General features: G+C 39.5%; 2 protein-coding genes and 1 pseudogene across 3 annotated transcripts; 2 read left to right on the top strand and 1 right to left on the bottom strand.

Annotated features, from left to right (window-relative positions):
- Nucleotides 1-15,318: 15,318 nt before the first annotated feature.
- Copb2 (coat protein complex I subunit beta 2) lies at nucleotides 15,319-41,285 on the top strand. The gene is made up of 22 exons (XM_026384995.2): nucleotides 15,319-15,425; nucleotides 20,201-20,338; nucleotides 23,475-23,561; nucleotides 23,802-23,928; nucleotides 24,766-24,914; nucleotides 26,201-26,347; nucleotides 27,360-27,459; nucleotides 28,351-28,493; nucleotides 28,744-28,943; nucleotides 30,327-30,437; nucleotides 31,757-31,845; nucleotides 32,086-32,192; nucleotides 33,196-33,339; nucleotides 34,828-34,958; nucleotides 35,212-35,419; nucleotides 37,064-37,174; nucleotides 38,109-38,323; nucleotides 39,869-39,961; nucleotides 40,051-40,231; nucleotides 40,427-40,495; nucleotides 40,654-40,728; nucleotides 40,931-41,285. Exons 1-22 carry the CDS (start codon nucleotides 15,423-15,425, stop codon nucleotides 41,024-41,026), a joined length of 2,724 nt encoding a protein of 907 aa, XP_026240780.1. The 5' UTR covers nucleotides 15,319-15,422; the 3' UTR covers nucleotides 41,027-41,285.
- A 598-nt stretch (nucleotides 41,286-41,883) lies between these two features.
- Mrps22 (mitochondrial ribosomal protein S22) lies at nucleotides 41,884-54,534 on the bottom strand. Of its 2 annotated transcripts, none has more exons than XM_026384996.2 (8): nucleotides 54,346-54,534; nucleotides 51,718-51,884; nucleotides 50,464-50,628; nucleotides 48,502-48,645; nucleotides 46,351-46,434; nucleotides 44,899-45,044; nucleotides 43,133-43,241; nucleotides 41,884-42,018 (listed from the first exon to the last, which is right to left on the bottom strand). In XM_026384996.2, the coding sequence occupies exons 1-8, from the start codon at nucleotides 54,515-54,517 to the stop codon at nucleotides 41,920-41,922; spliced, it is 1,086 nt and encodes a 361-aa protein (XP_026240781.2). In that variant the 5' UTR covers nucleotides 54,518-54,534; the 3' UTR covers nucleotides 41,884-41,919. The 2 variants fall into 2 exon arrangements, with proteins under 2 accessions (XP_026240781.2, XP_026240782.2); XM_026384997.2 differs by having other exon boundaries at nucleotides 51,718-51,881.
- LOC113180167 (poly(rC)-binding protein 2 pseudogene) lies at nucleotides 46,806-47,916 on the top strand (annotated as a pseudogene).
- Nucleotides 54,535-72,089: the final 17,555 nt, after the last annotated feature.

Raw genomic sequence — 72,089 nt, 5'->3', positions numbered from 1 at the left:
TATAGCCCATGGCTTTTTAAGGAGGAGTTGTTAGATATATCACAATGGAACCATCATGGTGAAGATTTAAAAAGAATAGAAAAGTACAACCCAGGGACTCTGCCAGTTGGCACATTGACATTGTGGGCAAACGTATCTGGTTTGCTTAGTCCAAAGCCTTCAGATCAGACAAAGGTAGAGGAAGGAGAAGACATATTGATTCAAGTAAAAGAGGTCTCTCAAGTTAGTCAGAATGAGGAAAAGATTCAAGTACAAGAGAAGGTCTTTCAAGCTAGTGAGACAGAGGAAGGAAGTTTAGAGCAGAAAAAGCCATCAGGGGAAAAGTTACAACAGGAGACTGCTAATAACACCTTTCTATCAGAGAGCGAAAGTCTCCAACCAACAGCACCACCTCTACAGGAGACTGCTACTAACAGCATTCTATCACCAGAGGGCATAAGGGTCCAATCAACAGCACCACCTCCATATGCTAAGAGACTCCCAACCCCCGCAGTTGATAGTTGGGATCCTGAGACAGGATCTCAAGTATGCCCTGTATTTGAGGTAGGAGGGCAGCGAATTCACCAGGGTTTATTTTACAAAACAGTGAAGGAGCTAAAAGAGGCTGTAACAACCTATGGTCCTCAAGCACCCTTCACTGTAAGCTTGATCGAATCCATTACCAACTTAAACATGACGCCAGCAGATTGGGCTAATATGTGTAAAGCTGTGCTAACTGGAGGACAATACCTGTTATGGAAGGTTGCTAATGAGGAATTTTGCAAGGAGACAGCTATGGGAAATGCAGCAGCTGGTTATCCTCAGAGAAATCTAGATATGTTGTTAGGAAAGGGACCTTATGAGGATCGGCAGCAACAACTTGCATATGATCCTGGTGTATACGCACAAATTGCTATAGATGCACTTAAGGCATGGAAGACTTTACAAGGACATGGAGGTTTACAAGGTCAATTATCTAAGATAATACAAGGAGCTAATGAACCTTATGCTGAATTTGTAGATAGGCTTATTCAAACAGCTACCAGAGTTTTTGGGAATACAGAACAAGCAATGCCATTAATAAAACAACTGGCTTATGACCAAGCAAATCGTTGGTGCAGAGATATCATTAGACCATGGAAACAGGAAGATTTAAACAAATATATTAAATTGTGTAGAGACATTAATGAACAAGAGCAAGTCATGGCAGCTGCAGTAAAACAGGCTTTAGATGCCAGAGACATTAATGAACAAGGGCAAATTGTGGCAGCTGCAGTAAAACAGGCTTTAGATGCCAGAGACATTAATGAACAAGGGCAAATTGTGGCAGCTGCAGTAAAACAGGCTTTAGATGCCGGGCTAAGAACATGCTACAATTGTCAACAAGCAGGACATTTTAAAAGGAATTGCCCCATAGGAGGAGGGTTTAACAATACTAGGTATCAAAGGAATAGAATACCGGGTATTTGCCCACGATGCCGTAGAGGGAGACATTGGGCTAATGAATGCCGTTCTCAAACCACCATAGAGGGTACTCCATTATCAAAAAACGAACAAGGACAAGGTTTTTATCCACAATATCGTGGACAAAGGCATCGGGTTCCGTTGCCAAAAAACGGACAGGGGGCCCCAATGCTCCGGGGCCCCAAACCACAAATATACGGAGCTCTGGAGGAACCCAGCAACCCCAGCAACCCCATCAGGGTAGTGCCCAGGGCATCAGATCCCTCATCAGACAAACCAGAGGGAGCGCAGGGTTGGACATCTGCGCCTCTGCCAGAGCAGTACTAACTCCAGAGATGGGAGTTCAAATCATTCCCACAGGGGTGAAAGGACCTCTTCCCAAAGGAACAGTAGGCTTATTATTGGGACGCAGCTCTTCTACTCTAAAAGGACTTTTGATAAGTCCTGGGGTAATTGATCCCGATTATGAAGGTGAAATAAAAATTATAGCCAGTTCTCCAAAGGGTATATCAGTAATTTCACCAGGAGATAGAATAGCACAATTACTAATAATACCAAGCCTACATGATAAATTTTCCAGTCATGTTGTAGAAAGAGGTTCCAAGGGATTAGGCTCCACAGGTGTAGATTGGGCTATGCTTTCTTTAAATTTAGATTCTCGCCCCATGCTAAAACTAAATATTCAAGGACATGAATTTAATGGGCTACTGGATACAGGTGCAGACCTTAGCATTATCTCTCGTCAAGAATGGCCAAAACATTGGCCATTACAACAAGCCACTCAAACGCTTCGAGGCCTAGGAGTGGCGAATAATCCCGATAAAAGTGCAATGGTATTAGATTGGAAGGATCCTGAAGGATGTGAAGGAACTATACAGCCATATGTATTGGATCATCTTCCTGTAAATTTATGGGGACGAGATGTCTTAGATCAATTAGGTTTGACATTAACAAATAATATCAATCAAAATGCACCCACTATTATGGCTAGACAAGGTTTTAGGAAAGGAAAAAGATTAGAAAAACAAGGACAAGGTATAGCAGCACCAATACAAATAAATCAAGGAACAGACAGACATGGGTTGGATTTTCACAAAGGGCCACTGAGACAATAAAAATTACCTGGAAATCAGAAAGACCAGTATGGGTCCCTCAGTGGCCCTTGACTAAAGAAAAGATACAAGTAGCCCATGATCTGGTCAAACAACAATTAGTGGAAGGACATATACAACCTTCTGTATCTCCCCATAATACTCCCATTTTTGTCATCAAAAAGAAATCTGGTAAATGGAGATTATTGCAAGATTTAAGAGCCATTAATAATGAAATGGTCATTATGGGACCTGCTCAATCGGGGATTCCTCAGTTGTCTGCTTTGCCAAAAACTTGGTATGTTTTAGTTATAGATATTAAAGATTGTTTTTTTTCAATTCCAATTCATCCTGAGGATAGTCCACGTTTTGCATTTACTATCCCTGCACTGAATCATGAAGGTCCTGATCAGAGATATGAATGGAAAGTACTCCCTCAAGGGATGGCTAACAGCCCAACTATGTGTCAAATTTATGTTAACAAAGTAATCCAGCCACTTAGAAATCAAAATCCTGAGCTACAAATATTTCACTATATGGATGACATATTATTAGCACACAAAGCTAAAAACACATTGCTAGAATGTTATGCCACACTTACAAACTTATTAAAAAATTATAATCTAGAGATAGCAATAGATAAAGTACAATTAAATTTTCCAATTAATTATTTGGGAGTTCTATTATCCTCAACCATGGTCCGTCCACCAAAAATTCAAATACGAGTAGATCAACTCAAATCACTTAATGACTTTCAAAAGTTATTAGGAGACATAAATTGGATAAGGCCTTATCTAGGTATTCCAACAGGAGAATTGGGACCTTTATTTGATATCCTAAAAGGTCCATCAGATCCAAATTCACCCCGAATGTTAACGCCTGAAGCAAGAAAGGCATTAAAAATCATTGAAACATATATGGAAAATATGCATTTGGATAGAATTGATATAAGTTTGCCTTTATTATTTATTGTACTATCAACAAAAAATATTCCTACAGGAGTATTTTGGCAAGAAGGTCCATTATTATGGATACATTTATCTTATTCTCCTAACAATATTCTTACTAGGTATCCTGAGGCTGTAGGACAATTAATACTCAAAGGAATAAAAACAGCAAAGGCAGTGTTTGGAATTTCTCCTAATAAAATTATTACTCCATATACTATGAATCAAATTGATGAATTAGCTAATGAGTTAAATACTTGGGCAATAATCATGTGCAAATCTAATGTTTCATTTGATAACCACTTACCATCTAATCCTTTATTGTCTTTTTGGTCATTGCATCCTGTAATTTTTCCAAAAATGACAAGAAAAACACCTATCATGAATGCTCCAAATATATTCACTGATGGGTCAAATAATGGTACAGCAGCAATAGTTACCCCTGATCGAACTTTTACATTTTTAGTACCCAAACAATCAGCTCAAAAGGTAGAGCTTAATGCAGTATTACAAACTTTTGTGATGTTTAAAGATTCTATATTTAATTTATTTTCTGATAGTCAGTATATAGTTAATGCTATAGTATCCCTTGAAGATGCTGGTAGGATTTCCCCTTCTTCTACTGTTTTCTCTTTGTTTTCCACTATACAAAGTTTAATCTGGGACAGAAAAGATCCATTCTTTATAGGACATATCAGGGCACATACAGGATTGCCTGGAGCCCTTAGTTTGGGCAATGATTTAGCAGATAAAACTACACATGACGTACATATTTTCTCTATACTAGAAGAAGCTATAAATTTTCATAAAAGGTTCCATGTCAATGCTAATACTTTACAAAAGCTTTTTAAAATAACTAAGGAGCAAGCTAGACAAATAATAAAACAATGTCAAAATTGTGTGACCTTTTTACCACAAGTTAATCTTGGAGTCAATCCTAGAGGATTGATACCTAACCATATTTGGCAGATGGACGTCACACACTTGCCAGAATTTGGAAAATTAAAATATTTGCATGTTACAGTTGATACTTCTTCTGGATTTTTGATGGGCTCCCTTCATGCCGGAGAAAAAACTAAAGATGTTATAGCTCATTGCTTACAAAATTTTGCTACTGTGGGCATTCCAAAACAGTTAAAAACAGATAATGCCCCTGGTTATACGTCTACTTCTTTTAAACAATTTTGTTCATCATTTGGCATTACTCATATAACAGGAATCCCATACAATCCACAGGGACAAGGCATAGTTGAAAGAGCTCATCAAACTATTAAAATGTACTTATTAAAGCAAAAAGACGGAATTGGGAAGGGGTATATATTCCCCAAAGATAAACTTAAAATAACCCTTTTTACTCTAAACTTTTTAAATTTGGATTCATCAGGACTTAGTGCTGCAGAAAGGCATATGTGTCCAAAAAATGTACATAAGCCCAAGGTACTTTGGAAAGATATTCTAACAGGACAATGGAAAGGTCCTGACCCAGTAATTGTCTGGAGTCGGGGGTCTGTTTGTGTGTTTCCACAGGAAGAACAGCAGCCGATTTGGATTCCGGAGAGATTAACTAAAGTCCTGACCCAGTGATTGTCTGGAGTCGGGGGCCTGTTTTTGTGTTTCCACAGGGAGAACAGCAGCCGATTTGGATTCCAGAGAGATTAATTAAAGCAATTTCTACAGACCAAAAAGAAGATGATTTGGCTCAAATCCATAACAGCTGATATCCAAAACTCCAATTTGGCTATCCTTACATCTGCAACAGAACCAGGATGCTTTTTTCAATATCTATTTTATTCTATTTTGTTTTTTGAGCTCATATAGACCTAGGTTAATGTTTTGCTGATCAGTTCTATATATATATATATATATTTTTTTTACTATAGAGTTTTTAAACATTGCAATGGAGATTTCACCTGTAAAAAGTTATAAGGCCTTTACTATTATGTTATGTGTTGTATGTATTATATTATGTGTGCACACTTGTGTTTTGTGTTATATGTTTGAATGTACATATGTCCATATATCATATATGATTGAACGCTCATAAAAAAAAAATGGATCCAAAATTTTTTTTTTATTCACGTGATTTAAATGGTTTAATTTAAATTGGGTAAATAACTGTTAAGAAGGTTAACAGATCTGTTTGTTTACTTTCACCTATTCTTTTTATTATATTTAATAATTCTTTTCAAAATAATGTAAATTGTTAAGAAAATTGTTTTCTTTTAGTGCCTTCTGGAATGTTACACAATGTTTTCTTTAGCTATTATTGCCAGAATTTCTATCTTCATCCCAGTGCCAGTGAAGACAATGTAAATTGTTAAGAAAATTGTTTTCTTTTAGTACCTTCTAGAATGTTATATAATTTTTTCTTTAGCCATTATTGCCAGAATTCCTATCTTCATCCCTGTGCCGGTGAAGACAAAGATAAAACTAATCTACAATCTCTGCAATAGCCATCACTGAACCGCTTACAGAACTTGCCTAAACTATGTGTCACATGTATGCATTGTGAACTCACTTGTATGCATTGTGAACTATCTGTTGGTGCAGCGACTTGTGGTAGTGTTGGAGTATTTTTGCTGATGATGTCATCGGTGGTACAATTTTTCCAACAAGAGCTGTCAATTGGCTTGGTATATCTTCCTCTCTTCTGCTTGTCATGATCGTTCAGCTATTTGGGGGCCAACAGAGGTGAGGCAAAGAACCTCACCCCCCCGCTGGTACCTCTCCACAGGTGTGGCTGTATACTGGACCGGTAGTCAATGACGGGTAAGATCCAATTACAATGGTTCCAACCTAAGACAGGAGGCTGACGCCCTGAGGTCAGCTCATCCGAAGACGGGTAAGGACCATATGTAGTATTGGACAACCTAAGGCAGGCACGGTCCCTAAGCCACATGTTTGTTGTTTAAACAGAGAGGGGGAGATGTTGAGAGCCACAGCCAAAGGGGCCCCAGAAAACTTCCAGCTGCCAGCAAACTCCCAGCTGCCGGCTGATGATTGGCTCACAGTGGCCCCAGCAACATCTAGCTGATTGGCTCCTCTGTGGTGATGTTCATTGGGCTGTTTCCCTGCCCTTCAGACTGCCAGCTGATGATTGGCTCACAGCGGCCCCAGCAACATCTAGCTGATTGGCTCCTCTGCGGTCATGTTCATTGGGCTGTTTCCCTGCCCTTCAGACTACGGAACTGCTCATTGGGGGACTTCTTTGGCTCCGCCCACGCGACCTAGCCAATCGGCCTCAAGAGCAGGAGGATTGTGGGAGGTGGTTGTTGGTGTGTGGGAGAGGCTTGTGGAAGCCGGTGGTGGCAGTTGGGCTCTGAGGGTTTTTCCTGAGGAGCTGTTTTGTTTGGCGTTTGTAGTTTTAAAAATAAAGTTTGTTTCTTTTGACAAGTGGCTCCTGAATTGTGCCCAGCCAGACTGCGGCAGCCAGGGTCCCTGGAGCCTTAGTTACTGCTTGAGATGGCCGCAGACCTTGACGTCAACCACATGGTGCTAATTCTGCAGGGGTCATGGAGGCTTCCACCAAGATTTTTAAAGGAAGGCCTGGGAGGCCAGGCAAAGTGCAGCAGAGTGAGAGTCCCTATGGGCAACCCCTGGAGAAGTCAAAGTGTGGGGATGTGAGGAAGCCAGCCAAAGCTGCAGTGGAGACCTCCAAGATTAAGAAATGCCAGTAACAAGGCACATAGTCCTAGGAAAGCTGCATGAATCAAGCAGAGACAAACCAATATAAAGTCCACTTGGGATGAACAAACAAGGCCACAGGAGAAGAGCTACATGTGCTGTTTAGAGAAAACATCATGATGCCCAAAATGCTGGATATGGAACCACAGGACTTATCTGCCCAGCTGATTTCAATCTTGCTTTGGTCCCATCCTTCTTTCTATGTTCCTACTTTTGAGAGTGAACATGTTTTCTCTGTACCATTATACATTGAATACTTGTAAATTTACAGAAGCTCACAATGAGAGGTTGCCTTGAGCCTTAGAGAAGATTTTGGACTTGAACTTTGAGCAATCTCTGAACTGTTGACTAGGGGGGGCAGACTCTTGGAAATGGAAAAAAAATGTAATTTGCCTTGTGAGATGGTTGTGAGCTTTTGGGGGCCAAGGACAAAATATTATGGTTTAGATGTGAGGTGTCCCCCAAAAGCTTATGAGTGAGATAATGCAAGAGGAGAGATGATTGGGTTGTGAGAGTCTTAACCCAATCAGTGAATTGATCCCCTGATAGGGACTAACTGAGTGGTAACTGAAGTGGTGGGGTGTGACTGGAGGAGGTGGGACTTGGCGGCATAGCTTTGGGGTATATATTTTCTACCTGGAGAATAAAAACTCTCTCTCTGCATCCTAATTTCATATCAGCTACTTCCCTCTGCCACACACCCCACTGTGATGTTCAGCCTCACCTTAAACCTCTAATAAACCATGAGCCTTATAATAAACTCTTTCTCCTCTACGGCTGTGTTGATTTGGTCATTTAGTCAGAGCTGTGAAATAGCTGACTAAACCAGGGAGAAATAATTAACTGAAGGGTGGAGAGCAGACCTTATAGAAAGCAGTACTGACTGAAAAAAAAAAAACAGGCCAAACAAAAAAAAAATCCACAAGAGTGTAGAAGATGTGAAGGACATAGCACAAATCTTTAATACTGGCATGGCAGGAAGAAATGAAGGAGAGAATAGAGATTGGAATTTTTCAGAATTGATGACAGACACCAATTCACAGATTTGAGAGACATTGTGAACTCCAAGAAAAATAAAATGATGGGCTGGGGATGTGGCTCAAGCAGGTAGCGCGCTCGCCTGGCATGTCGCCGGCCCGGGTTCGATCCTCAGCACCACATACAAACAAAGATGTTGTGTCTGCCGAAAACTAAAAAATAAATAATAAAAAATTCTCTCTCTCCTCTCTTTAAAAAAAAAAAAGAAAAAGAAAATGAAACCCATGCTTAAATAATCCATCATGAAACTGCAGAAATCTAAGACAAAGAGATAAATCTTAACAACCACCAGGGGAAATAATGAATTCTCTTCCAGCTGACTTTTTAACAACAAGTTAAAAAAGAGTAGACTGATCTAGCTTTATGTACTCAAGGAAAATTAGTGTTCACCTAGAACTCTTTGCACAACAATTACAAAATATCATTTAATAACAAATTTGATCCCTTTTCTTAATCTGTGGTCGCCTATAACATTCTGGACACTCTAGAAGAGACTTGAAAAACCCACTTTGATTGATTGTACTGTAAGAATGATGAGATAGATGAGAAGTTCACCAAACCCATGTTTGAGAACATTATAGAACAAAGCCCTGCCATGGTGTGGAATTGATTAAAAAAACAAACAACAACAACAACAACAACGTACATGTGTGTCTGATTTCCCTACATGGTTGGAGGTGGCTGCCAAGGCCTACCAAACCTATTTCAAAACTTGCCCCACTGTGAACACATCTCATTGGTGGGAACACTGGCTTTTTCTTCTCATTGACTCCTCATTTCTTGGTGTATCACAGAACACTTCTTTATACCATTCCTTAAGGCAGGGTTGACTTTGAAAATGGTTAACATAGTGCACTCTTCAATCATGAAAGACTCCCAGTATTAGTCCAGATGCTGGCTGTCAGAGGAGCAGGATTCTGGAGGATTCCCGTGGAATGAGCTATTACCTGCTGTATGGCTAGAATGTGAATGTGCGCAGGGGAGGAACGCAAGCATCCTGGTAGACATTCAGAGCTGAGACTATCTAACAATGGGTAAATACTTCCATATTTTAATACCATATGTGTTGGCAATTCTAGGACATATTAGCAGAATAGGAGCTTTGCTTACACCCTCCCATCAGCCTCCATATCAACCCTTCTTTCCTCTGCTCCCTGGGTACCCCTCCCTTCCCCTTGCAGTTCTAGACCTTCCAACAGAGTTGCTTCCTTGCCTAGTTATGCCAGGAATACCTCTTAACATAAAATCCATTCCTTTCTCAATACCTGATTTACAGTTCCATTGTAGCATACAGCAATTGCATATTCTCTTTTGGCAAACTGTTCATTTTTGGATATGACTATATCATTTTGGCTCACCTTAAGTGGGTTTTATAAAATGAAAATAAGCATTTCTTTGTTATACTTAGATTTAAAATAAGCTTTCTTCAAAATCGTAAGCTATTTTGAGAACACTTTATATTTGCTTAAAATAACTTCTTTATTATACAGTATATAATAGAAAAATTCGAAAATACAAATAAACAAAATCACCTAGGGGCCCCTTTTAACATCCCCAGATACTGGCTTTACCTATGCCTGTCTATCTGTATGAATGTATATAAAATGAAATGTCATAGTCATTTCATATATAAAACTTTTCAGAACAAATATATCTGTATTCCTTGTCACTGTCAGATGACCAAAATTGTGGGTACACTTGGCATAATAAACAATTTCTTCTTTCTAAGGACAATAGGTTTATTTGGATTTTAGTGAATATATCAAGCACTATCAGTGTGAAGTTGCTTTGACATGGAATGGAAAGCCTGTATTAGTGCAGCTCAATATGATTTGGATTATCATCTTCAGATACAAAAGTATATATCATGAGTTCGGAGCCTAAGGACTTCGTTTTTAAACCTTGGGGTTTGAACTACATTTGAATTCAAATTCAGTAATGTCCTTAGATCAACTTGAGCTGACAAATTCTTTAGAAGAGAGTGGAATAAAGCAATTTGATGGAAATTATACTGTGCAGTGCCTTGTCAGTCCAGATATTTCACTTTTACATTAAATTTTTTTCAATTAATTTAAAGGTAACTGCTACATGCCAGATAGCCGAGCTATTTGTCATTATTATTCATTTATTTTTATGCAGCACTGTCATTTGCAAGGACATAATTCTTAAAGAAAAATAATTGCTCTAAACTTATCAACTTGGTTATGTAAAACTTTGGGAAATCTTTTCCCTGGAAAGAAAATTAAAGGTTGGCTAAGAGAAAGCTCCTCAGCGACTCTGCATACTATGCACCATTGGGCCTCCACTCTGGTGCCCTTGAACCTACCATGCTCCTTGCCCTGTGCTTGGGACCCTGGGGTTCATAGGGCATTGTTCCAAGCATAATGAAGTCCCAACAAAAACCCATTGACAAAGGTGGCTTCCAGAGAAAAGGAGTAATGCATGCCATGAAATATGTGGGAAGAGCTCTGCCTTGTCACGTGAATGATGTGAAAGCAAATGTCCACTTGTACGTCCTTCAACCACCCTCCTCATCCACTTAACATCACAAAAGCAGAGAATGACAGACTCTTGAGAAGGGACTTTAGAGCTCATGCTGTCCAACATTATTTTGTAGGTCATGAAACTGAGACCTAGAGAGGTCACACCACAACACAACCCTGGGTCAAAGTGCCCAGTCTGCTGGTCATGACTTACCATGGCTGGTCTTGGCACTCCAAGTATGAACAATAGGGTCCAGGATACTTAGGTCACCAAATGACGAACTCCTAAAAACGCTGCCTACCATATTTACATGTTAAACAATTCCCATCTCGGAAATAACTTCCTTCACTTCATTCAAAACTCATTTTAACCTCTGATTCCTCTAAAAAATTTTTATTAAAGAAACATGAGGTTAATTTAAAGTTTTAAAAGGTAAAATTGCACACAAGTCAAAAACCTGACCAACAATCTAGATTTTTACCCTTTTAGGCAAAAATAAATGTGACTATCCTCTCCATCCAAAATCCCATACCAAAATCCCATGCTGTACATTTGTTTTTAACAAGTTTTAAATTCTTATCAGGTAATCAGTCATATGATGGGCACAGCACACTGTGGTCAATCAAATCTTCTGCAATCAGCCAAATCTTTGCTTCTAAATGTCCAGCAATCAAATCTTTGCTCTTTCCGGAAGACAGCTCAGTGATTTGCCAACTCAATTTAGTCTGCTGGTGGTTGATATGTGACCATGTGGTCAAAACTTTCATTCACTTTATGCAGAAATTCATCTGACAATCTTAACATTTCCTTTAATAGGGAAAGTAACTGTTGGGCAGTGATGAATCAGTAGTGAAGCATGAAGATTATTCCTACTTAACATTCTTCCATGGTTCCCCAGAGCCTTCAGGATAAAATCCAGGTTCCTTAAACTGACAATCATGGACCTTCAGAAGCTGAGCCTCATCTGTCTTTCTAGTACCATTTCTCTGGCCCAGGCATGCTGAAAAATTGATTGTTTTTTGCACAGAGTCTCTTGATATGTGCCTAGTTTTTTCCTGCTCATACTGCAAAGGTCCATAGCTGCATATATCAGTTTAGAGTGTTATCATAATGTAATTGATGTCATCACCCTAAATGTAGAAATAGACAACCTACTTTCAGTGCTACAGCTCTCATATCAACATTTGCTTTTTTACCACTAATCTCTTGGTAAATGGTTTCTATTCACAACTTCCAATTTTTTTATCATCCAATCATTTCTTATTCCCTTGCAAACATGCTTCCCCTAGCACTACTCAACTGAAAATGCTTTTTTAAAGGTTACTAGTGTCCTCATAATCACATCATTCCTTGGAAATAGTTTTTGCTAAGTAGTTTCTAATGCCACCAAGACTGCTAGTCACCTTGTTTCATTTTCCCTTCCTTTTCCTTGGGTACCATGATTTTCTGGGAGCTCTTATAACAACTGTTCATTTACTGATTCCTTTTCTCTCACTTTTTCTTCTTTCCTGGGTCTCTTTCTTTGCTGTTCTTCACTCATTCCACTAACATTCACCAGATCCACATCTTTCTCTAATTAAAGATATTCCTCTGGGTTTACTAGATTCAAAACATCAGCATTAAGATGTCTCCCACTTCCTCAACTTAACAAACTCAATTTGTGTATCCAGTTGACTCTCACTTATCAAGAGAAAAAAGGAGCAATTACAGTCCAGTAAAAAGGGAATTAGGATAATTAGATATGACTTGGGGTCATACCTCAGATCTGTCCTTCATTCATGAACAATGTGACATGGAACATGTTACATGGAAGTCTCAGTTTCTCACCTATAAATTTGATAAAAGAATGCCTATCTTTTAGTATTACTATGTGAATTGCAGTACCCAGTGTATTTCTGTGGATTTGTACATAGCAGACACTCAATAAAAAGTTATTATTACTATTTTTTCCACATTCACTTTTCCTGAACTTTTAGTCTCTCTGTTCTGACTCATTACTTCCAATGTGTCATACACACCAACAAAAGGTAAATCTTCTAGAGTACAAATAAAAACAGGTTTCTTCTCTGGCCCAATGGTTCCCAACTGCTTTACTGAATCAAAGCCCAATGTTGTTTCTCAAAGTCTTCAGATTCTAGTCATAACCTTCCTCACCTTTCTTCTCCCTTCCTGCTCTTCTATGAACTCCATTCTCTAAGCAAACTGAACATATTCTAATCCTCAACATTTCAGGTACTCTTCACTTCAAATTCTGTCTTAATTTCAAGAAACTTGTTATCTCTCCAACTGGGTATTTCATTTTACCTTTACCTTATTGATACTCAAATACTCCCAGGGTATTCACATTGTCTGGTATTCAATTATTTGGGCATAACTGAGCCTTCCTGATTATATATCATAACCACTTTGAAGGAAGAAACTAGATTCGTATGTATTCTCCTACTCACCACTCTGCTAAATGATGATGCACATAAATTAAAAAGTAAAAGCAAACATACAAAAGTAGATATTTCCTTAAGGAATTATTTTCATTTCTTCAACTTCTTATAAAAAGGTAGGGACAGGATGGGGAGGCAAGTGTGCATCTAGGGTATTGATAGAGGCTCTGCTGGCAGAATACCCACTTGGAATTCTCCCAGCAGCAACAAAAGGCAGGGCTGAAACAGCCATCCTGGAAATTGACCAGGTAAGACTTTAAGATCTGTTGATCAATTGCAGTCAACCTCTTGGGAAACCCTTCACCAATTTGCTAAGCTTGTCCATATTTTTTTTCTTCCCTGGAGCTATTTTTCTAACCTTCCAGTCTCCTCTAAACCAAAGAGTAAACAAAAGATTTTATTTTAAGCCCACAGTTGAACACATAGGGATATACATACATATATTTAACAGTAGTGTATGTATGAGTTCACACTTGAAAACTTTACTTCTTTAAAATGAAACTTCTTTCAACCAAACCTCAATGTCAACATTTTAGGGATATTATCTTAAGGCAGCACCTAGTGATTTTCTTACAGTGCAATTTCAATATGTCATGGTAGAAATAATTAATTTATAGACTATAATTACAGAACTCAATGTAAGTTAACTACAGAGGAATTTTTTGAAATGATACAAGATGAGCATGACACTTGGGGCTCAGCCCTTCATCAACACCAGCTAGGTAAATCCTTTTGTGTCTAGTGGTACATAAAGATTTAAGAATCCTTAACTGAGCCCCTTTGAAATAGAGATGATCCAGCGTTTTATTTTGTAATCTTGGTTCTGCTTCAAACCCAAGTCAGGAACCAGAAATAATGAAAGCTTCACTAGTCAAGCATATTAGATATAATTTTTATTTGTTAAATTTTCAACAAATTCTTGTGATCCTCAGTCGTTCAATAGACTAACTATGCAATTATTAACCTCAATTACAAATCATGAGGTCATACTGCTGGCACTAAAATCTAATTCCAGAGCCACTTTTCTTCTACTATTGAATGTAACTGAAAAACAGGATAGTAAAAATGGAAGGGTGTTTAGAAATTCTGTAGCCTGATTTTTTTTAACATAAGGAAAACTGAATCCACGAAGAAGTCACATTAGAGGATCCTACTAAAAGGCAATTCTTTAATACCTACCTTTGAATATTACTGTCAAAACACACTTATTGCCTTTTTGAAAACCTAGGAGGTGGAGAGATAAAAAGTCTCCACATAATGTCTGTCAGCCCATGTAGCCAGAGGGCAAGTTGTTTGCCCCCTGATGGTTTCTTAAATGGAAAAAAGGCAGAATGTAAGGGATGTTCTTGCATTTTACTTTGCAAGACCGATGGCACAGGCCCCCTCTTCTACAACTCAACTACCACTTGGATATAGTAGACACAGCGCAGGCTTTCAGGACACGTCCATTTCGAGTTCAAATCCCGACACTATATTTACTAAGAGGTCTTGGCCAGGACAATAAATTGCCCGGACCCTTAGCTACCTCATTAGTAAAAGAGCGATAACTCAGACTTGATGTGAAGCTGGCACACAATCCAAGACTGATAAATGTGCGCAAAGCGAGTCACTGGCACTCAGGGATGCTCAATGAAAGGCAATCGCCCTCGGTTAGAGAACTGCAGGCTCCCAAGCCTTCTCTGACCTCGGAGGCCCGGAGTTGGGCCCCTATCTTCTCCTCCATCAGGGCCTTACAGGGCCCACAGAGAACTCTCGACCTTGTACTCAAATTCACCAGAGCACACAGGTTTTAGAACTTGCTTCGCCATTTCTCTCCCCTCCCCTCCTCTCCGAGCCAGAGCAGAGTTGCGATGCGATTTCCCGCCTCCCCGACCAACTCCACCATCCAGGCGCTTTCCCTGCCATTAGTGTCCAGCGGACACGCAGCATTTGGCCTTTCTCATCCTTTACAACGCCGGGTTTTAAAATCCTGGCCGGCGCTTCGCAGCTCCGGGATACGTTCCGCCGCCGCGCAGGCCACACCTCCACTCCCAAGCCACACCCCGCCCTCCAAAGTAAGCCTCGCCTTCTCCTGGTGGCTGGGCGGGCCACGTTGCCTAGGAAACTGGGGCGGGACTTGGGATATCCCAGCCCCCGAGCGGGATTTGCGCAGGCGCTTAGGCCCGGCCTCTGACTATCGCGAGAATCATTTCCCGGAAGTTCCACGTCAGTCAGTCGGCCGGTCTGTGGGTCGGTGGGTTTCTTAGGCCCTTTGCCGCCGGGATCAAGTGAGTTCCCGGGCTCGGACTGACGGAGCCATGGTAGGTGTCCTATCGGCTGCGGACCATTCCTGGGGTTCCTCGGCTGAGGGCCGCGATAAGCAGCGGTTTGTGCTTCGGCTGCGGCCACCGCCTTTGGCCCGGTTCTGTTTGAGCCCTGGGAGGGAGGAGGTGATGGGGACCAGCAGACTGGGCTGGTTTTGGAGGCAATGTCTGTTCAGTGAGGGGTCTCTGACACCCCTTGGGCCTTAAGGGGCTTTCCAAATCATCTAAGGTCTGCATTGGGGTCATTGGATTAGGAAAAACGTTGAACTCTGGGCAGTTTTAGCAAAAGTACTCCATTCTACGCTGAAGACTGTGACAGCTAATCTTGCACTCCTGTCGGGTTTTTTTTCCTGGATAGTGTGCTGACTGCAAACTATGAATTTAAGCAGAGAAGAAGGGGGGAAAGTCAATAAAATGTGTATGGAACTTAAGTTTGAATCCAGTGTGACTCTGTAGAACTGAGTTATACTTTATTCCCAACCCTCCCCCAATTCTTGGTTTGGGTCTCCTGTGCTTGCAGTATGAAATTTCTAATATTTTGGGAGCCAGCTCTTAGTTTTCTAGAGGGAAAAGGATTGGGAAGTTGTTTTTAAAGCTTGATAATATGCTTTTTCAGTATTGCAAATGCAGTGAAAGCAGTGAATGGTAGTAATAGCAAGCAATCAGGACAGCACATTTTTATTATCACTTACTCGCAAACATTCCCTATAATGCCTTTGCATAACTGTATTATAATGATGAAGAAAAACAATAGTGAGAATATCTTTTCTGAAAAAAAAGAAAGTATTTTTGTAAACATTTTTCTGCCTTTTTTAATACATGGGAGTACACGGTCAGATATTTTGGAGCTTGAAGACTGTGGAATACTCATTTCAAGTCCTTTATCTTGCAGTTAAAAAATTAAGTTTAACAAGTCTCATTGTGGTAAAGTTGGATCAGAGGTTGATCTCTTGGGGAAACTTATGAAAGTTATGGATAGTGCCAGAAGAATACTCAGAGAAAAACCCCGTTTTGCAATGTAAAGGTGCCCCTCACAGACGGCTCCTGCCAAGCCATACTTAATCTGTAGACTCTCTTTTCCCCAGGTTCAGAGCCCTTGAGAAAGACCTTAAATCTCTTGATTATACACTTTATATTATTAACAACTTGTGCTGGTTTGGGTCTCTTCTGCTTGCAGTATGGACATTTTTTTAAAAAAGCCCTTAGATTTGCCTAACTTCATTTTTAAGTATCAAGTATTTTATATTGAAATATTGCCATTATTCTTTAATATACAGTCAGCCCCTCCATTTCTTTGGGTTATACATCCACAGATTAAATAAACTGCAGTTTGAAAATTTTGGAAAAAAATTGTCTGAACATGTACAGGCTTTTTTTTTTTTTCTTGTTCTTCATCCCTAAAAAATATAGTATTACAACTACTTACAACATTTACAATGTATGAGGTATTTTAAGTAATTTAGAAATGATTTAAAGTGTACAGAAGGACCTTGTAAGTCCTATACTACATCATTTTTCATAATTTGACTTAAGCATCTGTGGATATCCATGGAGGTGGAGTGGGGGGCACTGGACTCATTCCTTTCCCAATACCTAGGAACAATTTCTGTGGAAAGCACAAATTGTGAATTTATTCGTTTGCTTATTACTACAATAGTGTTTATTCTGTGCTGTGCACTTTGCTAACATTTGCCACTTAGTTCTCTCAGTAGCTGGTAGAGAGATTTTATAAATAATGTTTATGGAGTGGTTATTATATAGCCAGGTACTGTTGCAACTGGACTCTGAATTAAATTCTCATAACACCAAAAGGTATATATTAGTATTATCACCATTTTACATAAGTCAAACCTCAGAGAAGTTAAATATACTTACCCAGGATTGTACTTAGGAAATGTAGAGCTGATACATTGGAACTTAAGTTTGAATCCAGTGTGACTCTGTAGTACTGAGTTATACTTTATTCCTAACTCTCTCCCAATTCCTAAATATATAAAATGCTGTGCAAATAAAGACGTGTAAGCAGTGACCCTGTCCTTAAGTGTCTACTCTAAGAAGCAAGAAGAGATATATGCAAAATTTACCATGAACAGTTAAAATTAAATCCTGCAGTAGCCTCTAGGAAAGAATACTTCAGACTAGGGTAATAAGAAAGGCCTTATTGATGACAGTTGCATTTACCTGAATCATCCATCTTTTGGAAGATGGAGGGAAACTTTTGGAGCTGGAGGATACAGAATGAGCATCATAATCATCTTTGTTCCCATGTGCTTGAACCTTATTCAAAGTAATCATTGAAATGTTCAAGGAAATAGAGCAGGAGCACACATTTACCTGTGTGTTTTAAACTGGGATTTGCTCTTCCAGAGTATGTAGAGATAACTCATGTTCAGAGTTCCCTGACCCACTTTCTGAAGCATTACTTTTACTTAGTAATTAAAACATTGTTGCAGTAAAATAAGTGGCTTAGAGTCCAGTTTCTTTAATTCTAGAAGAACAATGTTGGATGTGTACCTACCCAGGTTCCTAGCACAAAGACATCATTATTAACAACTTGTGCTGGTTTGGGTCTCCTGTGCTTACAGTATGGACATTTAAAAAAAAAAATCCCTTAGATTTGCGTAACTTCATTTTTAAGTATCAAGTATTTTTATAATGAAATATTGCCATTATTCTAACTGTAAGAAGACCAGAAAAAGATGTTAAATTTTTGATAGTAATTAGTGGGACAAATTTCAGAAATGGATGAAGCAGAAAGTTTTGCTTCCCTCAAACTAGCAAGGAATTCAGAGATAATGGTTTCATAGTAGAAAGTTTGAGAACGAAGATATGACAGTAGAAACATTTTTTTTTTTTGAGGCAACTGAAGAGTCAGAGAACTCAAATCCTTTAAGTAAAAGGTAAAGGTTGTTGCTAAAAGTATAGGAGGTATGAATAGGAAAAAGTAAGAGCAAAGACTGGAATAATCTGTGACCCACATTTGATAGAGATTCAAACAAGATAAATGAATGCCTCATGAGGTATTTGCTTTGTCTCAGGAAATTACCTCTGGTAGATATTCATTTCATGTTTCATATTTTTCTGCCAAAATAAATATGCTTTTCTCTGAAGAGCTCTTTTACTATTATGACTTAGAGTTACTAAGACTTTATGAATAACATTTCTTCAGAATATTTTCTTTTTTTAATGTTTATTTTTTAGTTCTAGGTGGACACAATATATTTTATTTTATGTGATGTTGAGGATTGAACCCAGCACCCCGCGCATGCCTTGCAGGCGTGCTACCACTTGAGCCACATCCCCAGCCCCAGAATATTTTCTACCATGACGCTAATGACATGGGCACAGAGTTGTGATTTAGCAGCTATTTTGAATTTATTCAGTAGGTAGTTTATAAACAAAGGTGCTCAAAGTGTGTTCTGCAATGCCTTAGAGATCCCCATTATTCTTCTAGGAGGGACCACAGATTAAGTTTTCCTAATGGTCAGATGCTGTTGGCCTCTTTCACTATGTTAATATTTGCACCAATGGTGTAAAAGTAATGAAAGGTAAGCCTGCTCATGCAGTGGCACCAAATTATACTGAGAGTATATCTCCATTGCCACACAATTTTTTAAAAGCCAGTTTCACTTAAGGATGTCATTGATGAGACAGTAAAAGTGATTAATGGCATTGCATCCAACATTTGAGTACACATCATTTAATTCTGTATGATGAAGTGAGGAGGGTACATAAAGTACCTCTGTTGCTGCCTACTGAAGTGTGATGGTTGTCTCATGGAAAGGCACTTATACAGTCAGGGGGGATTTACATGAAACAACAGCTGAAGAAACTAGTTATTCAGACTTGATTATTTGTTAAACACAATCTTAAAAACTGTAAGAAGTTAGCTGGTACCAGACAGTATTATTTGCTAATGACAAATTAGAACTTCAAAGTGAAATTTAGAATTTTAGAGAACTTCTGTCACTGAACTTGATGAATTTCTAATATTTAAAGACTTATCAGTTGAGGTAGGTGGTGAGATTAATGAATATGATCTTTTTGATATAGTACAATGAAATACATCCCCATTTGGAAGATATGCCTAACTTAATGAACCAACATATCCCATATAACCAATGTGTTATGCTACAAAATGAATGAATAAGCCACTCAAAGTATAGGATAGACCATTGGATTTTAATTTAACAAAGCATAAGCAGTTCATTAGTTTGGTTTCAGATTCCACATTACAAGTATCTTTTAAGAAACTACCACTTGAGTTTTAATGTGGTATCAAAGAAGAAAATTCTATTTTTTCAAAAATTAAAATATTCTTTCCAACTCTATTATCTAATATATTGAAGACAGAAGCAGATACCAAAAAAAAAATCTCCTATTGAGTCAAAAATCTAAAGAGTTTTTACAAAAATATAAAACATTGCCACTATTCTCATTAAATTTCTTTTGAAATTTTCAGAGCCATGGATAGTAAATATGATTAAACATTAGTAAATATGATTAAAAAGTCTTTGGGGGGTCCTACAAATTTTAGATGTCAAGGATACTGAGAATTAAAATTTTGAAAACTGTAAGTTTAATATTTTTAGATATTTTCATATTTTATACATATGATTGGAGAAGTAGGTGCTTTAAACTGTGCCTATAATTTAGCAAAATAAAAACAGAATTGTTTTATAGGCCTATTAACATACTATTTGTAGTTGCAGTCTCATATTTAATTTGACTAAACAATTTGATTTTTGTTTTAATGTTTTTTTTCTCCTTAGCCTCTCCGACTTGATATCAAGAGAAAGCTAACCGCTAGATCCGATCGAGTTAAGAGTGTGGATTTGCATCCTACAGAGCCATGGATGTTGGCAAGTCTGTACAATGGCAGTGTGTGTGTTTGGAATCATGAAACACAGGTAGGATTTTTAAAGGAATTTTTTAGAAATAAAATGCAGTGTTGGACTTTTATTTTATAATGAAGAGAACTGTCATAATAGATAGCAGTAGCTATGAGTATATTACTCTCTAAAATAACTTGATACAAAGTATTTTAAATAAAGTGCAACTACATTTGGGAGGGTATAGCTTATGAGAGAAACTCTTCTGGACAAGTTATATGTGATATTTAAATCTAGTTACTCTAATATAGGTAGAATTAACTCTTTGAAATTGAGGAAACGGATGTTAAAGTAAGATGGTTTGCTATAAAGTATTTAGTAGTTCATATTTAATTTTCTATTCAGTGACTATTCTGATCATCTTTAAGAGAGGATTGTTAATTGTTTACCCAAATACTCAATGTAATAATATGCAAGTAACTTTCAAACACAGAAATATTCATAGTCAACTTTTGGTTATACTTATGAGAGTATGCCTATTCTAGATTGTCTGCCTTAATGCTTACATTATTCTCTTTCCCCTAAGTAAATAATGTATCCTTCAAATAAATTTTTTTCATATTTTCTGCAGTATTTCAGATTGTCTTTTAAAATTTTTCTTTCAATGTACAAAACATGTCATTGGCATTATAATATACAGTGATGTAACTGCTCAAATAGTAGTTATCATCAATATCCATCTTGAAATCTGATAAAATTTACATTTGAGGAATTTAAGATGGCAAAATAGGATTAGCAAGCCAAGGTCAGGAGTAAAGCTAAAAACACCTTTGTATGCTTTACACTCATTATAGTGAAACAACAGTGACCACACACTGAACCAGGCTCCATCAGGATGATGTTTTATACTCGTTAACATTTTGTTCTCTGCTATATCCCAGTGCCTATATTATTACCTGACACATAGTAACTTATTAATACCCATTTGCTGAACTAAAGAATAAAAGGAATGTTTTTTATCACCAGTTGATAATTTCTGTTCTCTGCAATTTGCTTAATAAAGATAATATACTGACCAGCTTTTCTCTCTTTCTCCAACTCTGCTCCCCTTTGGTCTAATTCTCCATCCAAATGTTTAAAGTCCTTATATTTTATGCTTAACAGATATGTAGGATTCTCCTCTTCCTGGGGATTTCCTCTGTTGGCTCAGTTTACCCATCTACCAGCATTATTATTTCACTGTCATATGTTCTATAGGCCAGATATAGTTCCTTCATGTTTCCTCTAGGCTTTACTATCAAATACCTCTGCTTTACCTAGGTCATCCACTTTGCCTCTGCTTTCTTTGTTGTTCCCTTCTGTGTCCTCCTGCTGGGCTCTCTGCTTCCACCTTTATAATTCATCTCATTGGTAATTTCTTGTTTAATTTCCTTCTTTTCTCTGAGATTGGGGGTTCTCTGAGGACAGGGATCCCACTATCTTCCTTCCCATTGTCCCTCCAGTGCATGGGGCACAGTGTGGCAGTATTTATCAGACTCAGTAATTATTGAGTGATCTATATTTGGTTCTGTCTGCCTTTTCCCCTCTATCACTAACAGAAGTTAATTGCCATTTATGTATATTGAGAATAAGATTCTTAAGAGAGCCAAAAGGGTTTTAGAAGTTAATTCAGATGTACTTGAATTTCAAAAAAGGAGATATTATATACTTCTTGAGTGGATGTAATGGGATTTTTTTGTTGTTTATTTGTTTTGTTGTGTGTTTTTTTAAAAGTATTTTAGGATTCAAAGCCAACTTGCTGATTAAATTATATGGAAAAGCCTTTAACCACACTGAGTATCACTTTATTTTATCTATACTAAAGATGATGTTCTTAAAAATCTTATATCACATAATTGTTAATAGAATTAAATAACATTAGGTAAAATTGTTTGAGACCTGTAAAGGGCTATGTAAATATTAGTCATTGCTTTCCTAATTTGCATTGGGCATTTGTATGTACTAAGTGTAGCTTTTCCTTTTCTGTGGATCATTTAGCTCCAGAGTGTGGAGACCATTTCTCATGTAGCTGTACCAGCCACAGTACCTATCATGATGCTGAACCGTGATAGTTTGTTCTACAGCTAATTTATTTTCACTGTTTCTCATATCCCAGGATTTGTTGGCTCCTTATGAGCATTGATGGATTTTCCTGCTATCTTATAGATTACATGTTCTCTGTTCTCAATGTGTATATCATAGTCAATTGTAGCAGATGTGTAGGTGAGCATTGAAGCCCAATTTGTTCAAGCTTTGTCTAAGGCAAAGTCTGGCCTGGGAAGCCAGAGTAAGCTCAACAGTGAACCAGTTTCTATTACTTTTTCTTTAATGTACATGGTTTTTAACTAGTAAGATTATATTATGTTCCTTATTTATTTCATTCTTGCTTTCTGGAACATAAAGTAATTTCAAAATGAAGTTTGTTTTTTTAGAATCTTAAAGAACAGGTATCAAGGAGGGATGCCTCTGCACTTTCCAGGAGGTCTTCTAGTTTTCTACCTTTGTCTTATGTATATAACCTACTTTGAAGGGGCATCTAAATCACTATGTTGTGATACTTACTGACAGCATATAAATATTCATATGGAAGTATGTTACTAAGGTATATAAAAGAAACATCTTGTTTGAGTTACTTCTATGGGTTCAGTTTTAAAAAGAAGAATCTAAGATCTAATTTATTCAACAAATACTTGTTACCCACTAGTTGTGTACCAACTGCTATTTTGGGTTCTGGGTATACAATGGTAAAGATGATTCCTGCCCTTAGAGAGCATAACAGGGAATATTGAAATTAAGCATGAATTATGCAGTGCTGTGTTAGGAAAGGAGAGTACAGTTAGCATGCATGGATTTTCCAGGCAGAGGGAACAGGAGCAGAAATGAGGCTGGGAGTAGTGAAGGTAAGTCTGGAAAGTGAGGGAAGGGCCAGAGCACAGAAGATCTGAAATACCTTCTTTTGGAAACTTGTTCTCTCTTGTCTTTTAAAACTCTTTGATTTCAAATCTATTAAAAAGATAATCAGTCCTTTTTTAATTTTAATGTTGATCATTCATATTTTAGTCTGGGAGTATTTTTAATTAAAAGTCATTTTAATAGTCAAATGTTTTAAATACATTAGAATAGATTTTTCAGTTATTTTCTCATGACTTAATATGTGTATTGTTAAATTTTAAAGACACTGGTGAAGACATTTGAAGTGTGTGATCTTCCTGTTCGAGCTGCAAAGTTTGTTGCAAGAAAGAATTGGGTTGTGACGGGAGCAGTAAGTAATTATATAATTTGTAATACTGTTTTCTTAATTGGCCAATGATCATGTAAATTAATTGCAGAATTTTGATTCCTGATTTGTTTTGTTCATTAGTGCAGTATTTTGAAGCATGGACTTCATACTTTGAGCTTATAATAGAGTTTTTCATGCAATTTACTTCCTAATAGTAACAGTGGTTTTTTCATGCAATTTACTTCCTAATAGTAACAGTGGTTTTTAAATTTCCATTGCTAGGATGACATGCAGATTAGAGTGTTCAATTACAATACTCTGGAGAGAGTTCATATGTTTGAAGCACACTCAGACTACATTCGCTGTATTGCTGTTCACCCAACCCAGCCTTTCATTCTGACTAGCAGTGGTAAGAGATGACCTCTTTTGGTCATGGGTATCTCCTTGGGTAATGCATTTTCATTCAGTAAGACATGCTATTCTTTAAATGCTATTACAAGTAGAGTTCTAATTTCAAGCAGCTTTTAAACCATTTAAGTCTATTACTGTGCTATTGATGCTGCTTGCTTTTGTATTTTAATGGAATATCAACTGTACTTAGGATTGCATAGCAATTGCTCCAATTCCTGTCAGGGAAGACCTGAAGGTCTAGATGTTTAAACATCTGCTGAACAGAAAGCTCGTTTACATACTGATGAGTGAGTTGGCAGATTGCCATAGACCCTAGTCACTTTTATCTTTATATTCAGTCTTTTTCACTCCTTGGTATTATGTATAAAACAGCAGACCTTTGGGAGAGCAATTAAATGAGCAGTGCTGAATTGGTTATAGCTCTTTGAAACATTTTTAAATTAAAAATTGAGAACTTTTTTAACCAATCTCATAAGAGCAAATGCTTATTCTTGCAATAGTCATTACTATTATTATTCAGACAGACTTGTATTGCACTTTTGTCATTCTTTGAAGCCCACTGAGTTTTAAAAAAAAATTTTTCACAAGATTTTTTTAGTATTTTCTGTTTGTAATCTGTTTTACTTACTTTATATCCACTCTTATAAAGAGTTAAGTTTTTCCTGAGGATAAATAAAGGATTTTTGAAAAATCTTCTTCAATTTTGATTCAATTTTTAAAAATTACAGAAGGTGTAATTTATTTTAGGTTTGTTGCCTTGAAAAACACAGAGAGTCTTAGTTCTTAAATTGAAAAAAAATATTTGCAACTAATTTGAGACTTTCTTTTGGCCTAGATGACATGCTTATTAAGCTCTGGGACTGGGATAAAAAATGGTCTTGTTCCCAAGTGTTTGAAGGACACACACATTATGTTATGCAGATTGTGATCAACCCCAAAGATAACAATCAGTTTGCCAGCGCATCTCTGGACAGGACCATCAAGGTAGGGTGTCTGCTGTATGTGTCAGTTATCACTTTTTTGATTTATTTTCCTCTGAAGAACTACCCAGCTTTCATGACTTAGTACAAATTTTACTCTTAGAAGCTCTTGTCGGACACCCACTTTCTGGACAGAGCCAGTTATGATCATCCCATATCTTCCATTGCTTTTGCTTCCATTATGGCCTTTCTCACATTGTATTTTTGGAAATCTTTGTCCCCTGATATATTGGAAGATCGGGGCAGGAACTTTGTTTCCTTCTTCCTCCAGACACTGCCTAGGGTGCACTCGATTTTTAGTACATGTTGCAGTGACTGCGTTTATATTCCTTTTTTTCCATTATAATATTTAAAATATAGGACCGGGTTGTGGCTCAGTGTAGAGCACTCACCTAGCATGGGTGAGGCCCTGGGTTCGATCCTCAGCACCACATACAAATAAATTAATTAATTAAAGATATTGTTTCCAACTACAACTAAAAAATAATTATTTTTAAAAAATATTTAAAATACAGGCATATAGGCATAGATTTAAAATCATCAATTTTTGCTTGCACACACTTGCTACATATGCATGATGCTTTATTTGTTTTTCTTTAACTTAAATAAACTTTTATGTGTCTGACTATCTTAGGGTTTTGAGTTTATTTCTTTTTCCTTCTTTGGATTATGCTTGCCTTTGACATACGTTGGAAACTTTGAAATTAGTCTTAAAATTCTTCACTAAATTAGATTTATCTTGAGAAAAAGAATTACCTTTGGCATAAGTCTGTGGTATAGAGTAAATAGTAATCATTTGTTTTACACATATTTACCCCCCATAGGGCCTTTCACATGTTACGCACCCAGTAAATATTTGTAAACATAAAGCTCAATCCTATAATTTTTTATTACTCTTCTATATTTTACATTTTTTAATTAAACAGTAGTTTTTGTCTTTTAATACATCTAACTAAACCTGCTTTCCTTAGCTGTGTATTAAATAGTCCATAAAATTATTTACCTAATCTTAAAGTAATGTTCTCTCAAGGTGTTCCATCTGGATTCCTGGACTTCACTGTGGTTTAACTGAATTCAATAGGGATAAAGCCTAGAAATTGGCATTTTTAGAGAACACCATACCAGTTCTGCCCTCTGGAAATTTAACAAAAATAAGTGGAAAAAAATGAATGTTCCTTAGCTTTTCTCTCCTGGGCTTTGGCCTTTTATTTAGTATGTCAGAACTGTGCTGGATCTGCCTTCTAAAAGCAAAGCCTTGTACTAACTGGCAGATGTTGTTGCTCTCTGAAGGTGTGGCAGCTGGGCTCTTCATCACCAAACTTCACTCTGGAGGGACATGAGAAAGGTGTGAATTGCATTGATTACTACAGTGGTGGTGACAAACCATACCTCATCTCAGGTGCAGATGACCGTCTTGTTAAAATATGGGATTACCAGGTACAATTTTTTTATGGCCTTACTTGCCATATGCTAGACATTTTTAAAAATTATTTCTTATAGTTAAAACTTGGGTTGTTGAATTCTTTTCATAATGTAATAATGTAAGGCCTAAGTATTTGCACCAACATTGTCCCAGAAGTCTCCATAGAAATGAACACTGGGTGGGGTTGTAGCTCATTTGTAGAGTGCTTGCCTAGTATGTGCAAGGTCCTGGCCTTGATCCCTCGCACTGCAAAAAGCAATACAAGAAGACACAAATGCACAAGATTTCAAAAATATGCTCACATCTTTTCTTTTTTTTACTTAATAATAGAGGTTATAAATTTTAACATTATAATCTTAAATTATACATAAATTATACATCCTTGAGTATCCTCATTGGTGGACTCCCATTTATATTTGAGAACAGATCAGCAAAAGTGTCGTAACATAGCTGTGGTACAACCGTTTTGCCACATAGAACTCTTGTAAACCTAAATATAAGTTCCTGGTACCGTGCTTTGTATAGCTGTAAGATATTTTTAAATTTTTGTTTTGTTTTTCACATGTAAAGCAGTTAATATAGTAAGACTTAGAAAACCAGTTATACTTTGAAATATTTTCAAATTTGTCCCTAAGTTCAAAATAAATATGTTAAAAGACTAAAGTAGTAGTACTTAGCAGACTAAGTACCTAAAAGCAAAGCCCTGTACTGACTGGCTTAGTCCACAGATGGTAGGTGTGGATATTGTAGGGGAAATTCATTATTCTAAGAATTTGGGGAAATAGTATTCAAATGAAAATCTAGATCTTTTTTTTTCTCTTCTTTAAATGATAATTACCTTTACATTTATCTGATCTGTGAAATTAAGCATTCATTTATGTAAAATTCTGTTTCAAAAATTTCTATATCTGACTTATTCAGATTGTCTTAACCTTTATCATTTATAAGGCATCTATGCATTGAGAAAATTAAGGATGGTTACTTACTTTTTTACTAATAAAATTTGTTTCTGTGTTTTGATTACAGAATAAAACATGTGTGCAGACACTGGAGGGACATGCCCAAAATGTGTCTTGTGCCAGTTTTCATCCTGAGTTGCCAATCATCATCACAGGTTCAGAAGATGGTAAGTTGGAGTATATGTTATTTCCTGAGCTCCTGTTATTTACTCAGTAGGTGTTTCAGTCAAGTGGTTTGACCCACATTGCTGTATTGTAATAGGAGGTTTCCAGTGATTCTGACATTTTTTAATTAGAACACTAGACTTTTAAGCCGGGTGCAGTGGTACACACCTGTAGTCCCAAAGGCTCGGGAGGCTGAGACAGGAGGATCAAGAGTTCTAAGTTAGTCTCAGCAAAAAGCGAAGCACTAAACAACTCAGTGAGACTCTGTCTCTAAATAAAATACAAAAATAGGACTGGGGATGTTGCTCAGTAGTCAAGTCCCCCCCTGAGTTTAATCCCTGGTACCCCACCCAAAAAAAGAATACTAGACTTAAGCTACTAAATAACAAAAGGGACATATTTTTATCGTCTTCATCATTCTGGTGTGTTTTGATTCTATCACTTAAAGAAGAGGACACCCAGATGTTCTAGAGAAAAACTGAAAGATCCTGTATGTCAGAGTCATCCCTGGGTTTCAAATCAGGCTCTGTCACTTGGTGAATGTGGTTTGGGCAAATGATGAAATGAGAACACATATCCACTCCATAGGACTGTGTACGAGGATGAGAAGAGATTAGTGTAGAAAGCATCTGGCACATGGTAAGCACTCTACCCAGGAAATGTTGTTACACACCTCAAATTGCATTTCCTTGTTTTAGTTTCTTATGGATTTTCTATTATTATGTTTATGTTCCTTTATAAAATCAGTTAAAAATTACAGATAGGGAAAAAGTGGTCATTAAGTTGGCAGGTGTGTTTTCTGTTGATATAAAGACTTTCCTGTGACTCCTTCACCTGACAGTTTATTGTTGGATGTTTGTATCAAAAGGGAATATTCACATTGTTCTCTTTAGGAACAGTCCGAATTTGGCATTCAAGCACCTATCGTCTTGAGAGCACTTTGAATTATGGAATGGAGCGGGTGTGGTGTGTGGCCAGTCTGAGAGGGTCCAACAATGTGGCTCTGGGCTATGATGAAGGGAGCATCATTGTTAAGGTAATTCTCTCTCTAAATAAACACATGGACATTGACAAAGTGATTTTCCTTTGTAATTCAGTACTGTCTCATTACAAGTCACCAGTTTTGTTGAACTGGCAGTTCTTTCCTTCTGCACTAGAGATTAAGTAACAGTGTTTTAAAGTGGAAGAAAGGAAATAGACCTCTCTGTTAAGGGGAAGGAGTATCTATTTTGTTGTGGTTTTATTTTTTCCTTTTCATTGCTAAGAGCCACTTGTCATTCTTCCAGCTTGGTCGGGAGGAACCTGCCATGTCCATGGATGCCAATGGGAAGATAATTTGGGCCAAGCATTCAGAAGTCCAGCAGGCCAATCTAAAAGCAATGGGAGATGCTGAAATTAAAGATGGAGAAAGATTGCCACTGGCAGTAAAGGATATGGGCAGTTGTGAAATATACCCTCAGACTATTCAGCACAATCCCAATGGGCGGTAAGTCATGTCCAAAATCTCTTTCTGAGCTTCTGTGTATGTTAGAACAGGGTGTGTGTGCGTATCCACAGCATATCTCTGGGGTAGGCATCTCTACTCATTCTTCTTTGAGCTTTTGCCCAGGCTGCATGATCCCCAACACAGACACAGGTTGGCATGCAAGGTGGAGCAATTAAATTGCATTTGTTTTTATTTCACACATGTTGGGTTTGTGTACCTGTGTGCTTCTTTGAGGGCAAGAATCATGTCTTACCTTAATACTTAGTAGGTGCTCTTAATATTTGCTCCCTCATTTTTCTTAAAACTGCTTCTGAGGTATATATCTTTTGAAAAGTTTTGGAATTGGTAATTCTGCCCCTTATTCATAATATGAACCATCAGATTGTTATTCCTTAAGAGCTATAAAGCACCAAACATCTTTTGAATCTTGTGAGAGAAAAGTTCGAAGAACAATGAGCTTAAACCTGTAGAGCTTTACAAATTATTTTATAAGTCTGGAATGTAGCTCACTGGTAGAGTGCTTGCCTAACATTCATAAAGCCCTAGATCAATCCCCAGTACAGTGCAAAAAATAAAAAAGAGAGAGAAAGAAAATTCAAGAAATTAACAATTCATCATTTAAAAAAGATTATAGTATGTGTCTTGAATATTAAAAAAGGCAAAGTATGCAGCCAAAGGTCAGTAAATGATATCAAGTTATTTGTAACCTAATTAATTGACTTATGAAGGTAATGAATGCATTATATATATTTACCTTGATATCATAAAACATTCTTTGCCATGAGGTTGGCATTTTACCTTTGATAAATCTTTTGATAGCATTAATTTTACCGTGTTCTAAATGATAACTTTGAAGGGAGTTGTTTTGTGTCTTCTGGGAAAATTTTACTTGACTACTTCACCATCTATTTTTATTTAATAAATTTAGGATTTAGAATTTTATGAAGTCACTAAAAATTAGAATATATTTTTCTTCATTTGAATGATTGGTGTTAGAATGGAGATAATCTTATAATAAGACAGTACCTTCTTATGGTGTAAGTGTCATGAACAATGTGCTAGGCATCTTGGTGTGCAACAAATTCTAGTTGAATAATTGAAATCCTCCATTCTCAACTTCTTGTCCATATTTTTCTGGGTTTATAAGAGAAGGCTGTTGCAATAACATATTCAGCAATAACTTCATCATTTGCTTTTGGATTTGTTGACTAGAATATTTTTGTGTAGCTCTATATTCAAAGAAATATATAACTTTTAAAAACATTAAGTTATAATAATTTGCTGAAATAACATGTTATTAGAATTATTTTGCAATAAATATAATTTCTGTTTCTTAACTTCTTTGCCCTCTGTACATCCCTCCCTGACTTCTGTAATTTCTAGGTTTGTTGTGGTGTGTGGTGATGGAGAGTATATCATCTACACAGCAATGGCCTTGAGAAACAAGAGCTTTGGTTCTGCCCAGGAGTTTGCATGGGCTCATGATTCTTCTGAGTAAGTTTGGTCTGTATGATTAAGTCAGCATGCTGTAATTACTGATAGGTGTCATGTGCCACTCTGGGTTCTTGAGATTTGGTGTGTTCTGTACTGCTCCCTGTTAAAGATGCATTCTACCAGCACAGCCCGTTATAAAATTAGTCAGTGGCAACTGGGAAGTATAAATCCTTTGTCCTTTCTGTAGTTGGTATTGAGCTCTCTCAGTCAACCTAATTTAATAATGCCATTAAACTAGGGACCCAACACCATTTCCTTGATGAAGCCTGTGGCAGGACCTGGTGCTTATGGACTTAAGGCAGAACTTCAAGTCCTTGCAGGCCCTCCTGAAGGCATTTGTCCTAAGGTGCAGCTGCCTTTTCATGACCTAACTGGGTGAGGCCCTTCTTACTTTGAGACAGAGTCTCACTAAGTTACTTAGGGCCTTGCTAAGTTGCTAAGGCTGGCCTCAAACCTGTGATTCTCCTGCCACAGCCTCTCTAGTTGCTGGATTACAGGCATGCACTATCATACCCGGCCTCCTGGTCTCTGTTTTTAAGGCAGAGACCTAAATGTAAGTATTTCCTTTTGATAACACACATGGCTGACTGATGAGCCATTTATCATAGTTTTTCTTAGATTTTTAAAATCACTTTTAATGAGATAATTTATATATTATACATCGCTTAATGCACCATTTTAAGTATATAAATATTTCATGGATTTGGAAAAATGTATATAATCCATAACCACTAAAACAAATTATAGAACATTTTTATATCCCCACAAAATCCCCTTATTTCCCTTAACTATCCATTCATCCCCATCTACCCACCCACTCCCCAGCCCCAGGCAAATACTGATATGTTTTTGTTATTGTATACAGTAGATTGTCTTTAGAGTTTCATATAGATGGGATCATATGGTATGCATGTTTGTACTGGCTTCTTTTGCTCAGCATATTTTGAGATTCATCCACATCATTGCCTGTATCAGTAATTGGTTCCTTTTGTGCAGAGTAGTATTGTATACATATATTGTAGTTTGTCTAGTCATTCACCTGTTGATAAACACCTAGTCATTTCCAGTTTCTAAAATGGTTTATAAGTCCTGCTAATCTGTGTCATACATCATATGAAACCCATTCCTTATTTATCCAACTATAAAGAGTTCACTGATCTCTTAGGGAAAAAATACATCAATGAATCTTCAAATATTCATTTTGTATCTATGCATAATTAATTACTCAGTAGTTGAAGATATTTCTAATGTATAATGGAATTATGGTTTAGCTTATCATTTTGTATTTTGTCTTCCCTATTCTCCGCCCCCCACCCCAGATATGCAATAAGAGAGAGCAACAGTGTTGTGAAGATATTTAAGAACTTTAAGGAAAAAAAATCATTTAAACCAGATTTTGGAGCTGAAAGTGAGTGCCATTTACTTATGATACAATTTTAAAAGCTTTGTAATGGCTCAAAAACATCTAAGCCGGGTGCTGGGGTTGTGCTCAGCAGTGGAATGCTCGCCTAGCATGTGCATGGCGCTGGGTTCGATCCTCAGCACCACATAAAAATTAATAAATAAAATAAATGTATTTTGTCCAACTACAACTAAGAAAATATTAAAAAAAAAAAATCTAAGCCAGATCTTTTTATGTTCTCTTAAGGTATCTACGGAGGCTTCTTATTGGGAGTCAGGTCTGTAAATGGCTTGGCTTTCTATGACTGGGACAACACGGAACTCATCCGCAGAATTGAAATTCAGCCCAAACACGTGAGTTGTCACTCCATTGCTGTTTTGGGAATGTTCATCTTTGTGATGAGGTCTGGGTCCCTGATGCCAGGAAGTGTCCTTGTACCCTGCTATCCTTGTCTCATAGTGCTACACACAGTGCTATTTACCTCAGAATTGTGGTACTTAAATGAAGCAGCAAACATTGGATATTTTGAAAAATATTTTTTAAAGTTATGCAAATTCCAAGTGCAATTCATATTTCAAATGGCTTTTGACATTGTGGAAAAGAGTGCTTTGAAGACAAGAAGTCAGGGAGTTCTTGACTTGGAAGGTCCTGAGAAGCCCCCATCCAGTCAGAAAGCTTTCTGAGGTTTATCTGATGATGGCTGCTTAAGGTTCAGGTGACTGTCTCTAGTGACAACATGTTGTACTTTTAGAACTAACTGCCTACTACCCTGACAACTTTCATTGTCAGAAAGTATCTTTGGAGACAAAATAGCCTCCTTGTGGTCCTGACCCTGTCTTCTAAAGCATGGTGATTCCCCAAGTGGGAAAATGGGTGTGGTGGGAGGGGGACTTTGCCCTTTTTTTGTATAAACAGGTATGTATCTATGTATCATATGTATTTTCATTATGTATATGTGTAAACAAATATACAGAATAATTATGGTATTAAAATATTTTAAGGGGACATTTTAGGGAAAAACGTCTAAAAAGGCTCATGGGGGTGGGATTTTTATTATTAAAAATTAAGGGTAAGAAATAGTATTCTAGAGCAATAGAGACTAGGCTGACACTCCTCTAAATTCCAGCACATCCAGTGTTACCAACAGCTCTCCTTCCTCTTTCCCATCATTCTTTCCACTGGTAGGCTAAATAGAATAGCTCTGCCCTGTCCACCCTCCATATACATGTAAATATACTGCAAAAATCAAGGGCTTATTTATTACTATAAGATTAGTCTTATAAGAAACAAGGTATAAGCAGTTTGTCATACCCACTCAGAAATCCAAATCAGTTGTTTGTGTTTGTTGTGTTACAGATTTTCTGGTCTGATTCAGGAGAGCTCGTCTGTATTGCCACTGAGGAATCATTTTTTATCCTTAAATATCTGTCAGAAAAAGTCTTGGCTGCACAGGAAACGCATGAGGGAGTTACTGAAGATGGCATTGAAGATGCCTTTGAGGTAATTGCATCAGTATGACTTTAGCTTTGTTTTTAAATGATTTATAGACTTAAAAAGAGACTGTACTAGAAAAAGCATTTGACAAAATATAATATCCATTCATGTCAAAAACACTAGAAAATATAGGGACAGAAGGAATATACCTCAGCATTGTAGGTGCTATATATGCTAAACCCAAGGCCAACATCATTCTAAATGGAGAAGAATTGGAAGCATTCTCTCTAAAAACTGGAACAAGACAGTGATGCCCTCTTTTTACCACTTCTACCCAACATAGTCCTGGAAACTAGCCAGAGCAGTTAGACAGAAGAAATAAATTAAAGGGTTACAAACAGGAAAAGAAGAATTCAAACTATCCCTAATTCTGATTCTATATTTAGAAGACTAGAAAACTTTTAGAACTCATTAATGAATTCAGCAAAGTAACAGGGTATATAGTTAGTTGCATTCCTATATATCAGTGATGAATTAACTGAAAGAGAAATTAGGAAAACTGTCCCATTCATAATAGCCTCAAAGAAAATTGGAATCTAGCAAAAGAGGTGTGAAAGACCTCTACAATGAAAACTATAGAACACTAAAGAAAGAAATTGAAGAAGACCTTAGAAGATGGAAAGATCTGTCATACTATGAACATGAGTAGAAAAATAACTGTTCAAGGATGGGAGGAGTGAAGTTCACCAGATTGGACAGGGGGGAATGGGAGAAGGGATGGGAATGGGAAAGATATTAGAATGAATCTGGCATAACTTTTCTGTGTTCATATATGAATACACAACCAGTGTAACTCAACATCATGTACAACACAGAATGGGAAGTTATACTCCATGTATGTATAATATGTCAAACTACATTCTACTGTAATGTATAACTAAAAAGAACAAATTTTAAAAAGCAAAAAACATTTTTAAAAAGACTGCACTAATTCTAGCATTTCATTAAAGTTTGGATTGAGGAAACTAAGTATTTAAAGGGTTCTGGTGAAACGTGAAAATTAAAATCTTGCCTCATAAAACAGAATCTGAAAGTAAATATGTTAAAAGAAATTCATGCTTCGATTTTAGGGAATGTTTAGACTGATATTTTTCACTAAGGAAATTTGAAGTTGTTTTGTTCCCAAACTGTTTAATCAGAGTGATTTAAATGAGCTCCCAGGTGGTAAAGATAAATCATCCTTGATGTAGATGTCCTAAAAGATGTTGCAAAATCTCTCATTTTCCAGTTTAATGTGTATTGGGGGTTAAGTTAATTCTCTTTTAGATCATTATTTTGAACCAACAGTGAGATTTAATATGACAAATATTAACAGTAGAAATTTGTTCTTAAAAAAAGAAAGAAGATAGAAATTTCAAGGAAAGACTTTCTTGAAATAGAGTTTTATTCTACATTCCTTCTTTTTTACCTTATCAAACTCAACTATATTCAGCATTTTGTTATTGACAGTTTTTCAATGTTAAATAATATAATCATAGTATTTTCTTTCTACAGGTTCTTGGTGAAATTCAGGAAATTGTGAAAACAGGCCTGTGGGTAGGCGACTGCTTCATTTACACAAGTTCTGTGAACAGATTAAATTATTATGTTGGAGGAGAAATAGTCACCATTGCCCACTTGGACAGGTAGTGGAGTATAGTTTTGCTTCTGTCTTAAGCATCCTAAATTGAAAAGTATGCTCTTTCAACAGAACCTATTACTGGCTTATAGCAATTATAGGCTGACTTCCCTGTGTTATGGTTTTGGTAGATTGCCTCTTGTCAAACAAACTGCATTAATCAAATGGAAAGATATTGAGCAAGAATCAAGGGGGGGTGGGTCATGTGTGTGTGTAACTGTAGTGTTGGGCTTCTAATTTAGTTTCTGTTTCTTTGGTAGGACAATGTATCTCCTGGGCTATATTCCTAAAGACAATAGGCTTTATCTGGGTGACAAAGAGTTGAATATTGTTAGCTACTCCCTGCTGGTTTCAGTCCTGGAATACCAGACCGCTGTCATGAGGAGGGATTTTGGCATGGCGGATAAGGTCCTTCCTACCATTCCAAAAGAACAGCGGACCAGAGTAGCACACTTTTTGGAAAAACAGGTAAGAGTTTTCTTCTTTTCTGTCTCCTTCCTTCCACTTTTCCTTTCTTCTTCATCCTTTTTTACTTTTTTTGTGTGTGTGTTTTTTCAAACCAGCCATTTAAAAGAATGTTGGTGTGATTTGCTTGTGCCAATGGGATTTCTCCTGTCAGTTTATTGCAGTCTATGGTAAACCTACATTCTTCTTTCTTCTCTCTCAGTGCCCTTAATTCCCTCTTTAAATATCAGTAAGGATTTATCTTTCCTCCCCTTCTATATATATCTTTTCCATTTTATTAATATTTTTATTTCTGCATTGCATTTTTCTATCTCATCTGTCTTTTTTTCTTTTTTTTTTTTAATTTTGGTAAAATACACATAACAAAATTTTCCATTACCAACATGTAGTATTTGTGCAAAGTAATATGTGCACACCACATGAATTAAGTTCTTTTAAAAAAAAGGTGACTTCCCTTTTTCCTGTCTCCTTCTTACTCTCTGGAGATAATTACTTTTAATTCTTCTATCTGATTCCCTTCATATTTATTTTCACATGTCTAAATAACATGCAACACAGCATAACCTATATTTTTTCTTCATTCAGCTTTAAGCATTTCTTGTGACTTCTGTTCTATGGAAAATGAGGACGTAGGCAAGCACTTTACCACCAAGCTACATCCTTGGCCTGTAACTCAGACTATTTAGAATATCCGTTTATATTCATGGATGAATTTGGGGAGTGGTATTAAATTTACTTGTTAGAACTTATAATCTGAAAAGTTAAAAACACCCATACTGAGCAGTCTCCCTCAATTTTTGAAGAACAAACCACCTCTGAGCTTTTCATCCAACTAGCACCACCCCCCTAGAGCTAAAAACCTTGCTTGTAGGGCAGATCCCATCTGTTCTGCTAATTTAGTAGTTAGAAGCTAATTTAGTGGTTAAATTAGTTTAAATGCCCTTTTCTGTTGGCAAACTGGAGCATAGAAAGGAATTCATAGGCTTTCTGACCATTGGGATACTTGCTGATGAATAAGGCAAGACCAACACTGTAGGCATAGGTAGTGACACCTGATTATCGTCTGGACCTGCATACAAAATGTCTGCTAAGTGACTTACAGATGATGGAAAATTGGAAAGGTTTATGTTTTGACTCCCTTTCCTTTGCCCATTTACTGGCAATAACTTCCACTCTAAAACAAGGCCTGGACTAGATGACCTGGATTTGTTCAGTGATTTACCACTATGTATATACCAGTGCACCTGGTTTCTTTTTGGAAGTGACTCTTATTTGACCAATTTTCCAAAATCCCTTTCTTTTTGATATTTATTTATATTCACATTTCTAATTTTGTTAATTATTGTTTACTTGAGTTCATCTAGAATTAGTCCGCTACCATTGTCTTAAAAAAACATAGGTAGTATGTGTCTGAATACTCTGTCAGGCTTGTGCTTACCAGTTAATTCAATGACTTCTTAGTTTTTGCTTTTCATTATTTTGTTATGTTACTTTTGTTTAAGTTGTGGGGTTTCTGTGTCAGCAAAGTAGTTTAAGAGGGAAATGGATGATTTTTCTGTGTGTACATTGTATCATGAACACATTTTGTACTTGTAGATATCACACACACATATATATTATTTGTTTTCTGCTTTTAATTTTGTTTAGGGCTTCAAACAGCAAGCTCTTACAGTATCCACAGATCCTGAACATCGTTTTGAGCTTGCTCTTCAACTTGGAGAGTTGAAAATTGCATACCAGTTAGCAGTGGAGGCAGAGGTATGTTCAAGTTCATGATTTTTTATAACTGATGGAAAGGTCAGCAGGTACTTCCATGTCTTTGGTATAATGTACTGTTATTAAAAGTTTCCAGATGAAAATTAGTGACTCATTTTGGTGAGATTATTCTCTTTTTGATCTTTTTCAAAGATGCATTGTTAATTTGCATAAATCAAACACATTTTATTTGAGACAGTCTTAGCACTATAACTTAAGTTTTTTCTATTTTGAGTGAAATCTGTTTTGCAAGAGAAGAAAAAATTTTTAAGATAGTAGATAAACCACTCTGGGAATTCTAAAATAATAAAGACATCAATAATTTGCCAATATCCCAAGCTAGTAAGAAAGATCTGCACTTTAAAGCAGGATTCTAACCTAGATTAGAGGCATGTCTTTTGAAAGACAGGTTGATGATATTTTTATAGATCTTTGTATATTGTATATCCTAATTGTGGTTTCACTCTAGCATTTATTGGTAAATTAATTTCAGATGTGCAAAATAAATTTTAGCTATGTTAAGATCATCTATATGTGTAGCATTTTGATTTCTGAAAAGCTACAAATGACAGATATTTATTGTTAAATATTTAAGAATAATTTTTCAAAAGTGGTATTAAATTCACTTGTTAGAATAATTGCAATCTAATTCATTAAAACTCCAATTTAGCTTGTTTTATTCATGCATCATTAAAATTATTTGAATTAATTTTGTATATGTGAATAATTTCCTCATTGTACATTTTATCCTGCTATTCTAATTTTGATTGAAAGTGCCAACTTAATAAGTACAGCTCCGTGTATGTCTTTGTATGTGTGTGTGTACAGTATTTTCCATTGTTATACAGGAATGCTCAAGAGAACAGAATAATGTTGATAATGGAGATTGAAATGTTTATTTTCAAAGGTATTTTAATTTGGAAATTCTTTCTTTTAGTCAGAACAGAAGTGGAAACAACTTGCTGAACTTGCCATCAGTAAATGCCAGTTTGGCCTCGCCCAGGAGTGTCTGCACCATGCCCAGGATTACGGAGGTCTGCTGCTTTTAGCCACTGCTTCTGGAAATGCTAGTATGGTGAACAAGCTTGCAGAGGGTGCAGAGAGAGATGGCAAAAATAATGTGGCATTCATGAGCTACTTTTTACAGGGAAAGTAAGTATTAATCTAAGGTCTAAAAGACCTTGGGAAGCACAGTAATTAAAATTTTCCACATTAATTGTGAGGCTGGAGAGAACTGATGGCTGGCCAGTTGGTGTTGAACAGTGTGGGCAATAGGATGACAGTGTTACCTTGATGTCACTCAGCTTCAGCAAGGGATACTCCATGACCTTGATATAAATGTGAGCTGAAGGAGGTGCTCAGGATGGGATAAAAGTTAAACCCCTTCCCCACAGCCTGCCAGTTAGTGGCTGAGGCATTTCGTTGTTTGACAGGAGGAGGCTATCGTGCTGCTCCAGTTGGTATCTGAGTGGCAGGTGCCTTTACCCAAATTGGACAATTTTGATCTGCTTGTGGCATGGAGGAAGGAGGATGAAAATGCCAATTACTCTCAGATTTGAGTTCAACAGAAAAGCATAAAAATACCACATTTGTAAGTTTGGTGCCAAATCATTTAGAAATTAGTTGGCCCTGTTATGAAATAAAACACAAAAGTGTTCATTAAATTTGCCCTGCATACTTCGTCATAAAAATTATTTTTTGGCGAGGCATGATGGTCCATGCCTCTAATCCAAGCTACTTGAAGGGCTGATAAGAGGATCACAAGTTCAAGGCCAGCTTTGTCAACCTAGTAAGACTTGTCTCTAAATAGAAAAGGACTGAAAGTGTAGTGCAGTAGTGAAGGGCTCCTGGGTTCAGTCCCCATTCCCACAAAAAACAAACAAAAAATAAACTTTCTTTTTTTGATGCTGTGGAACAAACCTCAGGGCCATGCAAATACTAGATAAGCACTCTTCTCCTGAACTACACCCCATTTTAAAACTTTGTGCACCATGATATATATACACATATATATGTGAATTTATATTTCTGCAAAAATAGGTCCACTATCTTTTATGCATAATTCAAAAATCCAAAAATTATGAAAAGTTTTTTTAGAACTCATTTGAAGGCAAAATCTGACTAAACTCTACTACTGAGTTGTTTTTATGCTACTCAGTATGTTTTTATTGCATTTAATAGTCATATTATTACAAAAATATTGTTTGGGGTTTTTGTTAGGTGCTTCTATTACTCAATTTCTTACCTAAAACTAAAAAAATCAGAATTCTGAAATGCTTTGTAAAACTTGCCAAGGGGGGAAAAAAAACTGAAGCTAATAGACATGGTATCCTTAATAATGGTAACCTTCTTTTCTACTGGGCACCGCTGGATAATCTGGTCCAGCCCACATTGGAGATGCTGAAACTGAATTTCTACTTGCCTATATCCTGAAGCCTTCAAAATTTGCTCATCCAAACTGCTTTGTCTCTTCTTGAAAAGGCCCTTAAATAGTCATAAAAGCTGTCGTATCCCTCACACTCTTGAAGTCCACCAAATCTGTAATATACTGTTAAGATGAGTAAGTGGCCAGGAACAGAAATGAGATGAATGTGTGAGGGGACTGGGGAAGATTTTGACCTTGCAACATTAAATCCACATTTCTTCCAAATGTTAAGTGCTGTTGTTGTAGTGTTTATTCTCCTCCTTAATCTTCAGGCTCGATGCTTGCCTTGAGCTCTTGATCAGAACCGGACGACTGCCAGAAGCTGCCTTCCTGGCCCGAACTTACCTACCCAGTCAGGTTTCAAGGTACAGACTTTTTAATTTTAGGAAGAAATATTTCAGATAAAAACAGGGCATGCTTATGTTATTTCTCTTTGATTTCATGTCTGTAATAGGGTAGTGAAACTCTGGAGAGAGAATCTCTCAAAAGTCAATCAGAAAGCAGCGGAATCCCTTGCTGACCCAACAGAGTATGAAAACCTTTTCCCAGGATTAAAAGAAGCCTTTGTTGTTGAAGAGTGGGTGAAGGAAACACATGCTGATCTGTGGCCAGCCAAACAGTACCCCCTAGTCACGGTGAGTGGGTGAGTGATCAGGTGCTAGGCTTGATTTAGTGTGACTATAGGGTGCGAGCACATTAACTGCAGGGTGTGAACAGTGCTGGATACATTATTGCTGGATAAGAGCTAATATCTGGGATTTAGGCGAATTTCTAGAGCAGTTATATAATTTCAGGATTTTTCATTTCATCATTGCTTTATTCTCTAATAGCCAAATGAAGAAAGAAATGTCATGGAAGAGGCAAAAGGCTTTCACCCCTCAAGATCTGTAGCTAAGCAGGTGAGTACTACTTGTGATAACTTGGTTGAGACTGTTGATTTTAAGTACCATCTTCCACTTCCTAATTCTCATCTCTCTTCCCTCAGAGGATAAGTTTAAAATTTGTGGAAAAATGCCTTTATTTCTATATATATATATATTTCTACTTGGGCTTTCAGGACCTTGATGAGAAACCCCCATCTCCGACTCCAGTTATCGTGGCCTCCCAAACAGCCAACAAAGAAAAAGAAAAGGTGGGTCAAACACCATCCAAACCTCCCCTATCCCTTCCTCCCTTGTGTGCAGGCTGCCTGGGCCTCTGTGGCAGGTGATGTACCCAAGTTTCAGAGTAGGGACTTTGAAGTGGGAAGATGTTATTTGGGACAGTTAAGGAGGAACACATTAAGTTCTTTAACACAGTGCTTTGGAACTCCATCATCTTCCTTTTGTTTTCAGAGCTTACTCGAACTAGAAGTAGATTTGGACAATCTGGAATTAGAAGATATTGACACTACGGATATTAATCTGGATGAAGATATCCTGGACGACTGAATTGTAGTTTTCCATTTATTTGACTAAACAAATCATTATTATGTATAGATATTGATCATCACCCTGACCACAGTGCTTGGAAGGAAATATGAAAAATTTCTTAGGTTTTTATATATAAATGCTGTGGACCAACAGGAGCACATGGCCTCCTTTTCTTAGGAGGAGTTCATGTGCAGTTTAAATCAGTGTTTTCTTCATTGATTAAAAGAGACTTGGGCTTTGATTTTTCTCATATTGTCATTAAAATCCTTTGAATTAATGAGAATACTTCCATTTCCTTTCTGAATAATAAAAAGAGACTTCTAGTTGTAGAAGGCCGAGTCAAAATCACACCTCACCCAAGGGTCAGCCCTGCATTCTCTTTTCTTTGTATAACTAAATCTGCATTTTGCAAACGTCATCATAGTTTTCTAGAACTGGACATCTATGTACTTTTCTTGATGTCCTTATAACACTGTCTTCTGTTGTGTAACATGGCTGACAAGAGCTCTTCCTGATTTTGTCCAGTAATACCCATTTCCAGAATTGGTCTAAAACCCCTGTTCCTCTGGCCTCAGTAAGCTGGGCTCTACCTGCATTAACTGTTGGCTTATTTGGTGTCAAAGGCCTGGTACTCTTTTAAAATACTGTGTACTCATCTACCATAATTAGAGAAATTCATAATCAGGCAGTCAAATATATTCTTCATTTATCAGATTGAAGCCTAGAAAAATAAATAAGGTAAAAAGTTTTTCTTTGTACTTCTGTCAGATGCACTATGTGGAATTTAAAAAACAAAAAAAATATATAACAAACTATGTATCAGGACCTTTTGATCTTGATGTTTTTAAACATTAAGATAAACATTAACAAAGGAAGGTTTTAGTAAATTGAAATGTATTTTTAAAATATTTTCAGGAAGCTGCAGAATGACTACTCATGAATGCTTCTTGATAAGTTTGCAGTGTTAATTCTATATATGCTCCCTTCTGGGCTTCAGTTTTTGCAAAGACCTGTTTAAAAAAAAAATGGTTTTAAAACAATAGGGCATACAATTTAAAACAATAGAACGTATACTATTTGTAAAATTTCCTAATTTAAAGACATTATTAACATGTCAAGAAGAGTCCCAATTGTCTTCCAAGTGTTACAGCTTTTCCCCTTGATTTTTACTTCTCTTGAAAGCAATATATACACAAGATCTGGAAAAAGCAATACTGATTCTAAATACCAGAATGGCTATTACCTCTTTTAGCTTGTTTTCAGGAAAAAAGGACCTGATATTGTACTTTATGCTACAATTAAAATGAAAACCAACTGGGTTCAAGAGATGAAATGAGAGTTAGCAAACTCATTTTTCACTTCAAAGAATGTTTTCTCCAAAAGCATTTTGCTTTATCTGGCTAATCACAGAAAAATCAGGATTTGTTCTGTAGTTTCTCTCTATTCCACTTAGAGTGGTCATTTTTATCCTTAGTAACCTAACTGCTTTTCGGTATGCAAACAATGTTATTGGCACAGAAGCCAGTTCCACAAAACCATGTCCATTTAGAAGTTAAATTACACAGTGACCTCCCTTTCCCTTCCTGAAAATATCTGAACTCTCAGCATTTACACATAAATCTATGTAGCCCATGGTGTGAGAAGTGTATAGGCTTGGCAGTATCCAGCCAAGCACCACCACCCTCTCCCCTCAACACCTATGGGTTTTCCCCAGTGAGCATGTCACCACACTGAAGGATAGGACATATTCTTAACATAACACCACACTGCTCTAGGGACATATTCTAGTCCTTCACCTGGTCCTGCTGGTGACTTAGCACCTCAAATGCAGCTTGCCTTTGCAGTATTTCAAAGAACCAGGGACTTGCTGCCCCCAACTATCTGAACTTCTCTAGACTCCAGCTGTCAGCACACCCACCACCCACCTACCTGACTACTCCCCCCCAGCTCCCCCCACTCCATCTGCTTCTACAAGAGAGCTGTAATCACACTGATGTTTTCAAGATCACAAATGTTTCATATTCACAGATTTGTTTAGTTACTGCTAAATATGACCCACTTCTAAATTTTTCCCAACTCAATCAGCATCACAAAACAGCCAATGTGGAAAAAAAGACCCTTTACCTTAATTAAATTGACTCCCTCAGCAGCCTGCTCTTTGGCCTCTTGAGCAGACTGGCCATCTGGATGGAGCATGTGATACAGTTGGACCAAGCTGGTGGCATCATCAAGTCTGAGAGTAAAAACAGCTTAATGATACAGATGGGCTTTGTTCATTGACAGGCCTATACACGTATGTGCCAACATCAAACTACATGATATTTCAGACATTCCTCAGGCTGGTAGGGGGGCAGGTTAGTATACCTCAGTAAAGAACTTTTCATTTTAAAACTTATTAAACATCTCTGTTGATCTTATTTCTTATAAAAATATATTTTAATAAGTTAAGAATGACTGCGTTGGAGGAACTTTTAAGCAAAAAATTCATTCATAAATGTCACTGTTGAAGTTCATCAAGGCACACTCTTTGCACATCCCAATCACTCCAGCCCTTATTATGGAGGATGAAGGCATATTTCTGCCTTCTGTACTGAATCACACTATACTTGCTACAGACTCAGGCTGGCCTGGGAATCATCACCCTTAGGACTGCTATTTCTAGGAGAAATGATACTATTTCCAAACATGGGCACATGGAACCTTCCAGTTCCAAATGCCTTACTTTGTGTGCATGGTTCAAATTGCACATAGGCTACTCTGAGTCAAACTCCAACAGCCTGAAGATGCCAATGATCAGTAAATAGTCTTCTTCAGACTTTAGAACCCAGAAAAGGCTTTTTATAGAAAGTTGACTTTCTGACAGCCATGCTCACTTCTTTTCCTTGTTATTTTGGGCCTTCCTGACCCAACCAATAAAAAAATATGCAGTCAGCTCAATGTCCCCTGCATTGAGAATAGGAAATGGGGGGAAAAATGGGAAAAAAACAATTCTTTCTGGTTTTATCACTAGTTGTAAAGTACACTAAAGCCATATCTTGGAGATACCGTAGCTTCAGCTCCACACAATAAAGCAAATGCCATGACAAAGTCACACAAATTTTTTGGTTCCCTGGTGCATAGAGTTTACACAATTTTGTGGTCTACTTAAGTGTACAATACATTATATCTAAAAAGGCAATATGCATACATTTGCTTAAAAAACACTTTATCGCTACAAAATGCTAATAATTATCTAAAAACTGGTGCTAATGAATTTGCTTAATGCAAGTTTGTCATCAATCTTCAATTTATAAAAAAACACAATATCTGTAAAGCACAACAAAATAATGCATGCTTATATTATTTTCAGCTAGAACCTGGAAGGAAACCAGTTTGAAGCTAAAATTCAAGTCTTTGTTCTACATTGTTTTGAAAAAACTAACCTTTTTGATGTTTTTAAATCCTGAGAAAGCAAGCTTTTTAGGAAAAGCAAAAGTATTTTTAAGTTAAATGATGACTTACTTAAGAGCCCTAGAAATAGTTCTTAAAGAAAACAAGCACCCATAAAGGGTCAAGTCTACTTCTTTACATTTGCTATTTCATCATCCTTTGAGTATCTGGAAAGTTCACTGATACCCAGAAGCACTGGTGAGCCCAGGATAAGTCAATGCTCACAGCCTACCACGCAGATCCAAAGTCACTTCCTCTCAAAAGAATCCAGTCTTATTATGCAACACAAAAGCAAGGACTAGAAAAACTAAGTCATGCTAGAATAAACCCACACAAGCTGAGGTAAGTGAAATCTTCTGTTTATCACTGCACAAGCTACTGCGATCAATGGGAAAATACACAGCTTTAACACAGACACATTGTTAGGGCAATAAGAATGAGTCTTCTAAGATCATACTTACAAATCTCTCTGAATCTGGTCAATCAGCAAACCGTCAATCTTCTTCTTATTTACAAAATACCAAGCCATTCCACCAAAGTGTCTTGTTGAACGTAAAAGGTCATACTTTCCATGTTTATCTATATCTTCATAGGTCTGGTGGTGAACCTATCCACATAAAATGCAACTCTTCAGAAACAGGAAAATAAAAAGATCTAAGCAGCATTACTCAGTTTACACTGACCAGCTTGAGTGCTGCTAGGAGAGCACCAGTAAATCCAGGTCTACTTACTGCCTCCACTCTCATTAGCCAATTTGTATAATTTGGACATTCCTGCTAGAACTCAACTCAGGGAGGAAAGAGGATTTTTATTAACAAGAGTTTGCCTAGAAAACAGCAAATCTGTGTCTTTTCCACTACAGGAGTGTATGGCAGCCTAGAACAAGTAACACCAGACCTTTACACCCTGTTTAGTTCTGTCCAGCAGCCAAGCATGGATCTCAGATACACAGACTGCTGCAAATAATTGAGCACTCTCTCTTGTCACTGGGAAAAAATAAATCAAGAATATTTTTTTCACTCCTCCTTTTCTCCCTAAGCAGATCAGTTCACCTTCCATTCAGCTCCCCCATTCCTTCTTACTAACGTTCCTCTGGTGAGGGCTTCTTCTATTCAAAAGGCTTTCAGAGCCTGCTGACTGAAGTCTAGCCTAGAATCAAGGGTACCTGTGCTGTGGACCCAAGTACCTTTCCAGCTTGATCTTGAACCACTCTCTCTCTATATATATGTATGCATTGCATGTTCAAGCACCAGATGACTGGGATTCTCAAGTATACTTGGTTATTTTCTAGCTGTTGCTCATCCTATTCTCTCCACCTGAAGCCCCTCTTCTCACCCACCTCCCCCTGCCACAGAGTTCCATGCCCTCCTAGAACACTCTTTAAGACCCCTATGAAGCTTTCCTGAGCATACTCTGTAGGCTCCAGTGATAAGTACCTGCATACTTACCTAGCAGCCTTCCATACAACCAGTACTGGGCTATAGGCTTTGCCATAGCAAACTCTCTCCTGGCTCATGGCATCACATAAACTACCCACAATAATACCTCACACAAAAAAGGTACTAATGAGTTATAAGACACACTTGGGCAAATTTTAGTAAGTAACTTTACTTCTGTACAATAAATTAAAAAGAAAATAGGCTTTGTTATTTTGAGGGTTCTAATCCTATCTCTTACTTGCAATGCAACTTTCAGCAAGCTACTTTACTCCTCAAGGTGAAATTCCCTCATCTTTAATCAAGGATGGTTCTATGAATAAAATATGGATCTGGCACACATCTGTTCGTAATAGATCTTCAGGTATTTACTTTCTCATTCACCTGTATCAAATACAAAACTCACTGTGCTAGATTAAAAATCTTGTTCATAACCATACTTACACCTGTATTTCAGAAGCTATTAAATATACTCACTTTGATATACTCAGTAGAATCCGGCTCAAACTGGGCAACACAGAGATTGAGGACATCAACATGCCGGTCCCTGCTGTACATTGTCTAAAACCACACAGCAGAATTGGAATTAGATGTGAACACCAAAGTTGAGCACTTGTCCTGGTGCCATCATAGGCCTGCCCATCCAAGATAACACAAAATGTGCCATTAAGAGTCATAAAGAGCCCAGACCAGCAGCTGCAGCAGCCAGATGCAGCAGCAATCTGCGCCCTATCCTGCCCTCCACCCACCCTGGGGTCTCTTTCCCCCTTCCTCCTCCTCCTCCTCTACTCCCCCCTTCCTCCTCCACCATGGGGCGGGGGAGGGGGGGCGCCTTGCCTTCCCACCCACCCCTATTGTTCCACCCCCAGCCTCCCCCCCTTCCCGCCCACTCCCCTTTTCCGCTCCCCTTTTCCCCTCATTTTGCGCCTGAAGTTTTTGGCTTCACCCCCACCAGTGACCAAAGACTTGACCAAAGTCCAGCTCCCCATAACACTGCTCAACATGGACACCGGTGTGATTAAAGGTGGATTAATGTCACTCTCACCATTCAGCTACTTATGCATGGAAAGGAAGTTGGCAGTATCATTGGAAAGAAAGGAGAATCGGTTAAGAAGATGTGCGAGGAGAGTAGTGCACGTATCAATATCTCAGAAGGGAATTGTCCTGAGAGAATTATCACTTTGGCTGGACCCACTAATGCCATCTTCAAAGCCTTTGCTATGATCATTGACAAACTGGAAGAGGACATCAGCAGCTCTATGACCAATAGCACAACTGCCAGTAGACCCCTGGTCACTCTGAGGCTGGTGGTCCCTGCTAGTCAGTGTGGCTCTCTCATTGGAAAAGGTAGTTGCAAGATTAAGGAAATACGAGAAAGCACAGAGGCTCAAGTCCAGGTGGCATGGGATATGCTCCCCAATTCAACTGAGTGGGCCAACACAATCCATCATTGAGTGTGTCAAACAGATCTGCTTGGTCATGTTGGAGACTCTCCCAGTTCCCCTGGAAGGGCGTGACCATCCCGTACTGGCCCAAGCCGTCAAGTTCTCCAGTCATCTTTGCAGGTGGTCAGGACAGGTACAGCACAGGCATCGACAGTGCGAGCTTTCCCCAAACCACCCCGTCAATGTTTCTCAACCCTGACCTGGAGGGACCACCTCTAGAGGCCTATACTATTCAAGGATAGTATGCCATTCATAGCCAGATGTGACCAAGCTGCACCAGTTGGCAATGCAACAGTTTCATTTTCCTATGACGCATGGCAACACTGGATTCAGTGCAGGTTTGGATGCATCTACTCAGACTACTTCTCATGAACTCACCATTCCAAATGATTTGATTGGCTGCATAACTGGGCGTCAAGGAGCCAAAATCAATGAGATCCGTCAGATATCTGGGGCGCAGATCAAAATTGCGAACCCAGTGGAAGGATCTACTGATAGGCAGGTTACCATCACTGGATCTGCTGCCAGCATTAGCCTGGCTCAGTATTTAATCAACATCAGGCTTTCCTCGGAGACAGGTGGCATGGGGAGCAGCTAGAACAGATTCATCCATAATCCCTTTCTGCTGTTCACCACCACCCATGATCCATCTGGGTAGTTTCTGAACAGTCAGCAATTCCAGGTTTTAAATAGTTTGTAAATTTTCAGTTTCTACACACTTTATCATCCACTCGTGATTTTTTAAAGTGTTTTAATTCCTTTCTCTATTCAGCTGTTAATGCTGAGATCCATATTTAGTTTTATAAGCTTCTCCTTTTTTTTGTTGTTTTTTATTTATTTGTTTGGTTTTGGCTCATAATTTTTTCTGTTTGTCATGGAAATGTAAGAGTGGACTATTAATACATTTCAGTTTAGTTCTGTAATGTCAGGAATTTTTCAAAAAAATTAAAAGATGGACTGGAAAAAAAAAGTCATAAAAAAATAATGGGGCTAATTGTCACACACCTAGATTCAAATCCCAGCTGCACCAATTATAAGAGAAAGACAGAAAAAAACCCTAGTCAAGTTATCATTAGACATTTACCTTTGTTTATCAACACTAAGATACCAAATAGAACTAGAGCCAACTGGTTCAACAAATCATCACCACTGAGTCTACAATATAAAACACAATTTACCTTACCTTAAGGTTTTCTTCCTTGAAAATTACTGGTGGCAAAATTCTGCGACCTTCTTTTGGAAAATATACTTGTATCATCCGGTCCCGTTCTTCCCAAGAGGCTTTTCGTAGTGTGCCACTTGGTTCTCTGACAACAATAAAACGCTCCTGAATTAGAAAACATGATCAAGGATGAATTGTTTAGGCTTATACTTAGTTCCTGTGTCCCACTAAGTCCATTATAAGAACAGTTTGCAATCAGCAATATAAAATGCAAGTTGGAAACATAAAACACAATAGGTACATAGGAGTTCATGATCATTTTAAATTGCAAAGACTTTGGCAAGGTTTGATACTTCCTTTGCTAATCATTGCTGTGCATCTATTAGAAATTTAAAATTTATGAATACCAACTACAGTGGTAACATGGATTCAATACATAAAATGGTTCAAACTAAAACTGATTCAAGATTCATCTAAATCAATTTTAGAGATAAAAAAAATGCTAAAAAACCTTTTCAAATTATTTCATTTCCCCATTCCAAACTTTCATCTAAATAGATTTTAACACTTTATGATCTATGTTAAAAGTCTCTGAGGTAAAAGGAACAAACCCAAGAATGTTAATTGTTAATTCTACACTTCTGTGACTCCTCATATTGGCATTAGATGTATATATATATCAGAAAGACTGACTGGTCCATCTGCTTCTGGTCTCTTTACTCTGCCAAGAGCCAAATCCCAAGCCACGGGATCACTTCCTCTGAATTCCACCCATTGTTTGTACCATTCAACTGGCAATTTATGTGTACAAGATTCTTGGCACTTCTCAGATATTACATAACCGGACAAGGGCAGGAAGATGTGTGATGAGTTACAAAGAACTTTGCACATTGTTGGTAACTGATACACACCCAATCAATGTATAAATTAACCAGATGGTACTGACTCTTACAATTCCAGGGGTATAAGAATCTCTGAGGATAAAATAATTAAAACTTTCATCAAATACTGCAAATAGAAAAAAAACATAGCAGATGTCAATATAATAATTTTTCCTCAAAAGAATTTTGGTAATTTTAGTAACCAGAATTAAGTTTCTTTTTTTCAAGTTATTAAAATGTTCCCACAACAAGCAAAATTAAATTGCAAACATAAATTAAAACACCACAACACAAGAACATTAATTCAAATGAAATTCTGTGATTCCCATTCATGTCAGTTGCAGATGGCTGGTGCAGGGACATGCACACAGCTGAAATCTTGTCTTCAAGCCATAATCATATATGATCAAAGAATGAGTAATATGAGGTCATCTTTCAAACTCAGCATTCTGAAGTACTCTAGTGTATTTTGTGGGCTGAACTGAATGTGGTTTTTTTAGTTCTTTACTTATAAGGCCCAGATACAAAATTGATATATTTTTTAAAAATCAGAGTGTTCTTTTAAATTAGCAATCAAGGGAAGAGAAACCAGAAAATAAAAACAGAAGCAGCGATGTCTGAAAATTACCTAAGAAACATCTGTCGCTCTTACTGAAAATGCTGTAAAGTAAAAATCCACTGGGAAGTCTAAGTTTCTTGGCACCATGGAATTCGCAGGGTGGAAAAAGGCCTTCTTCTTAAAAGGCTTCAGCAAAGGAGAGCAATACATCTTAGACCAAATGCACTTCCTTTTCTCACTGTCCTGTAGGTTTTGCCCACTTGTGGTGTGTGGTGGGTTTCTGTCTATTTACAACTTGTTCTGTCTCAGCATACCTGATTCTTTGCAGTCAATCTGAAATATACTCAGCCCATAATTGGTAGGGAAATGGTAACATGGGTTGGTCTGCATTTCTTTCCTCCTTATATTAATTCTTCCAAAAGGTCTCACCTAGTCACAAGAATTCTACTTTTAAAGCATCAGACAGAACCAGGTCACACCATTCCTCAAACCCATCACCACATAGTATTTCAAAGATCAATTTGCAATTAGACATATACTCACCCGGTGTGGTATGTTATATGATATATCAGTAAACACATATTTGGCTGTTTCTATTCCTTCCAAGATCTTATCTTCAGCTAACACGTCATTTATTGGTGTTCGTTCTTCCAAAACTGGTGGCATTTTTAATCGCACTTTGGCTGCTTCAACTGCCTTTCTGGTAGCCTAATGAAATAAAATATTTCTTAAGGAAAGACACAAGATTACAGACCAAAGGATGATCTGACAAAAGTAGAAACTAATAAAGAAAAAGACTAAAGACTGCAAAGAAAAAAAGCTAGAGCAATGACATAGTGAGTAAAAAGCCAAACTTGGATTCATGGGCCCTGCCTTTTCCTGCAGTGTGACCAGTCAGGCGTGTCCATAGGCTTAGCCATTATCACACCAGGAAAAGAGTGGTGAGACAACACCAGGCTATAAAAGCTTCTTGATTCAGAGGAGGCATTTATCGGGTGCTTACTATGTGTCAGATATTGTTCAAACAGGCTTAATATATTTGGCTCACTTAATGCCCACACTTTCCTATTATCTAAGTGCTACTGTTTATCTCCATTTCATGGAAAAGAAAACAGATGTTAAGTAAACTGTTAGAAAGTTGTGGCACTGGGATTTGAACCCAGGAAATTCAACTTCAGAGCCCACACTCTTAACCCCTGACAACACCACTTTTTGCCACATTATTAAAGTGGATACCTCTGAGAGAAAAACAGGGGACTTTCACCGAACACAAAATATACTACTACTGGATATTTTAATTTCTTGCGACTATAAGCTACTTTTAAATGAGAAAGAAAAGCTTTACTGCTTCACATAGTCATACATCAAAGTGTATTTCACAAAGGTCTCAGTACCCATGGCTCCAGGAGGACACTGGTGCCTGGAGTAGGATGCTGCTCAGCAGGATCTCATAATTTCACCAAAGCTTCAGCCCCAAGGCAGCTCACAGCAGATGTTTCTCCAGGAAGGAAGCTGGAGCAGGCAGGAAAAAGGAAGGATACTCAGGCTGGTTTGGAGCAGAGAGGAGCCTCTGCTTGGAAACCCAGACCTGGCCCATATGCCCCAGTCTGTTCACTTTTGGCCACACTCCCACCTCCTCTCTACCTGCCTACTCATAGTTCTTTTCCCAATTTTGTGCCTGGTACCCGCTCACTGGTGCCTGTGGAAGAACAGTTATAAGAGTTTATGGGGGCCTCTGGAAATCTTGTTTAATCCCTTAATGAAAGATATCCTACTAACATTCCTATGTTCACATACCTCTTCCAACTGTGCCTGGGTCATTAGCTTATAAGTTGGTGGTTTCAGCTCCTGTACAGCTGGCTTAAAAATCTTCTCCAAATTCAAGCCCGTCATCTTGATGAGGATACTTTGGACTTCCTCATCCATAAATGTAGGTTTCTTCATCTCTGAGCTACGAGATTCTGCTAAAATGGATTTCAGTACATAAGAAGCCAGCAAAAATGACGGGCCAACAAGACCTCTCAATAGAAAAGTTATCAAAAAAAACCCATTAGTACAATATCTATCCCAGCAGTGCATAACACCTCTGAGATTCTTTCATTCATTCAAAATTTACTGAACATTTACTATGGTAAGGATGTGAATATAGACAAAATCTGCCAAAAAGACATTCTAATATTGGGAACAACAGGAAAAAAATTAATGTTATATTAATAGTAGTAATGGTTGCTACCATATTCAGATTTGTCTTTTTCGAGGGCTTTTTTCCTTGTCAATGAATGGAACCTAAGGCCTCATGCACACTGGGCAAGGACTCTACTGCTGAGTTATATTCCTGGCCCTCAAATTTGTCTCCTAAAAGCCAGGCACAACATACATTTTTAGGAATGCTTACAACCCACAGGTATTGATATCTTTTTTTTTTTTAATAAATGAGTATCCTAATGCTAACCCAAAGACAACTAGCTATTAAGTGACATGACCAGGATTTACCAACATCTGTCTAATACCAGAGTCCAGTAACTTCCCATTTAAATTCAACTCTGCCTCATGCAGTTCACCTTTCCCTTTGCCTCACTTCTTTTTCCATTTCCACAAGAAAAAGGAAAGAAAAAGCCATTTGTTCCCAGTCACTTCTTCCTCTGCTACTCCTAGTAGGGTTGGTTTCCTGAACTCTGAACTGTCCTTTTCTCCTTTCTCATATTCTCACTGAATGATCTCCTACATTCCTGTGACTTTAATCACACTTACACTCTAAAATCTGAAATCTCCAGCCAAGATCATCTTCCACCCACCTACTCAATGGACATCTCACATGCACTTCAATACTGCCAAATCAGAACTCATCAACTTCCTTGTTCCAAACCTGATTTTCCTACTTTTTCCTATCTCAGCACCATTCATGATATCATGCAAGCCAGAAACCTAAATCACTCCCAGATTCTCCCTTATGTACCACATTCAGCCAAGAGCAGCAGTAAAAATAACAGTAATAATAACCACTAACATTTATTAAATATTCACTATGTACCAGTACTTACTGAGCTAAGTACTTTACATATTTAGCACATTTAATCCTCACAACAATCCTGAGGTAAATATTATAATTTCTTCGTTTTACAAAAAAAGAACATTGATACAAACATGACCTGCTAAATCCCAAAATCTTTCTGTAATCCTCCATTTCCCCCTATCATACGCTGCCTCCTTTCTGGCCTCACTGAAAAACATTCTCTCCAGAGATTACTTAAGAGAAATCTCTTAAAAATGTAATCAAGATGACTGTCAAGTTTAAAATTCACCTGTGGCTTCCAACATCACTCAGAAAAAAAGTTAAGGTGGTTTGCTTATTTCACTGTGTGCCCCTCTAGATGATGAGCTTTCTGAAGAACAAAGCTGTCTTTTGCTCACCTCTGGCAGGCACAGTCCCTTAAGAATGTCTAACACACATAGACACTCAGCACTACTCTCTCCTCAATCTTACCCACTCATCCAACTTTAGTTACCATTTTACTTTGATGTTCCTAGCTATATACTTAACCCTTGAATCTCTAAGGCATCTCAAATTTAATACGTCTAAAACAAATTTAATTCCATCTTCCTTCCAATTTCCTCAACTCATTTATACCTGCATTGCCCCCCCCACCCCCCGCCCAAAACAGAAACATCCTACAATTAATATTCTCCATCTTGGTATAAATTTTTTTTCAAAACTTTTTTTTTTTTTTAGTTGTTGATGGACTTTTACTTTACTTACTTGTATGCAGTGCTGAGAATCGAACCCAGTGCCTCACACATGCTAGGCAAGCGTTCTTCTGCCACTGAGCTCCAGCTCCAGCCCATCTTGGTATAAATTTAACTGCTCAAGCCAGAAACTTGAGAAACAACTTTTCATTTTAAACCTAGATCCTAAAGCCACAACCAAGTCTTATCAACCCTACCTCCAAAGTGAGTTCCCAAAATACATGTTCAATCCCTTCTCTAGACTTTGCTTATGCTGTCCCTCTGCTGGGAAGGCTTGTCTCCTCCTTAGCATGGCTGGCCGGCCAGGTGTCGGCTTTGGTAGTGCTCTCCAGGGACCCATCCCTGCCCTCTCATCTAGCTTGAATGCCTCACTGTGGGCGTCCTTATCACAGCCCGGGTCACAGAGCACTCACTGCCAATTCCCCGCTGGGCTGGGATCCTCAGGGGAGCGTCCTTGACAGCCTTAGCTTACTCTATGCCATAAGCTTAGCAGCGCGCTTTGCACGGAGCCGGGCTCAGGCACCGCGGGCTGCGTAAATAAGCCTGGGAGGCTGATGATAAACCCGGGAAAGAACTACGAAAGCCGACTACGGCTGAGAATGCACTGAGGGAAGACTCGCAGGGGCCGCGGTTCTAGGCCTCCCAGGAGAAGCCCTAGCAGACGTCTGGCGGGTCACTTACCGGCCTCGGAGCTGAGCCGGCGGCACAAGAGCCTCACCGCGGAAGGCTGAGGCAGCGGCTGGAGCGGAGTATCGGGCTGGGGCTGGGTTCGGGCTCGGAAACAGGCCCGTTCGGCTCCCCGAGAACCTGTCAGAAGCCTCCAGAAAGGAACAGAGATTCTGAGGGTCGCCATGATTATTGAAGGCTGCCTGCGCCGGAAGCAACTGTGATAAACTTCCGGTTCGCGCTTAGTGAGTGAGGCATTCTGGGAAATATAGTCTAGTTAGAAGCGGAGAGCATCAGAAGCTTTCTGGGCATTTATAGATTATTTTATGACTCTCCCTACGCGTGTAGCCAAAATTCAGACTTACACTTTTTTCGCTATGTGCTCGATTTCCTGGGTGCTTTATTTATTTCCATGGTTCTAAATAACAAATTTACGCTTTCTGCCCAAACCTTTTCTCCCATCTTTAGCTGCCTTCCAGATGGACTTCTCCTTTGGAACTCTCTGCAAACACCCGATCCTGAGCCTTGATTATCACTACCAGCAACTACAAAAACAACCTGTTCATACACTTTACTCCTATCCCATAACTACTCCTTTCCTTCAGAGTCTTTTTCACAATTCTTGATTATTTTACTCATTTATCTGCTTGGTTATTTTTCTCATCCCAGTTAACCTAGAATTAGATAGGCAGTCAGTATAGATAGGTAAATCCAATCAGGCCGAATCAAGGAGGCCAATTTTGAGTGAGTCTGGGAAGCTGAAGATTGTCCTCTGAGTGATTGAAAGGTTAATTCCTTCAGAGCCCTTCCTCCATCCTTATCAAGAATCTGCCCCTGCTCCAACCTATTGCTAAGGTGACCTGTCCCAGGTTGCCCCTCCCTAAAGGAAGGTATAGGTTGTTAATTAATGTGTCCTGGGATGCTCCATCCTGCCCTTCACCCTTCGGCCTACCTGTTTCCCAGCTTTTGGACATCCCACCCAGCATTCCTGGGCCTATTCACCTATGCAGGAAGGAGAAAGATAAGGGGAAGAGAGCAGGAGAACAATAGGAAGCCTAGGACATAAGAAAAGGGCAGAACATCTCACTTCTGGGGATACCGGAATACCAGCTATGGCCACCTTCTCCCTCCTGGAAGAAATCTATATTACCCTTTTAAAAATAAACCCTGCTTTAATTGCTTGCCTTGGTATGCTTCTCTAATGTTCAAACTTCAAACTTCAACACTAGTTCAACACAAATACAACTCCTCACCGATAACCAGCAGTATGGCCATGAAGACAGTGACTGTACATATTTTATTGTAATATCCCCTAACCAAGGCCATCTATGTGCACAGCAAATGTTTGTTGAATGAATTAATGAATCTGTAATGTTCCTTCCCAACTGTCAGGCTGTGCAGGTCTTATCCTTCCCTAGGCTATAGTCTGTGCTTAGTGTAAAGCAGAAAAGGGCACCCAAGGCCAGGAACTATGGAACAAGAATAAGGCACCAAAAGGAGTTTTATTGGGAAGGGGGGGGGGGTGCTCCCAGGCGAGGTTCACAAGGGCCAGGGAAGTCACACATGCTCCAGGCGAGAACAATACCTTTATAGGTCACTAGAGGTAGGAAGGCCCAGGCCAACTAAATTGTTACTACCCTTAGTGGGTTACAACCTTAGTGGGTTGGCCGAGTGGAATTTAGGGGCTGAGTTTAAGGGCCTGGTGTCTTCAGCCAGGTGAAATGTCCCCACCCATGGCCACCAAGGGATGGGGAGGGGGAGAGGAAGGGAAAGCTGTGGGCGGACATCCCCACCTCTTTGATGTTGCAGGGCACTGGTTTCATCTGGCTACTTCCTGCTGGGGGGGTGGCTGTCTAGGGAAGGTCGGAGTTGGAGGCTCATTGGGAAGATGGCTATAGGGGTGGAGGAGCATCTGATTTACCACCACCGTGAGACTTTGCTGATGCAGTTTCGGATAAAGCTGAGGAGTCAAGGAGCAACCATTAGCAAGACACAGATCACGAGGATGAGACCAACAATTGACCCAACCAAGCAGCAAGGGCTGAGTTCCATCATCCTGGGAGGAGTGAGGTGGACTGCTGCTGCCTTCGCTTCAGTTCTTCACTCAGCCAATGTAGCCCATCGATGGCCAGTCTCGTTGATGTAATACAACATTCTTCCCTAAGGAATAAACAGGTACCACTATTGTCAGCGGTGAGTAGGTCTAGGGACCGCCTGTTTTGGAGAGTGACCTGTGCAAGTGATGTTATTTGTCTTTGGAGAGATGCCAGGGAGTTGGCAGAGGCTTCAACCGCTAGCTGTAATTTTTCTTCAAGCTCTTTAGTTGTGGTTAAATTATAGCCTGATGCCCAGGCCCCAGTGCCTGAGGCGGCCAGGGACAAGGCAAGGGAAAGGCCTATGATCACTGAAAGAAAGGCAGCCCATTTAGATCTAGTGGGTGGAGGCTCAAAGAGGGAAACTAGCCTGTCCATAGAGTGTTAGTTGAGGAACTAGGGTGACAGGGGTGCAGAAAGGAGTGGCAGCAGAGGAGTGGATGACTTTCGTCAACCTCTTATTATTGGGAGGACACCATAATAGTCACGTTGTATCTGGAGATGGTTTGGGAGGCATAGCAGATGGAAAAATTTTGCTGCTGCTGCAGGGGATTGTCAAAGGGGGATCCCCATCAGAGGCAGAGAGGCATCACCCCCTTGGGAGATGTTAAGGGGAAAGGTCAGAGGGACCTCCGTTAAGTGGGGGGGGGGGGCTATCCAGAGCAGCACACAGAAAACAATCAGAAATATGATTGACCCTAGAGTAGTTCAGGAGTTGTAACCCCTGATGTACAAGGGCCAGCCATGAAAATGGGTCCCCCTTCTCTGCCTCGTGTGCCCCTGGCTGGTGACAGAGGGCAGTTTCTTTCTGGAGGATTTCTTAGTGGAGCTAAGGAAATACTCAGGTGTAGGTGTGGAAAATCTTAACAGATCCAGAGGAAGAACTGTCCCAGGGCCAGATGTACAACTTTCCCTCGACTCCTGCTGCCCAGCGATTGTCCCAGGGATCTCTGATGTTCGGGTAAGTCCTACCTCCAGAATAGGTATATAGGAATTGGGTTTGGGTGTTCTCTCTGAGCTTGGTGCATGTTGCAGGAGGTGTGAGAGCATCCTCCATATATATCTGATTGGGACTTGCAATACCGCTTGGTTTAAAGGAGGGGCATGGCCAGAAAGACTGAGGCCGGTTAATAGAATAGAAACAGTTGTTTGGCAATCAGAAGGTTGGCAATCACCGGTTCCTAATATCCAGGTCTTACCATCCCAGGTCCCCTGTGCCTGGAAATGCCAGTGGTAGGGATTAGGCAGCGTCAGATTAGGCACCACTGTTCGGGTCAGGGCACCTATAGGAAAAAGAAGGAAAGGAAAGAGGAAAAGAAGCAGGAGGCTCACAGATGATCTGGAGTTGAGTGGGTCCCACCAATTGGGATGACCGGGACTTAGGTTCTGGGGCAAGCTTGAGCCGAGAAACATGATACCAAGAGGGGTGGCCTAACAGTTTGACTGATGTAGGGGTGGTGAGAATCATCATATGGGGTTCTATCCAGCACAGTTGGAGTGATCGAGGATGAAGTTCCTTTAAAAGGACCGAGTCTCCTGTTTGAAGTGGACCATCAGAAAGCACTACTCCTGCTGGAGCAGGAAGGTGGTGGTCCGCTTGTTCCTGGAGGAGGTTGCAGAGCAAGGTGAGATAAGATAGATATAAGGCCAGAAGTTGGGGTTGGATGGGAAGGTTGTGATCAATCAGGGAGGAGCAGCCATACAGCAGTTTGAAGGGGGCTCTAGGGGCCACTCATAGGCTGCTCTGTGGTGATTGGCCCAACAGTTGAGCTTCCATCTACAAAAATTGTCAGGTCTTGTACCAGCGAGGGGTGGTCGAAGAGGCTTTCCTGAGGTGAGCATAAGGCCTCAAGTACTTGAGGACCAGAGTGGGTAGGTGGGTGCATAGAGCCAGATATTGGGAGAAGAGAAGCTGGGTTAAGGGGGTAGAGAAAACCCCACAGAGGGAAATAGTGGGGTTTTCAATGAAAAGTAAATGAAACTCCTGAATCCGGGAGGGGCCCAGGTGGGAGAGAGATTTATATCTGAGGAGGTCCTGGTGCCTATGGGTAGAAAAGACAGCCAAAGGTTGAAGGAGGGTCAACTTTAGAGATTCTTTGGTAAGTTCAGCTGCCACTGTGAGGGCCTCCCAGGCAGGGCAGCCATCCCTGTACTGTAGAGTCGAGATGTTTAGAGAGATATGGTGCAGGAGGGTCCAAGGGGCTGGGCCAGAAGACCAGCGGCAATCTCTTGTTTTTCATCTGTAAGAGGTGGAAGGGACGATTGGGACTGGGTAGAGAGAGTGGAGGTGAGGAGATCGAAGCATCTCTGAGTTTGAGGGAAGATCAAGAGACCTGGGCTGGTGATATCAATGGTCCAAATGGAGTGTCTTTAGCTGCCTGGAATAGTGGCTTGGCAAGAAGAGCAAAATTGGAAACCCTGTTGGAAGAATCCAGCGAGCCCCAAAAGTGAGAGGATCTGGTCTGATGACTCAGGAGGCTGCAATCTCCTAAGAGCTTGGATTCTGTCTACAGGGAGGATTTTGGAGGTAGGGGTTAGAAGAATGCCCAGGTAGGTAACCAAGGGAACTGAGAGTCGAGCTTTAGCTGGGGAAACTTGGTATCCTCGGGAACCTAAAAAGGTGAGTAGGTGGGCAGAGTGTTCCCGAGAAGTCTCTAAAGATGGGCTGCATAAGAGGATGTCATCTACATATTGTAGGAGGGTACTGACACCGAGATCACAGGTAGCTAAATCCTGGGCCAGCGCCTGTCCAAACAGGTGGGGACTATCCCAGAAGCCTCGAGGGAGGACAGTCCAGGTTAGTTGATGTGAGGTGAGGGTGTCAGGGTCCTCCCAGGAGAAAGCAAAGAGGAAGTTAGAATCTGGATGAAGCGGGACTGTTAAGAGGGTGTCTTTGAGATCTAGAACTGTGAGACAAGAGGTTGAGGGTGGTATGTGAGAGGAGGGCATAAGGGTCACGGACCACTCTTGGTCAGGAGCTCCTGATGGTTTGCAGACAGGTAAGATCAGAGTGTTGCAGGGAGAGTCAATGGGAATAAGTTGATCTAGAAGTCCCTTGATGATGGGTTTGAGTCCCTTGAGGTGAGGGAGAGAAATGGGAAATTGAGGTCTAGAGGGGAACTTAGAGTCAGGCTTTAGCTGAATCTGCACAGGTTGATGGTGTGTTGCTATTACTGGTTTGGAGGTGTCCCAGACTTGGGGGGATTACGAGGCCTGGTGGGAGGAGATGAGTGCTGGTGGGGGAGGGTGTCTATAATGGATTGAATCAAGGGGAGGAGGAGTTCTGAAGTAGGGGGATGGGGTGAGAGCTGGAGGGTAACCCCCAAGAGCTAGAGACATCTCCTCCTAGGAGGGGAACTGAACAGGAAGGGATAACTAAAAAGGAGTGGTAAAGGGATGTCCCTCTAAGGAGCACATCAGACTGGCCATTTTCTTTGGGAAGGAGGGTGTTCCATCTATCCCCATGACCGAGATCTGGGAGGGATATAAAGGCCCAGAGTGGGCAGGCAAGACAAAATAGGTAGCCCCCATGTCCACAAGGAATGTAATGGAGTTACCCACTACCTAGTGTGTTACCCTGGGCTTGGCGAGGATTACGGGGGTCCTGAGTCACGGCTTCTTCAGTCATCAGCCAGTCCCAGAAGCTCAAGAGAAGGAACTACCTGCCTGGCCATACCCCCATGATGAGGCACCAGGGAGGGACCCGCCAGGGGACAGTCGTTCTTCCAATGTCCCAGCTGCTTGCAGCTGGGGCACGGCCGAAAGGGGGGTCATGGGTTAGGGCACTGGCAGGCCTAATGGCCTTCTTGTCCTCATTTGAAGCAGGCCCCAGGTGAGGCAGACTCCTGAGCACCCCTGGGAGCCCCAGCAGGGGCCGGGGCTGGCCGCAGAGTTGCTACCAGGACTTGTGTCTGGAGCGCCACCTTTTTCTGTGAGCGGGCCTGCCGGCTGAGTTCAGCTGTTTCCTCAAAGGCACTGTAAACTTTAAAGGCCATTTTCACCAGATTTCTGATGGGGGCTTGGGGACCAGCCTCAGCCCGCTTTAACTTTTTTCTAATATTGAGGGCTGGCTGAGTGATAAAATGGTGGCCAGAACAGTCACCCCAGAGGGAGATTCAGGGTCTATTCTATTATAGAGAGCAAGGGCCTCCCTTAAGCCATTAAGGAACATTGCAGGATTCTCATCAGGCCCCTGAGGGACTTCTCTCAGTTTAAGGTTTAACAACCTTATTAGAAACTGCCTGCGTGCCTGCCAGCAGACTCTGTATCATCTGGGCACAGTGGCATCGGCCCTGTCCATTTTGAGAATCCCAATCAGGATTAGTGTCGGGGGCTGTGGCCGCTCCTGTAGGCATGGCGTCATCGGTCAAACAAACCTGGTCTGCATGGTTCCGTGCAGCTACCTGGACTTAAGTGTGTTCATCTGGAGTAAGAGTGGAGGTAAGGATGACATGGACAACATGCCAAGTAAGGTCATGGGCTTGAGAAAGGTCTTTAAATTATTTGATGTAGGTAGTGGGGTCAGCAGAAAAGGAGCCTCAGCGTTTTTCGATTTGGGAGAGGTCTTGTAAAGAAAAAGGGACATGAACTTGAAGGATGCCCTCAGATCCTGCCACCTCACAGAGACGACAGAGAAGTTCAGGGTCTTGGGTCATTTGGTGAGACCTGGTACGGGCACTGACTGGGGAAGAGACGGGGGAGGGAGGGTGGAGCCGATTCCAGATAAGGAGGAGGATCAGGATGGGTGGATCTGCAGGGTGGTGAGGAGAGTATCTCAGGAGGTTCAGTAAGCAGAGAGGGGTCAGGGTCAGGAGCAGAGGGGGACTTGGAAGGAGGAGTTTCTTTAGCAAGAAGGACTTGGGAAGTGGAACAGGTGGAGCCGAAAGAGGGATGGGAGCGTAAATCCCAAAAGGCCTGAACATAAGGAACCTCTAACCACTTTTCCATCCGTTGGCAGAAATTGTCCAAATCAGTGAGGATTTTAAAATCAAAAGTCCCCTCAGGAGGCCATTTAGAGTCATTATCTAAAGTGTATTGTGGCCAGGCCACGGTGGAATAGAAAAGGAGCCATTTATGGCATAAGTCCTGAGCGAGTCCCAATTTGGAAAAAATCATGCATAGACACCCCACGGGAGTTTTGGGGTCCAGAATGGACTCTGGGTTTCCCATGATCTTTCGAAACCCGGGGATGAGCAGGGAGGAAAAAGGCATCCCAATTACCTACTCTGCTCACTGGAGAATGGAGTGGCCTGGCCAGGGACTGAGAGAGACGTCTCTACAGTCCACTGGGGGCCCGTACCGGTCGGAGGGGAGAGTCCACAGGCCGTGATTTATGGACAGAATCCCCACAAACAGGAGGGAGTTGAAAGATCAGAGAAAGGGACTTACCCCATGTCTGCTGGATCAGATGAGATGAGGGTGGGTGGTCTAGAGATCCCCAGACTGGTTCCTTTGGCTTGTCCCTTCAGCAGAGAGAAGCAGACTCAGCCCCTAAGAGTAGGAATCGGGGGCAGAGAGGCTGGAACTCCTCTGGGGTTTCAGCATCAAATGCAAAGTAGAAAAGGGCACCCAAGGCCAGGAACCACGGAACAAGAATAAGGCACCCAAAGGAGTTTTATTGGGGGTGGGGGACGTTCCCAAGTGAGGTTCACTGTTCTGCAAAAGGGCGATGGAAAAGTAAATATCCAGTTGTGATAAGGGACAGAGTTGATGTAAGAAGCTTCTGGAAACTAAGTGTTAGTTGATTGGAAGGGGGCTTTGTGCTAAGAATCAAGGAGTTTAAGGTGGCCAGAGTGCAGATAGGTTTTGAAGAGGGAATCAGAGGGACTTCCTACTTCTCTGCCTCTGTTTTTCTGAGACATGGAAAACAAAAGGTCATTGGTTGAGAAGAAGTAGGGTTGTGTTGGAAGCTAAGAAGCCTGGAGTATCTGCTGGGAGCTGGGCACATGGCTGAGATGCAGCCCACCAAGAGGTGGGACAGGTTGCAGCTGTGCAGATGTGGAGCTAGGATCTAATGGCCAAGAAATTATTTCTGATAACTCTAGAGAAAGACGGAGACCATCTGAAGATGTGCTTGGAAGACTGCAAAGCTATGTCTGACAGATAAAATTTGGACGGGGAGGGAAAAAGACATGACAAACCACACACCCTTCCCTCTCAGAGCACACCACCTTCTCATTAGCCTTGTGGGTCTTCATGGCAAATTGATGAGACAGACAAAGCAGTCACCATCCTCTGTGTGCCTGAGCCAAGGCTCTTAGCTTAAGGACTTTGCCTAGGACCATCCGATTTATTCAATACAGAGATGAGGCAAAACTCTGGGGTCCCCAGCAACTGTTATGATAGAAAAATCTGTTTTGCATGTGTCATATGGGGTAAAGAAAAACACTGAAACTTCCAGAATCATATAGATGGTCTTCTGGGCTAGAATGTAACCCAAAAGAGGGAAGGAGTATGGGGATAGATGAGTCAGTTCTTCCACTCCCGGAGTTATCTGTCTCTCTCCAAGTTTCCACATGACACTATCTCTTTTCTTCTGAGAGTAGCCACTGAACTACAGCTCTACCCCAAAGTGAACACTCAAAATGAAAAATCATTGCCAGAAGCCAAGGCCACATGGGTTTGGGATGACAGATTGACCTTCCATCCTATAGCACAGGGACATAAATGTCAAAGCCACTGAGGCTGGCTCTTTGCTGCCACCCCAGCAGCCCCCACAGTGACTTGAGCCCAAAGTAACTGCCCCCAAGCTATGGCCATTGTGGATATAATTTGTAATAGATGGCACTTGGCTCCCAGCTCCCAATAGTTGGCTGCTGTCAGGTTTGGTATGTGGAACATTTTGTCTGAGAGACACGTTGGCCTGGGTTGAAAGTAATTCCCTCATCTCAGAACCGGGTGGCCTGTCAGGAGATTATTTTTCAATTCAATCTGGACTCAGGAAGTCCTTCGGACTGAGAGCTGGTATTTTCAAAGGTTAATAAGCCCATCAGAAATTTCTTTCATGGGAAAATGTGATGCATCTGATTGGCCAGACTTGCATAAAGACCCCCACCCCAGATCAAGAGCCTGAGCATAATTTCACTTTAGATTTAAGACTTCAGTGCTCTGAAGATTTCTGGGGTCAAGACTGGGAGAAGGTGGCAGGAGACTGCCTTGGTTATTGCTTGTGGGAATCCGGAACAAGAAGGGCCAAATTATGTTCTTAGGTGCCCCAAAATGTGTGCCAGTGCATGTACACACACACACACACACACACACACACACACACACACGTGGCTGTTTGGCTGTAGGCTTTGTGTAAAAGTCTGTGCACACATGTGTGGGTATTGGGCTGTATACTTTGTGTAAATGTGTATTGCATGTGTGCGCATGTTCAGGAGACATTTGTAAGCATACATTTTTGTATGCATGTGGAGCATTTTTGCATGCATGTAAATCTGCATTCCTCCAATGAGTGTGTGCATATATGTGTACTCACGTGTGTGCACACATACTTGTGTATGTTTAGTTGAGTACATGATGTATGCATGTATGTTTGTGGGTTCTTGCATGTGTATCCAAGAGGACATGCATGCATCTACACATGCATGATTGCCTGGGAATGAAGGCAGTTTAATGGTAGGAGCACAGGTTTTGGAATCAGACGAACATGGATTCAAACTGTAACTCCACAATTCATCAGCTGTGTGAAGCCATATTAGTCACTACTTCCTGGTTCTTCTTCTCTAAGATGGGGTGATAACAGCTTCAATACAGACTGGGGTGAGGATTAAAGATACAAACAAGCCAGGCACAGTGGCACACACCTGCAAACTCAGCAACTTGGGAGGATGAGGCAGGAGGATTTCAAGTTCAAGTCCAGCCTGGGAAAGTTATCAAGACCCCATCTTAAAATAAAATTAAAAGGGCTGGAGATTGAACTCAGAGATAGAGCATCCTGAATTCAGTTCCCAGTACTGAAAAAAAAAAAAAAAGCATGCTCTGTACTCTGGCACACAGTCCAGTGATCTTCAAGTGGTAAATAGCGTTATTCCCATTACTATCACCATAGCTGTCACTGTCCTTGTCCCATTTTACCTCATTCCCTAGCTGGGTGGATTAATGCTGCCTCCTCTAGAAACTGTCTGTCTACAAACATTTCAGATTAAAATGAATTGATCTGAGCAGTCCAGAGAAATAAGTGCGCAGACCTAGTCCCCTCACCCACTGTGTCTCTGGCTGCTTCAGTCAATCACAATTCCCTATCAGTTAAATGGCACCAGAGAACATCTTTGCTCAGTGAGCTTCTTTCTGGACAGTCTGTAGAATTGAAAGTACTCTAACCTCTTTGGATCCTCTCAGCATACTCAGCCCTGAGATAAGCTTTGTGGGTAATATGGGAACACAGATCCCTGACCTCGATGATTTCCCAGTGGAATTGATTCTTTGTAAATCCAACACAAATAAGCAGACAGACATATTCAGGGATGATTGACACACAATAAACTACACACACTTACAGCACATAATTGGGTAAGTTTTTACCTTATACACACCATGCAAGCATAGGCCTCTTGGGACTCTCTTCCTCTTGCTCTCTCCACTTAGCTCCTCTCTCCCCTGGCACCCACCGCTTTCTTTTACTCTGGATCACTTTGCATTGTTTAGAGTTTTATATAAAAGGCATCACAAATTTGTGTACAAATCCTTTGACAAATGTTTTATATATACAGGCACAGAGGCACATGCCTGTAATCTCAGTGGCTCTGGAGGTTAAGACAGGAGGATCGTGAGTTCAAAGCCAGCCTCAGCAAAACTGAGGTGCTAAGCCACTTAATGAGACCCTGTCTCTAAATAAAATACAAAATAGGGCTGGGGATGTGGCTCAGTGGTTGAGTGCCTCTGAGTTCAATCCCCCAGCACTGCCACACCCAAAGGCATCACAAACTTGCATTCATTTTTTTTGTTTGGCTTCTTTCACACAACATAGTTATTTTAAGATTTTCCCAGTTGTCACATGTATTAACCGTCTTTCCCCCTTTTTATTGCTGAGTAATATTTCATTCTGTGAATATTCCACCAATTGTTACCTTTATTGAGGGACTTTGGGATTATTTCCAGTCTTTGGCAATTACAAATAAAGCTCCCATGAACATTTGTGTACAAATATCTGGACATATGTTTGCATTTCTTTGGAATAAATTTATAGGAGTATGTGGTTAATGATGCTTAACTTCTACCCTCTGAAATAGTTATACCATTTTATACCTCCAGTGTAATGCATTTTGTTTTCTCAATATCCCCACCAACACTTGACACAGTCATTCTTTGTTGGGGGGTAGGGTACCAGGGATTGAATTCAGGAGCACTTGACCACTGAGCCACATCCCCAGCCCTATTTTGTATTTTATTTAGAGACAGGGTCTCACTGAGTTGCTTAGTGCCTCACCGTTGCTGAGGCTGGCTTTGAACTTGTGATTCTCCTGTCTCAGCCTCCCCTAAACTGCTGGGATTATAGGCCTGTGCCACCACCTCTGGACAAATCTAGTAGTTTCTTTATAGAATCCATCAGATGTTTTATGTAGACAGTCATGTCTGTGAATAAAGTCAACTTGAATCTTCATTCTAAGCGCTCTTCTTTTTGTTTTCTGGCAGGAGGGAAGCTGGTTGCACTGGTAGAACCTCTAATCCAGGGTTAGTAGTAGTGAGGTGGGAGCACACATCCTCGTCTGAGCATAGAAAGCACCAGTCTTTCACATGAAGCATATCCCCTATAGATTTTTCATAGATGCCTTCGCCAGTTTGCAGAAATTGTCTTTTACTCCTAGTCTGTTGAGGATTTTTTTTTAAATTGGGAAGATATCTTAAATTTTATCAAATGCTTTTTCAGCAACTATGGAGCTAGGTTTTACTTTTATAGTTTGTTAATATGATGAATTGAATTTATCATTTTTTGCTTATTAAACCAACTCTATACTCTTGGGGGAAACCCCACATAATAAGGATGTATTATAATTTTCATTAATTGTCAAATTGCTTTGACATTTTTCCTAGAATTTTTACTCTATATTCATGAAAGATATTGATCTATGGCTATCTTTTCTTATGATGTTTTTTGGTTTTGAAATCTGGATAATGCTGGCCTCAGAATAAATTGGAAAGTCTTTCAACCTCTTCAATTTTCTAGGTTGTGTTTGTGTAGAATTGGTATCATTTCCTTCTTAAATATCTAATACAATGGATCTTGGCCTGGAGCTCTCTTTGTGAGAGAATTAAAAACAAATAAACTATCATCTAGCTCTTTGGTTTTTCTTTTTCCAATGTGTTATTGTTTTATTTTTCCTCTTTGCCTGTTTTTTTCCCAAATTAGTTAAGTATTTTTTTGATTATTTTTTATATCCTTTGCTGATTTGTTCTATTTTTATTTTGGCAATTGCTTAAGAATTTATACTATGCATCTATAACATAGTCTACATCCAAATGATATTATACCACTTTTCATGAAACACCACATAATAGTCTACTTCATTTTTCTGTCCTTAGCCTTTATGCCATTTTATCTCACATATATCTCAGAGATAGATATCTCCAACAATGAGTTGTTATATTTTTAAAATTATCCTTTTTGTTTTATCGTTTTTAAAAAGTCATGTGTGGTGGCACATGCCTGTAATCCCAGTGGCTCAGGAGGCTGAGACAGGAGGATCTAGAGTTCAAAGCCAGCCTCAGCAAAAGCAAGGTGCTTAGCAACTCAGTGAGACCCTGTCTCTAAATAAAATACAAAATAGGGCTGGGGATGTGGCTCAGTGGCTGAGTGCCCCTGAGTTCAATCCCCAATACTGAAAAAGTCAATTATCTTTTTCACTTGTTTTTTTTTTTTTTAGAGCAGGCTTAGATTTATAGGAAAACTGAGCAGAAGGTACAAAGAATTCCCCTTTACCTCCTCTCACCCCAACACAACACATTGTTTCCCCTATTATTAACATCTTGTGTTGCTGTGGTCCATTTGTTACATTGAAAAACTAATGTTAATGTATTAGTTTTATTAATGTCCACAGTTTATGTTAGTTTACATTTTGTGTTATATAGTTCTGTGGGTCTTAAGAAATGCATAATGTCAATGAGAAATTATACCCCATTTGATTCAAATGTATGATATGTCAAGATCATTGTACTGTCATGTGTAACTAATTAAAACAAATAAAAAAAGAAATGCATAATGTCACAGAAGTATTCTTAATGCCCCCAAAGTTCCTGTGTTTCACCTATTGGTTCCTTCCTCCTTCCCTTGAACTCCAGGCAACTGCTGAACTTATTAATATCTCTTTGGCTTTGCCCTTTCCACAATATCATGCAATTCAAGTCATACAGCTCGCTCCTGTCAATCAAAAAATTGTATTCTTGTCTAAATGCACTAGTTTGTTTATCCATTCACCTACTGAAGGACATCTTCATTGCTTCCAATTTTTTGCAATTATAAATAAATTTGATATAAACATTCATGTACAGATTTTTGTGGGAACATATGTTTTCAATTCATTTGAGTAAATACTCAGGAGCACAATTGTTGAGTCATATAAAGCTGTTTAACTTTGTAAGAAGCTGTTAGAATGGCTACACCATTTTTTTTCATTCTGTTTTTGTTTTGGTTTGGGTGGTTCTGGGGATTGAACTTATGACCTTTGCCTGCTAGGCAAGTGCTCTACCACTGAGCTATATCCTGCTCCACTTTTTCATTCTCAAAAAAAATTTCTTTCTGTTAAAGAGTTTTAAGTAATAAAAATTATATACTTTCCCATGTAGATATTATTTCCAGGTGCTCTTCAACAGATTTTTTTCATCTAGTATCATTTTCCTTCTGCCTGAAAAACTTTGACATTTGTGTGTGTGTGTGTGTGTGTGTGTGCGCGCGCGAACGCACGTGCACACTCATGTGGAATTTCTTTTCAGCTTTTGTTTATCTGAGATAAATTCTTTTTTGCCTTTATTTTTGTTTTTGTACTGGGGATTGAACTCAGGGGCACTCGACCACTGAGCCACATCACCAGCCCTATTTTGTATCTTATTTAGAGACGGGGTCTCAACTGAGTTGCTTAGTGCCTTGTCATTGCTGAGTGGCTTTGAACTCACGATCCTCCTGACTCAGTCTCCAGAGTTGCTGGGATTACAAGTGTGCACCACCGTGCTGAGCTGTGTGCCTTCATTTTCAAAGATACTTTTGCTGGATATAAAATTTAGATTTGTCGATTTTTTTGTTGTTTTTTTTTTTTTTTGGTTTATTTTATTTTTTTTTAAATTTCTGTGCTTTAAAGACATGACTCCAAAGTGGATCTGGAGGAGGGAGGAGAAGAGGCCAAGGGAAGGTACTGAGAAATGAAATTGTATAAATCATGTTGTATGCATATATGAATAGAGCATATGTGAATATAGCATAATGAATCCCACCATTATATATAATGCGCCAACAAAAAATTATAAAAAATAAACAATGCATCAAATTCTTAAAAGATGTGGCTCCAATATTTCCCTGCTTATTTATTTATTTAGGATGAGAAATCTGCCATCCTTATTTTTCTTCCTCCGTACATAATGTGTCTCCCCCCCCGCCCCCGCACCCTCTGTCAGCATTTAAGATTTTCCTCATCATGATTGACTTTGAGTAATTTGATTATGATATGCTTTGGTATAGTTATTTTTTCATGCAACTTGTGCTTGAGGCTGGTTGAGCTTCCTAAATCAATAAATATATAGTTTTCAGCTAATCTTGAAATATTTTGTCCATGATTTCAAATTTTTTTCAAATACTTTTTGGTCAAATATACTCAGCTATTTTTTTGCCTCCTTCTCCCTCTCTTGCTCTGCTTTAGGAACTCGATTACATGTCCATTTGGCTGCTTAATATTGTTTCACAGCTCACCGAGTCTCTGTCCTTTCTTTCAAAAAAAAGTTTTTTCTATGTATGTTTTATTCTGAACAGTTTCTATTGCTGTATTTCAAGTTCACCGTACTTTCCCTCTGCTGTGTCTAATCTGCTTTTAATTTCATCCTGTGTGTTCTTATCTGGGATATTGTAGCTTTCATCTTTTGAAGTTTTTTATTTAGGCATCTTGTAATTTCTGTGTTTCTGCTTCACTTTTTTGACACATGGAATGTGGTTATAGTAACTTTTAATATCCTTTCATGCCAAATTCTAACATTTGTGTCAGTTCTCAGTCAGTTTAGATTGATGGATTGTCATTGTAGGTCATGTTATCCTGCTTCTTTGTATGCCTATCCATCTTTTTTGTGTGTGGGGGGGGGGGCTGGGGATCCCACACATGAATTTTACTTTGTTGGATGTTTTAGTATTCTTATAAATATTCTCATGTTCCAGACCAGGATGCAGTTAAATGAAATGGAAACATTTGACCTTTCATAATTTGTTGGCTGGAATTGGTGCTATGCTCCATCTATGGCTAGTTATTTCCCATTACTGAGGCAACTTGTGACGATGCATGAGTTGTTCCCGTCTCCCTGGTGGGGATAGGCACCATTCCCACACTGTCTGGGCACTGCCCTTCATTTTTTAATTCCTGTAGATGCCCTCCTCATTCCCCAGCTTCACACACTCTGGTCAGTACCTGGCTGCATACCTGAAGAGGACCCTCTGCAGTCTTCAGAGTTCTGTGTTCAGTTCTCTGCCTCTTTGGTACTCTATATGAGAAACTATATGTGCTATAACCTGGGTCTCCCCTTTACATGCTCTAGCCTGAAGCCACTTTAGCCAGATTCCCCTGTCACATGCTGTCTTGGAGTCCAGTCCTTCCTTCATCACATTTATGTAGATGCTAGTTAAACTGTTGTTAGTCTACTTGGTTATTCTCTACTTTACCTTTTGGACTACGGGTTCCATAAAGGCAGAGATTTTGATACTATATCTTTAGTATTCATCACATTTGAACCATAGTAAGAGCACAGTAAATATTCATTAAATCAATGGATAAACAAATAATTATTGATAGCAGAGTTAGAAGAAAAGGGACCCAGGTCTCTAGACAAGGATGAGAGGAACCCGCTCTAAGCACTAAGCAGCGGTGGTGACCTTGGGGGCAGACAGGACCCCTGCAGCAACAGGAGACAGGGTGGAGTAGAATGTTGTTGATGCTGACAACAATAATCCTGTATGTTTTTATTTAAGCTAGGAAGAGAGAAAAATCTGAATATGATCAGAAAGCTCAAGATCAATGTTTTAATGTTGCTTTCCTCCTTGTTATAGAAAGTAAGTAAATGGATTAACTTATGGTATATAAGTTATAACATAACTCATATATAATTTATGGTATGTAACTTAAATATTTATAGGATTGACTTTTTAATGATTTTTGTTGATAAAGTCTCTGTCAGTAAGAGCTGCATGTGTCAGTTGAAAAAGTACCTACCCAGGGTCCATCAGAACTTCACCTGAGCCCTTCATGTCCCCAGGAAGGAGATGGAAGGGAATCATTGGCAAAACCAGGTATCAGGGTGTTAAACAAATATAGGTCCAAATCTTGACCATGTGTCCATTGATAAATTGAACTTGGATACCTAGAAAATAGACACTTCTGTTACCACCTGCCTTGAAGGGCTCTCTGAGGATTGAGATGATACAAATGAAGTCCATGGTTTATAACAGGTGCTCAATAAATGGCAGACATTCTTTTAGTTACTCTTGGTCAATGACTACCTTAAGAGAGCTGCCTTCATGATTTGGGGGTGCAGCATAGAGGTGATCTAGACACTGCTGCCTTGAGGAGCTTATGGAGGCAGAAGTGGCCAGGGGCCAGGACCCCCAGGTGCTGCTCATTCAGCAGTACCCTCTGTTGAGAAAGGATGAGATGATAATGCTTCTTTCACATCCCTCTACATGTAATGCTCATGATAGGACTGCTACCTTAGGCACAGAGAAGGTTCTCTGGGAGTGGCCTCAGGACTGCTCTTGTAAGGTGTACCTTTTTTTTTTTTTTCATGATGGCGTTTTTATTTAGCTCCAAAATTACTTGATGGGAGAGAGGGGCCGGGATGATCATCCCAGGTGCCAGGCGCAAAGGCAGCTGCATAAGGCCGGTGTGGGTTCAGTGGCACTGGGGATGGGCGGGAAAGAGCCTGTCCCCATTCTGGTCCTTTAGGGGTGCACTGTGCTCCTGGACAGCGCCCTCCTCCGCGAAAGTGAGCGCAGCGCGTGTTCTTTAGGTTGGCACTAGGTGGCGCTGTGGGACCGCAGTGGGCCCCTGGCGCTGAGCGTCCATGCTCCCAGGCGGCTCAGACCCAGGGGAACCCTACCAGGCCTGCTCTTGGTGGAGATCAGGCACAACCTTCCTCTTCTTGCAGCTTCTTGCTACCTTCTCCACCGGCCCTGCGGGCAGACAGACCCTCAGTCTTTCCTCCTTCCAGCCACAGAGGCCTGAGGTCTCCCAGGATGGAGCAGATGCTGGAAGCAAACAGAAGCACCCTTTGGGGAAGGAGGGTGACCTTGCTGCAAAGACTTTGTCCACCCCCTAAATGCCGAAAGCACACATCTGGGCATGCAAACCCTCTTTTCTAACTTTGAAACTTGACGATAAATCACTGAAGCCTATCTTTCCTATCTTTTCTACAGGTGATGCCTCCCTGGGCTGTTTAGGAGGACGAGAGGGCCACACCTCCCTCCCACTTGGCACTTGGCAA

The sequence above is a fragment of the Urocitellus parryii genome, chromosome 2 (assembly GCF_045843805.1).
Source record: "Urocitellus parryii isolate mUroPar1 chromosome 2, mUroPar1.hap1, whole genome shotgun sequence".
Classification (NCBI taxonomy): domain Eukaryota; kingdom Metazoa; phylum Chordata; class Mammalia; order Rodentia; family Sciuridae; genus Urocitellus; species Urocitellus parryii.
Note: the sequence above shows the minus strand (reverse complement) of the source record. Positions and strands in the feature narration are given on the sequence as shown.

Coding starts and splice junctions, on each gene's coding strand:
- Copb2 (XM_026384995.2), top strand. Junction 23,562..23,801: donor ATTGGGTTGTGACGGGAGCA/GTAAGTAATTAT, acceptor TTCCATTGCTAG/GATGACATGCAGATTAGAGT. Junction 39,962..40,050: donor CTACCCAGTCAGGTTTCAAG/GTACAGACTTTT, acceptor TGTCTGTAATAG/GGTAGTGAAACTCTGGAGAG.
- Mrps22 (XM_026384996.2), bottom strand. CDS start 54,517: ATGGCGACCCTCAGAATCTCTGTTCCTTTCTGGAGGCTTCTGACAGGT. Junction 48,646..50,463: donor CATATAACATACCACACCGG/GTGAGTATATGT, acceptor TTTCTAATTCAG/GAGCGTTTTATTGTTGTCAG. Junction 45,045..46,350: donor ATTCTACTGAGTATATCAAA/GTGAGTATATTT, acceptor TTATGTGGATAG/GTTCACCACCAGACCTATGA.